Here is a 72,089-nt window from a genome sequence, read left to right as displayed (position 1 = left end):
GATTCCAATTAAAGGTGCTTCTTCATTAACATGATTCCAATTAAAGGTGCTTCTTCATTAACATGATTCCAATTAAAGGTGCTTCTTCATTAACATGATGATAAAAAGTGATGAGAGCTTCAGTGTTCTGTTCAGTCTACATGGCGGCTACGTGGTTCATTGTGTTTCTTATATACTTCACACTGCATATTTTACCACTAAGAAAACCTGTTTTACCACAACACCATGTGGTGTATGTCCCCAGGATCAAACTACCCATGAATGTCAGTTTGTTAGGTAAACAAAGCAGTAGTCGACCCATTCACCTCTAGTCCCCTAGGTTAGGTGAAACTGATCTAGGATCAGTTTCAGGTAACCTTAACCATCAGTGGGGGAAATGCAAACCTGACCCAGGATCAGCGTCTAGGGCAACGTCACCAAACACCTATACCCCTCATCATGAATATGGCAGCATTATAAACTGGGGTAGCGACAATGTACCATTTCCAAGGCCAACTTGAATGTCTTCACATAATAATGACTCTGAACGGGTCGCACTATAAACATTTGTAAAGGCTTACATAGCATTCATAATGTCTTCATAAGCACGACACAAATGCTTAAAAAAAAATACAAGTCAGACCATATACAGGGTAAAAGTGATTACATCTGGTCTTTGCCAAATGTGGCATGATTCATTTTCCACCCATAGTATATAGGCTCTGTAGCTTGATGTTGCCTTTTAAGATACCAGTAGTACCAGTGAAACGTTTGGACACACCACTAATTTTTCTTTATTTTTACTATTTTCTACGTTGTAGAATAATAGTGAAGTCATCAAAACTATGAAATAACACATATGGAATCATGTAACCCGAAAAGTGGTAAACAAATCAAAATATATTTTATACTTTAGATTCTTCAAAGTAGCCACCCTTTGCCTTGATGACAGCTTTGCATTCTCTCAACCAGCTTCATGAGCTAGTCACCTGGAATGCTTTTCCAACAGTCTTGAAAGAGTTCCCACATATGCTGAGCACTTGTTGGCTGCTTTTCCTCCACTCTGTGGTCCAACTCATCCCAAACCATCTCAATTGGGTTGAGTTCGGGTGATTGTGGAGGCCAGGTCATATAATGCAGCACTCCATCACTCTCCTTCTTGGTCAAATAGCCCTTACACAGCCTGGAGGTGTGTTTTGGGTCATTGTCCTGTTGAAAAACAAATGATAGTCCCACTAAGCACAAACCAGATAGGATGGTGTATCGTGCATAATGCTGTGGTTGCCATACTAGTTAAGTGTACCTTGAATTCTAAATAAATTACAGACAGTGTCACCAGCAAAGCACCCTCACACAATCACACCTCCTTCTCCATGCTTCACGGTGGGAACCAAACATGTAGAGATCATCTGTTCATCTACTTTGATTCTCACAAAGACACAGTGGTTGGAACCAAAAATCTCAAATTTGGATTCATCAGACCAAAGGACAGATTTCCACTGATCTAATGTCCATTGCTCGTGTTTCTTCGCACAAGCAAGTCTCTTCTTATTGTTGGTGTCATTTAGTAGTGGTTTAATTGCAGCAATTCGACCATGAAGGCCTGATTCACGTTGCCTCGTCTGAACAGTTGATGTTGAGATGTGCCTGTTACTGAAGTTGTTCTCAACTTGCCTACCTGGTTAAATAAAGGTGAAATAAATAAATAAAAACTTGAACTCTGTGAAGCATTTAAACTCAGCAAATAAAGAAACGTTCCCTCACTTTCAACTGCGTTAATTTTCAGCAAACTTAACATGTGTAAACATTTGTATTAACATAACAAGATTCAACAACTGAGACATAAACTGAACAAGTTCCACAGACATGTGACTAACAGACATGGAATAATGTGTCCTTGAACAAAGGGGGGGAGGGGGGGTCAAAATCAAAAGTAACAGTCAGTATCTAGTGTGGCCACCAGCTGCATTAAGTACTGCAGTGCATCCCCTCCTCATGAACTGCACCAGATTTGCCAGTTCTTGCTGTGAGATGTTACCCCACTCTTCCACCAAGGCACCTGCAAGTTCCCGGACATTTCTGGGGGGAATAGCCCTAGCCCTCACCCTCCAATACAACAAGTCCTAGACGTGCTCAATGGGATTGAGATCCGGGCTCTTCGCTGGCCATGGCAGAACACTGACATTCCTGTCTTGCAGGAAATCACGCACAGAACGAGCAGTATGGCTGGTGGCATTGTCATGCTGGAGGGTCATGTCAGGATGAGTCTGCAGGAAGGGTACCACATGAGGGAGGAGGATGTCTTCCCTGTAACGCAGTGTTGAGATTGCTTGCAATGACAACAAGCTCAGTCCGATGATGCTGTGACATACTGCCCCAGACCATGACGGACCCTCCACCTCAATCCCACTCCAGTGTACAGGCTATGGTGTAACGCTCATTCCTTCGACAATAAACGCAAATCCGACCATCACCCCTGGTGAGACAATACCGCAAATTGTCAGTGAAGAGCACTTTTAGCCAGTCCAGTCTGGTCCAGCGACGGTGGGTTTGTGCCCATAGGTGACATTGTTGCCGGTGATGTCTGGTGAAGACCTGCCTTACAACAGGCCTAAAAGCCCTCAGTCCAGCCTCTCTCAGCCTATTGACAGTCTGAGCACTGATGGAGGAATTGTGCGTTCCTGGTGTGACTCGGGCAGTTGTTGTTGTCATCCTGTACCTGTCCCGCAGGTGTGATGTTCAGATGTACAGATCTGCGTCCGTCCTGTCTCCCTGTAGCGCTGTCTTAGGCGTCTCACAGTACTGGCATTGCAATTTATTTCCCTGCCCACATCTATAGTCCTCATGCCTCCTTGCAGGATGCCTAAGGCATGTTCACGCAGATGAGCAGAGACCATCTTTCTTTTGGTGTTTTTCAGAGTCAGTAGAAAGGTCTCTTTGGTGTCCTAAGCTTTCATAACTGTGACCTTAAATGCCTACCGTCTGTAAGCTGTTAGTGTCTTAACTACCGTTCCACAGGTGCATGTGTATTAATTGTTTATGGTTCATTGAACAATAACGGGAAACAGTGTTTAAACCCTTTACAATGAAGATCTGTGAAGTTATTTGGATTTTTACGAATTACCTTTGAAAGACAGGTTCCTGAAAAAGGGACGTTTATTTTTTTGCTGGGTTCATTTGGTCTGCAATCTGAGGTGCAGTTAACTCTAATGAATGTATCCTCTGCACCAGAGGTAACTCTGAGTCTTCCTTTCCTGTGGCGGTCCTCATGAGAGCCAGTTTCATCATAGCGCTTGATGTTTTTTGCGACTACACTTGAAGAAACTTTAAAAGCTCTTTGATTTTTCCGGATTGACTGACCTTCATGTCTTCAAGTAATGATGGACTGTCATTTCTCTTTGCTTTTTTGAGCTGTTCTTTCCATAATATGGACTTGTTCTTTTACCAAATAGGGCTACCTTCTGTATTTCCACCCCTGTCACAACACAACTAACTGGCTCAAATGAATTAAGAAGGAAAGAAATTCCACAAATGAACTTAACAAGGCACACATGTTAATTGAAATGCATTCCAGGTGACTACCTCATGAAGCTGGTTGAGAGAATGCCAAGAGTGTGCAAAGCTGTCATCAAGGCAAAGGGTGGCTACTTTGAAGAATCTCAAATATAAAATATATTTTGATTTGTTTAACACTTCTTGGGTTACTACATGATCCCATGTGTGTTATTTCATCATTTTGATGTCTTCACTGTTATTCTACAATGTACATAAGAGTAAAAATAAAGAAAAATCCTTGAATGAGTAGGTGTGTCCAAACTTTTGACTGGTACTGTCTATATTTTTTCAACATATAGGTCTTCTAAAAGGGTTTATGAAGGATTCATCAAGCTTTACAAGTTGTAATTTGTTATAAGTGGGATCTTTGTGATGTTCTTTTCTATTCTATATTGTACTGAACTGAATTGTTGATTTGTTTGCACCTATTCAGCCCTCTCTCTGGAGCTAAGACACCTGTGTTCCTCTTTCTAGCCTCAATAGACCAATAGACAGACAGACAGTTCCTGGGGTAATGCTACTGATATTCGCTGTGCTGTTCGGCACACAAAGCCACCCAGCTGCTTAGTGGTGGTTAGCTGTTAGCCGTTAGCCGTTGGTATTTTAATGAAAGGAAGATGAGATTAGCCCAAGCTGACCCAGAACAGAGCTGTCTGTAGCACATAGGCTGGACTTTAAGCTACTGCACTGTCTGACTGACTGGCTGACTGGCTGATTGCTGCAGAGAGAGAGAGAGGGTGGGGGTGGGGCCATAGAGAGAGAGCGAGAGAGAGGGCGGGGTGGGGGGATAGAGAGAGAGAGGGCAGGGTGGGGGTATAGAGAGAGAGGTGGGGGAGGGGGGTAGAGTGAGAGAGGGCAGGGTGGGGGTATAGAGAGAGAGGTGGGGGAGGGGGGTAGAGTGAGATAGAGGGTGGGGGTGGGGGGATAGATTTCTGTATGTGTAATGTTTACTGTTAATTTTTATTGTTTATTTCACTTTTGTATATTATCTACCTCACTTGCTTTGGCAATGTTAACACATGTTTCCCATGCCAATAAAGCCCCTTGAATTGAATTGAATTGATAGAGGGCGGGGTGGGGGATAGAGTGAGATAGAGTGGGGGTGGGGGATAGAGTGAGATAGAGGGCGGGGTGGGGTGGGGGATAGAGTGAGATAGAGGGGGAAAGAGAGGGACAGAGAAGATATAAACAGAGAGAGAAAGAGAGAGAGAATTTAATTGAAATTGAATTGACAGAGAGAGAGAGAGGAGAGAGGGGCGAGGGAGGGAAAAAAAAAGGTGAGTGCGACAAGGACAGAAAAAGAATAGAGAAAGGCATAGTGTAAAGATAGACAGAAAAAAGAGATAGGTGAGAGAGAGTTAAACAGAGAGAGAGAGAGAGAGAGAGAGTTAAACAGAGAGAGAGAGAGTTAAACAGAGAGAGAGAGAGAGAGAGAGAGTGACCTAGCTGGACAGGGCTTAATCAGTCCTCTCAACCACCTGCTTAGTGACATAGTGACATAGTGACACAGTTGGCTGCAGTTACATATTAAAGGGCAGCAGATGCCTCAGGTCACAGGAAACGTCACGTCAGAGGAATCATTATGTCACAGGATAGAGAGAGAGGCAGAGAGACAGACAGAGAGAGAGAGGCAGAGAGACAGACAGAGAGAGACAGAGAGACAGACAGAGAGAGAGAGAGAGAGAGAGAAATACATAGAGAGAGAGAGAGAGGAAGAAAGATGGACAGGCAGAGATACTTTGTCTGACACACAGAAGACACACAAGCAGGGCTGGTATGCTGCTGTGACATAATTGAATATTATTTGATGGCCGTGGGTTACAGCAGTAGTAAAACTAGGTTATAGGTAGAGCCTTAGTTTATGACCAACTTTACTTAACACAACACTGGCTGAGTTATAATGCATTACATGCTGTGTGTGTGTGTGTGTGTGTGTGTGTGTATGCGTTGCAGCCATATCACCAGACACCAGTCTCTGACCCAGACTTACTAGCCTTATTCAAGGTTACATAAAGGAAAACATTTAAGGAGCAATTCTAGTACTATCGCTATGTTCTCAATGCTAGATGATACAACACTAGTTATTTCACAGTAAGCTTTATATTTTTTCTTATCCATTGATTTGTATGGAGAAAAACATGACAGCTTAAATGAAATGGAAAACAAGACAACAAGATAGTGTTTAGGCCTACAGTGTTGTGAAGTACAGTGTGAAGTGATGATATATCATGTGTCCCAAATGGAACCATATTCCCTACATAGTGCAGTACTTTTCACCAGGGCCCGTAGGGTAGTGCACTATATAGTGAAAATGGTGCCATTTGGAACACAGAGATGATAGCCAGAGGCACAGCTCTCTGAGAAGTGATGAGAAAGGTGACGTTATAGATTTTGACAGCTGCCTCATCAATATGTATTTATTCAACTCTTCTATCTGATATAAAATGTGTCCGGGCAAAATAAAATACAAATATGTGAGGTGCATTTCCATATTAGGCTTCATATTATGTCCTGTAAATGTTATTGTATCTGTCAAAGAGAATACAGTATATTATTTGAATATTATTGTAATATATTGTGTATAAGATAGAAGAACCAAACACTGTATGTATGATAGGGTGGGGAAAGGGCTGTTTCTTCGTCTGTGTCTCTGTGAGAATGTCATTGATAAATGCTGCAGTGGCAGTAGGGAGTGGTGCAGGGTAGTACTGTGTTTGCAGGTAGATGCAATGCTGGTTCTTGACTCTCCTCCCGCTTCCCCCTTCTCTTCTCTCCATGCCTGCCTGTCTGCCTGCCTCCTTCGCTTTCTCTCTCTCTCTCTCTCTCTCTCTCTCTCTCTCTCTCTCTCTCGCTCTCTATTCTTAATACTTCCCTTCCTAGCTACATCTCCTCCCTCCCTCATGCTCTCTATCTCCTCTCTCCCTGTCTGCCTCCTCCTTCGCTCTCTCTCTCTCTCCCTCCTCCCTTCCCTGGCTGTGCGCACTGACACACTGAACTGAAGTGGCACTGATTCTGTAGCCTGTCATTGGCTGACAGCCAGACGGCCCTGAAAGCCACGCAGCGCGCATCAGGAGTCAGAATTGCGTCCCAAATGACACCATATTGTCTATATAGTACACATCAGTGAGATAGAGCTCAGGTCAAAATTAGTGCACTATGTAGGGAATAGAGTGCCATTGGACAGTGTGGTCAGGACAACTGCCCCACAATGCACCACAACACCAACCCTATTTTTCCTTCTTCTCTCCCCCACTGCCACCTCTCTCTGTCTCCTCGTCTTCCTTCAGTCTCTCAATCCATAATACATTCCCAGACCAACGTCCTCCTCCTTCTCTCCGTATCTCTTAACTTACTTTTTCATAAATACACTTCCCCTCTCTCCCAACGACACACTCTCTCTCAATTCAATTCTGTCACGCCTGCTCCCGCTCTTCCCCCCCTGGCGCTCAAGGGCGGCGGGGCTCCGAAGCATTACTCACATCTGCCACCATCATTACGCACACCAGCTTCCCTCGTCACGCGCATCAGTGATCATTTGGACTTACCTGGACTCAATCACCTGTTATTTCCTTCCCTATATCTGTCTGTCCCCCAGCTCTGTTCCCCGCTTCCACATCAACATTAGTTTGTTGTTTTGTTACCCGTGTGCTGGCACTGTTCCTGTCTTGTTCCTTGTCTGACTCCCCGTACCTGCTTCTCAACTCCAGCGTCGGTCCTTACAAATTCAAAGGGTTTTATTGGCATTGGAAACATAAACTACCTTTCAAAAGTTTGGGATTAGCCAGAAATGTCCTTGTTTTTTGAAGAAAAGCACCTATTTGTCCACAAAAATAACATCAAATTGATCAGAAATACAGTGTAGACATTGTTAATGTTGTAAATGACTATTGTACCTGGAAACGGCTGATTTTTTATGGAATATCTACATAGGCGTACAGAGGCCCATTATCAGCAACCATCACTCCTGTGTTCCAATGGCACGTTGTGTTAGCTAATCCAAGTTTATAATTTTAAAAGGCTAATTGATCATTTGAAAACCCTTTTGCAATTATGTTAGTACAGCTGAAAACGGTTGTGCTGATTAAAGAAGCAATAAAACTGGCCTTCTTGTGACTAGTTGAGTATCTGGAGCATCAGCATTTGTGGGTTCGATTACAGGCTCAAAACAGCCAGGAACTAAGACTTTCTTCTGAAACTTGTCAGTCTATTCTTGTTATGAGAAATTAAGGCTGTTCCATGCGAGAAATTGCCAAGAAACTGAAGATCTAGACAATAAACAAAAGGGAAATAAACAAGGGAAACCTTAGTTAAGATCACAAAAGTTTAACATTTAAAATGTAATATTATTGGCTATGTACAGTGTTGTAAGAATGTGCAAGTAGTTGAAGTATGAAAGGGAAAATAAATAAACAGATAAATATAGGTTGTATTTACAATGTTGTTTGTGCTCCAATGGTTCCCCTTTCTCATGGCAACGGGCCACAAACCTTGCTGCTGTGACTGCACACTGCGGTATTTCGCCTAACAGATATGGGAGCTTATCAATGTTTAATTTGTTTTCAAATTCTTTGTGGGTCTGTGTTATCTGTGGGAAATATGTGTCTCTAATGTGGTCATACATTTAGCAGGAGGTTTGGAAGTGTAGCTCAGTTTCCACCTCATTTTGTGTGCAATGGGCACATAGTCTGACTACGGCGGCCTCTCTCAATGCTATCAAGGCTATGCTCACTGAATCTGTACATAGTCAAGGATTTTCTTAATTTAGAGTCCGTCACAGTGGTAAGTATTCTGCCATTGTGTACTCCCTCCCCTCCTCCCTCTCCTCCCCTCTCCCCTCCTCTCCCCTCCTCTCCCCTCCTCTCTCCTCCTCTCTCCTCTCCCCCCTCCTCCCCCCTCTTCTCCCCTCCTCTCCTCCCCTCGCCCCTCCTCCCCTCCTCTCCTCCCCTCTTCTCCCCTCTCCCCTCCTCTCCCCTTCTCTCTCCTCTCACCCCTCCTCTCCCCCCTCTTCTCCCCTCCTCTCCTCCCCTCTCCCCTCCTCCCCTCCTCTCCTCCCCTCTCCCCTCATCTCCCCTCCTCTCCCCCCTCTTCTCTTCTCCCCTCCTCTCCTCCCTCTCCCCTATCTCCCCTCCTCCTCTCTCCTCTCCCCCTCCTCTCCCCCCTCCTCTCCCCTCCTCTCTCCTCTCCCCCCTCTTCTCCCCTCCTCTCCTCCCCTCTCCCCTCCTCTCCCCTCCTCTCCTCCCCTCTCCCCTCCTCTCCCCTCCTCTCTCCTCTCCCCCCTCCTCTCCCCCCTCTTCTCCCCTCCTCTCCTCCCCTCTCCCCTCATCTCCCCTCCTCCTCTCTCCTCTCCCCCCTCCTCTCTCCTCTTCTCCCCTCCTCTCCTCTCCTCCCCTCTCCCCTCCTCCCCTCCTCTCCCCTCCTCTCCCCTTCTCTCTCCTCTCCCCCCTCCTCTCCCCCCTCTTCTCCCCTCCTCTCCTCCCCTCTCCCCTCCTCCCCTCCTCTCCTCCCCTCTCCCCTCATCTCCCCTCCTCTCCCCCCTCTTCTCTTCTCTTCTCCCCTCCTCTCCTCCCCTCTCATCTCCCCTCCTCCTCTCTCCTCTCCCCCCTCCTCTCCCCTCCTTTCTCCTCTCCCCCCTCTTCTCCCCTCCTCTCCTCTCCCCTCCTCCCCTCCTCTCCTCCCCTCTCCCCTCCTCTCCCCTCCTCTCCCCTTCTCTCTCCTCTCCCCCCTCCTCTCCCCCCTCTTCTCCCCTCCTCTCCTCCCCTCTCTCCTCCTCCCCTCCTCTCTCCCCTCCTCTCCTTTCCCCTCCACTGTCAGATAGAATTACCCCTCATAAAGACGTCCCTCTTCCTCTATTCCTATAGAGGGAAAAAACCCTAGTCTCTGGTGAATGAATACACAAGGACTGCCTATAAACCCACTGGAGGACTGGGGATTTGGTGGAAGGGGAGAATAAAAATAAGAAAAAACGCTTGCTTCTTCCTGGCTCAGCAGAATTTACTGTCCGCAGTCAGGAGTGAGGGTGTGAGTGAATGCTGTCAAAAACACGCCGTTCAAAGGTTAACTAGAGTGCGTGTGTGTGTTTTTGTGTGTGTGCTTGCTAACCAGGGTTAGACCTTTGACATGAGTTGCATTTCCTTACCGTTATCCAAGTATTCTATTCTGACGTTCCAGGTCAAATGAACTCTAGTCGGTTGGCAGCCCTTTATGACATCACTAATTGGAATGTTCCATTCGGGAGTGTTCTAAAATCAACTTAAATCAACCCCCCCTCAGCCCCCAATCCCAGAGGCACTCACTTCTCTCTCTCTATCAGCATTAGGTCATCCTCCCAGTCTAAAGACCACTACACACTTCACACAAACAGAGTGACGGAGCGACATATATGGTCCACTCCAAAAATGTTGCCACACGAAATTACGTAGAACTACGTGTAAAAAACAACACTTCTGTCACTGCGTTTCTGTAGTTTGCGTGAGGTGTGTAGGGCCCTTAAGCCCTAGGGGAGACAAACAGGCATGGATGAATAGCCTGACAGACAGACAGGATGTGGCCCAAATGGCACACTGTTCCTGATATAGTGCACTACTTTTGACCAGAGCCCTATGGGAAACCCTTGGTCAAAAGTAGTGCACTACACAAGAAATAGGATGCCATTTGGGACGAAGACAAACTGTCAGGCAGACAGAGCAGTGTTGATGGGGATTATGATAGGTTCATTATATGCCTTACAGACAGGAAGAGCTCTGATGGACTCTGAGTGACGATGAAGAGTCCACTGGCTGTAATAGGACTCTAATGACCAATGGGGCTGGGTTGCATTAGCTAGTGCTGGTAGTGCAGCTAACATGGATGTAAGATTGCATCCAAAGTGTATGTAAGGCTGGGTCCCAAATGGCACCCCATTCCCTTATTATTTCCTACATAGTGCACTACTTTTGACCAGAGCCCTATGGCTAAGTGCACTCTGTAGGGAATAAGTTGCCACTTGGGATGTATCTGAAGTGTATTACAGTTATGCTGCCATGTAGAGTTGTGGTTCAGTGTGGAGTAGGATGACGTTTCCCCACTGATCTATGGTCATGTTAGCTGCTTCTCCTCAAATGGTTACGGTTAGAATTCTAAAAAGTGGTAAGCTGGTCCTAGATCTATGCCTGAGGGCAACTTCTACCTAGAGAGGCCAGAGCGGAGATCGGCACCAAAACAGCAGCTCATTTACTGCCATATTCTGGAACTGGGCGGCTGAGAGTTTTTTTTAGAAGCTGACCTTAGCAAGTTTAGTAGTATGAATCCTGCCTTTGTTCCACTGATGCCGTAAGACTGCTCCAGGTCGTCGCTTTGAACTCTGTGTGTGTGTGTGTGTGTGTGTGTGTGTGTGTGTGTGTGTGTGTGTGTGTGTGTGTGTGTGTGTGTGTGTGTATTGAGGTGTTTTTATGTGTGTGTGTGTGTGTAGTGTAGTGTTTTTATGTGTGTGTGTCTCCAGCTGCAACAGGAAGGGGGAAGTGATTTAACCCTCTTCTTTGGGGGGACAAATGGTGCTCAGCACACACACACACACACACACACACACACACACACACACACACACACACACACACACACACACACACACACACACACACACACACGTGATAAAACAGAATATCAGAAAGAGTAATTTTCCTGAAGAAAAATGTTAAACTAATTACACATAACTCTTTTACATAAAGTTTAGAATATAGCAACGCATCAAGGGGATTTGGCCTTAGTACAGAGAAACTATTATACTGTACAGGTGTTGTAAAAAGCACAGTAGTCATTGACTAGGCCCCTGTACACACTCAGGTTGTACAACTGATGTACAAAGAATTTGACACAATGGGTTATGATACAACTGACATGTCTGCACAAAGATGTTTACACAACCATTGCTCAGTGTCTCCACAACACATTTGTAGATATTTTTGTGCAGAAAAAATCTGTTTGAAATCTAATGTAAGTATAACACAGTATACATTCAAGGTAAAGTTGAACCAAAAGCTAACAACACTGGAACTCTGCGTTTGCTGTTTTAAGGAGGGCTTCCTCCTTTCTGATCACAGTATGGTGCAGGAGGTGCTCTTACACTACTAGGTTAAGGTTCCCTCCAACTGATTCGGGCCCCGGCCCTTCTACAGAGAGTATAAATAAATAGGACGTTGTATATGTTTTTCTTTCATTCACATGGAAGTGGGTCAGCCACTAAAATTAACCGAGCACCCTCCTTCAGAAGTGCCGTGATTCAGTTGGCTGGCTGGCTGACGCAATGAACCGAGCACCCCCCCCCTTCAGAAGTGCCGTGAATCAGTTGATTGGCTGGCTGACGCAAATGCTCCTTTCAGAAAGAAAGAAAGAAAGAAAACGGACAGAATCCTTCCATGTATTGGAGCACCGGAGGATAGAGGAAAGTAAGGATGGATGAGGGAGTGGGAAAGAGGGACAGGTAGAGGTTGTGTTTGAAGTAACAAGGGGTGACAGGTGACAGAGGGAGAGATAGAGAAGTGGTGAGGGAACTGAAGATCTCGTAGGAGATCTTTCCACTTTTTCTGTTAGACCTTCTAAGGTTAAGATTCCGTCAAGGAGTTAGAACAATTTCTCCCCTTGGTTCTATTGACTCCAGGTTCAATTGATTGGGTGGTTGGCTGACTTCCAGGACAGGCAGCTCCCGGGCCTCCGCTCCCCCAGCGAGAGGCTGCCTCAGTGGGGATAGACGGAGCTCAATGCTGGGTCTGTTCTCTACATGTGTGTCACTCCCCCTCTGCTACCACTGTACATCTGATAACACATTAGACTCAGCAAGAGTAGAGCAAGAGAGAGAAAGAGAGAGAGAGAGAGAGAGAGAGAGAGAGAGAGAAGGAGAGGAGAGAGAGAGAGAGAGAGAGAGAGAGAAAGAGAGGAGGTAGAGAAAGAGGGCAGGGGAGAGAGGAGTGACAGAGAGGGCAGGGGAGAAAGGAGGGAGAGAGAGGGCAGGGAGAGAGAGGAGGGAGAGAGAGCAAGGAGAGAGAGAGGGCAGGGGAGAGAGAGGAGGGAGAGAGAGGAGAGAGAGAGGGCAGGGGAGAGAGAGGAGGGAGAGACAGGACAGAGAGAGGGCAGGGGAGAGAGAGGAGGGAGAGAGAGAGAGAGGGCAGGGAGAGAGAGGAGTGACAGAGAGGGCAGGGGAGAAAGGAGGGAGAGAGAGGAGGGAGAGAGAGCAAGGAGAGAGAGAGGGCAGGGGAGAGAGAGGAGGGAGAGAGAGGAGAGAGAGAGGGCAGGGGAGAGAGAGGAGGGAGAGACAGAACAGAGAGAGGGCAGGGGAGAGAGAGGAGGGAGAGAGAGAGGAGGGAGAGCGCAGGGGAAGGAGAGAGGGCAGGGAGAGAGAGAGGAGGGCGAGAGAGGGCAGGGGAGAGAGAGGAGGGCGAGAGAGGAGGGAGAGAGAGGCCAGGGGAGAGAGAGGAGGGAGAGAGAGAGAGGCCAGGGGAGAGAGAGGAGGGTGAGAGAGAGAGGGCAGGGGAGAGAGAGGAGGGAGAGATAGAGAGGGCAGGGGAGAGAGGAGGTAGAGAGACAGGGCAGGGGAGAGAGACAGGGCAGGGGAGAGAGAGGAGGGAGCGCGAGAGAGGGCAGGGAGAGAGAGGAGGGAGAGTGAGAGAGGGCAGGGGAGAGAGAGGAGGGAGAGAGAGAGAGGGCAGGGGAGAGAGAGGATGAGAGAGGGAGAGAGACAGGGCAGGGGAGAGAGAAGAGGTAGAGAGACAGGGCAGGGGAGAGAGAAGAGGGAGAGAGAGAGGGCAGGGGAGAGAGAGGAGGGAGAGTGAGAGAGGGCAGGGGAGAGAGAGGAGGTAGAGAGACAGGGCAGGGGAGAGAGAGGAGGTAGAGAGACAGGGCAGGGGAGAGAGAGGAGGTAGAGAGACAGGGCAGGGGAGAGAGAGGGCAGGGGAGAGAGAGGAGGGAGAGACAGGGCAGGGGAGAGAGAGGAGAGATAGAGACAGGGCAGGGGAGAGAGAGGAGGAAGAGAGAGAGAGGGAAGGGGATAGAGAGGAGGTGAGAGAGGAGGAGAGAGAGGAGGTAGAGAGACAGGGCAGGGGAGAGAGAGAGAGGAGGTAGAGAGACAGGGCAGGGGAGAGAGAGGAGAGAGAGAGACAGGGCAGGGGAGAGAGAGGAGGGAGAGTGAGAGAGGGCAGGGGAGAGAGAGGAGGTAGAGAGAGAGGGCAGGGGAGAGAGAGGAGGTAGAGAGACAGGGCAGGGGAGAGAGAGGAGAGAGAGAGACAGGGCAGGGGAGAGAGAGGAGGAAGAGAGAGAGAGGGCAGGGGAGAGACAGGGCAGGGGAGAGAGAGGAGGTAGAGAGAGAGATCTGTTTCAAAACAACCCTATGTCTCTCTCTACTTGTTGCTGTCAGCTTGTCAAAAACAAAAATAGGGAGCAATAATCAATAAACTCTAACTGTTACTACTTGCTTCTCTTTCTCTCTCTCTCTCTCTCTCTCTCTCTGTTTTTCTCTCTCTCTCTGTTTCTCTCTCTCTGTTTCTCTCTCTCTCTCTCTCTCTGTTTCTCTCTCTCTGTTTCTCTCTCTCTCTCTCTCTGTTTCTCTCTCTCTCTCTCTCTGAATTCAATTCAATTCGCTTTATTGGCATGACGTAACAATGTACATATTGCCAAAGCTTATTTAGGATATTTACAATATAAAAATAAATAAAAATGAGAATCAAAATTGTCAACGGGACAACAGTAACAACAATAACCAAGGGTCAAAATAACCATACATTCAACAATAACAATAAGCATACAGTAGAATACATGTGCAGGATGATTGGTCTGTCAGACACTGTCCCTCAACTTATGGCAGGCAGCAATGTAGTGTGCTGCCAACCCACAGCTCTCTGCTTCCTCCCCCAACAGGATGGGTAGCCTATCCTCATCAGAGAGGTCTTTCAAACCTTGAATAAGGGTTTCACATTTTGGAAAATGACACTCTCTAATTTTTTATCTTTTTTATTTTTAACATTTTGTCAGGAAATGCAGCTCCGTCTCTTCTGCTGTTGTGCAGCGGTTGCACAGCCTTTCCTCTACAGGGAGCCAGGTTTTCCTGTGTCTGCCCTTCTCAATGGCAAGGCTGTGCTCACTGAGCCTGTACTTTGTCAAGGTTTTTCTAAAGTTTTGATCAGTAACCATGGTCAAATATTTAGCCACAGTGTACTGTCGATTTAGGGCCAGATAGTACTGCATTTTGCTTTGTGTTTGTGCTTGTGTTTCCCAATAAGCAATATAGTTTTGTTTTGACTGTGTTGTAATTTGGTTTATCCTGATTGATTGGATGTTCTGGTCCTGAGGCTTCAGTGCGTTAGTAGAACAAGTTTGTGAACTCAGCCCCAGGACCAGCTGGATGAGGGGACTCTTTTCTTTGCTCAGCTCTTGGCATTGCAGGGCTTGGTAATGATATGAGAGGGGGTCACTGTATTTTAGATGTTTCCAAAACCTAATTGCTCTTTTTTGAGTTTTTATTATGAGTGGATATTGGCCTAATTCTGCCCTGCATGCATTGTTTGTAGATTTCCTCTGGACATGTAGGATACTCTTACAGAACTCTGCATGCAGGGTTTCAATTGGGTGTTTGTCCCATTTGATGAAATCTTGTTTTGCAAGTGGACCCCACACCTCACTGCCATAAAGTGCAATTGGTTCAATGACATATTCAATTCGTTTTAGCCAAAGGTATTTCAATTTGAATTTGCTTTTTAATGGCGTAGAATGCCCTGCGTGCTTTCTCTATCAGCTCATTCAATGCCTCATTAAGGTGTCCAGTTGAGCTTATTTTTAAACCTAAGTAATTGTAGTGTGTGCAGTACTCTATATATTTTGTACAAATTGAGAACTTTAGTCTAATTCCCTGAGATCTGGATCTTCTCTGGAAAATCATTATTTTAGTATTTTTGGGGTTTACTGCCAGGGCCCAGGTCTGGCAGTACTGCTCTAGCAGGTCCAGGCTCTGCTGTAGGCCATGTGCTGTGGGTGACAGCAGGCATAGGTCATCTGCGAAGAGTAGGCATTTCATTTCTGAATTGTGGAGACTAACACCAGGGGCTGAGGATTTTTCTAGAATAGTGGCCAATTAGTTAATGTAAATATTGAAGAGTGCAGGGCTCAGATTGCAACCCTGACGAAGGCCCCGCCCCTGGTTAAAGAATTCTGTTATTTTCTTACCAATTTTAATGCTGCACGTATTTTCAGTATACATTGATTTAATTATGTCATATGTTTTACCCCCTACACCACTTTCAATAACTTTGTACAACAGTCCTGTATGCCAAATAGAATCAAATGCTTTTTGGAAGTCAATGATATATATGTATATTTTGGTATTATTTTGGTGGACATGTTTATCTATCAGGATGTGTAGGGTGTAAATATGATCAGTTGTGCGATGTTTTGGTATAACTCCAATTTGGCTTTTATTCAAGACATTGTGCTTATTAAGGAAGTTTAGAACTCTTACATTTATAATACTACAGAAAACCTTCCCCAAGTTACTGTTCACACAAATGCCTCTGTAATTGTTAGAGTCAAATTTGTCTCCGTTCTTAAAGATTGGGGTTATGAGTCCTTGATTCCAGATGTCAGGGAAATAACCTACACCCAGGATCAAATTAAACCATTTTGATATAGCCAATTGAAAGTTTGCACTAGTGGGTTTATTATTATTATTATATATGTATATATGTTTTAACCTTTATTTAACTAGGCAAGTCAGTTAAGAACAGAGGGTTAACTGCCCGTTCAGGGGCAGAACAACACATTTGTACCTTGTCAGCTCAGGGATTTGAACTTGCAACCTTCCGGTTACTAGTCCAATGCTCTAACCACTAGGCTACCCTAACCACTAGGGTACCCAGTTTGAGCATCTGATTTAGGATTCCATCAGGTCCGCATGCCTTTTTAAATTTGAGAGCCTGAAGTTTCTTATAGAGCTCCTGGTCAGTAATCTCTCTCTCTCTGCTTGTCTCTCTGCTTCTCTCTCAGCTCTACCATTACCTGTCCCTTTCCATCTGTATCTGTCACACACGTTTAGTTGACAAGTATATTAACACTAATCCAAACTTGGCAGCCTATTTACTGATGCATTAACTGGCAGAAAAATACTATTTTGTTTCAAGATGAACTAAGGTAACTAAAGAAAGCTAGTTGTGTCGAGAAAAAGGTTTAGCATTAGTCATATATTGATCATATAATCTACACTTAGAGAGAGAGAGAATATGGATTGTAACCAGGGAGAGGGGGGCTACAGCAAATTCAATGTTCTGGCCGAATGTGCTCAGTGTGTGGTGCTCAGAGGAAAATGGAATATAATTTGATATAGTAAAATCCACTTATCTCAGTACCATGTTATCTGAAGTCTGAACTCATGTCCATTCAGTTTAGAGAACTAAACCCATTCAACCTGCAATGTTACTGCAACCTCAATGTGGATATTTCAAAAGCTCTGGGGTGAAGTTTCCCTAGATACAGATCTGGGATCAACTCTAAACCCAGAGTAGTGGTGGTCAACTCTTAACCCAGAGTAGTGGTGGTCAACTCTAAACCCAGAGTAGTGATGGTCAACTCTAAACCCAGAGTAGTGGTGGTCAACTCTAAACCCAGAGTAGTGGTGGTCAACTCTAAACCCAGAGTAGTGGTGGTCAGCTCTAAACCCAGAGTAGTGATGGACAACTCTAAACCCAGAGTAGTGGTGGTCAACTCTAAACCCAGAGTAGTGGTGGTCAGCTCTAAACCCAGAGTAGTGGTGGTCAACTCTAAACCCAGAGTAGTGATGGTCAACTCTAAACCTAGAGTAGTAGTGGTCAACTCTTAACCCGGAGTAGTGGTGGTCAACCCAGAGTAGTGGTGGTCAACCCAGAGTAGTGGTGGTCAACTCTAAACCCAGAGTAGTGGTGGTCAACTCTAAACCCAGAGTAGTGGTGGTCAACTCTTAACCCCGACTAGTGGTGGTCAACTCTAAACCCAGAGTAGTGGTGGTCAACTCTAAACCCAGACTTGTGGTGGTCAACTCTAAACCCAGAGTAGTGGTGGTCAACTCTAAACCCAGAGTAGTGGTGGTCAACTCTAAACCCAGAGTAGTGGTGGTCAGCTCTAAACCCAGACTTGTGGTGGTCAACTCTAAACCCAGAGTAGTGGTGGTCAACTCTAAACCCAGACTATTGGTGGTCAACTCTAAACCCAGACTATTGGTGGTCAACTCTAAACCCAGAGTAGTGGTGGTCAACTCTAAACCCAGAGTAGTGGTGGTCAACTCTAAACCCAGACTATTGGTGGTCAACTCTAAACCCAGAGTAGTGGTGGTCAACTCTAAACCCAGACTATTGGTGGTCAACTCTAATCCCAGACTTGTGGTGGTCAACTCTAAACCCAGAGTAGTGGTGGTCAACTCTAAACCCAGAGTAGTGGTGGTCAACTCTAAACCCAGACTATTGGTGGTCAACTCTAAACCCAGACTTGTGGTGGTCAACTCTAAACCCAGAGTAGTGGTGGTCAACTCTAAACCCAGAGTAGTGGTGGTCAACTCTAAACCCAGAGTAGTGGTGGTCAACTCTAAACCCAGAGTAGTGGTGGTCAACTCTAAACCCAGAGTAGTGGTGGTCAACTCTAAACCCAGACTTGTGGTGGTCAACTCTAAACCCAGAGTAGTGGTGGTCAACTCTAAACCCAGACTTGTGGTGGTCAACTCTAAACCCATATTTTATTTATTTACCATCACTACATTTTTATCTGCAGATTGCTGTAAAAGAGGCCACCTTTCTGTACCCTTGATTTCCTGAGTTATTTATTGGCCGACTAACAGAAAGTGTCTGGAGTTGTGCCCCCAGCAGACACATAGGGACAGTGTCACCACCGACAGATTGTGACATTGAGACTGAACAGACCTAACACTTTCACTCCATTAGGTCAATCAGCCGGTGTCACGAACAGAACTGACTCGCCACACAATAACTGTAACCTGGAATAAATGGTCCTTAATCACCCCCCTTCTACCCCCCCCCCCCCTCCCTCCCTCTAAATGTAGTCATCAGTTGCCCACTACCCCATGCGTGGCCATAGTGCCTGCTTCCTTGCTCCACTTCAGGCACTCTGGAGCTGTGTGTTCAGACCTAACCCTGGAGAACCAGGGCTCCATCATCCACCACTGGCCTGTCTCATAGCCCCACTCCAGGCACTCTGTGGGGTTCTGAACTCCAGACCTTCCCCTGAGGAACCACAGACCAGGCCCATTTTGGAGTAACTTTCTGCTTTGTGTTTCTTTCCCAGTGGAAATTGCACACACACACACCGCAGGATCAGATGTTGCTTGTTGTTTATGTCTCTCTGTCCTATCCGTGGATCGTCTCGGCACAGTGGCTTTCAGAAGGCTTATTTACCAAATGGATTATGACATTAGTTGGCAACAAGCACGTCTGAAATGAAACAAAACAGGGGACTAAAATATCTTCTGAGGAGGAACTGCAGTTAGCATGCAGACATATAAACAGAATATTTATTTAGGTTGATTTACAGGCGGATACAGAAAGAGAGAGAGAGAGAGAGAGAGAGAGAGAGAGAGGAAGAGACGGGGGAGTGAGTACAGAGGGAGAGAGCGAGAGAAAGGAAGAGAGAGAGGGTGGGAGAGCAAGTACAGAGGGAGAGAGAGAGAGAGAGAGAGAGGGAGGAAGAGAGAGAGAGAGAGAGAGAGAGAGGAAGAGACGGGGGAGTGAGTACACTCGCCCAAGCCAATGGCATGTACCAGATGCTCAGCAGGCTCTGCTCACACTTACTGGCCTGAGGCCAAACCACGACCAACAACATTGGACACTCTATGGAACAAAAAGCCTTCACTATATCATCCTGGAATATCCAAGGCCTGAGGTCATCTGCCTTTGGTCTAAAGAGCAGAAACCCGGACTTCACCAAAGAAATCGGTAATACAGACATTGTCATCCTGCAAGAAACCTGGTATAAAGGAGATGGACCCACTGGTTGCCCTCTAGGTTACAGAGAGCTGGTAGTCCCATCCAACAAACTACCAGGTGTGAAACAGGGAAGGGACTCAGGGGGTATGCTAATTTGGTATAGAGCAGACCTAACTCACTCCATTAAATTAATCAAAACAGGAACATTATACATTTCGCTAGAAATTCAAAAGGAAATTATCTTAACAGAGAAAAATGTCCTCCTGTGTGCTACCTATATCCCCCCACTAGAATCCCCATATTTTAATGAAGACAGCTTCTCCATCCTGGAGGGGGAAATCAATCATTTCCAGGCCCAGGGACATGTACTAGTCTGTGGCGACCTAAATGCCAGAACCGGACAAGAACCTGACACCCTCAGCACACAGGGGGACAAACACCTGCCTCGAGGTGACAGCATTCCCTCCCACATATGCCCCCCTAGGCACAACTATGACAACATAACCAACAAAAACGGGTCACAACTCCTGCAGCTCTGTCGCACGCTGGGTATGTAAATAGTCAACGGTAGGCTTCGAGGGGACTCCTATGGTAGGTACACCTATAGCTCATCTCTTGGCAGTAGTACTGTAGACTACTTTATCACTGACCTCAACCCAGAGTCTCTCAGAGCGTTCACAGTCAGCCCACTGACACCCCTATCAGACCACAGCAAAATCACAGTCTACTTAAACAGAGCAATACTCAATCATGAGGCATCAAAGGAACTGAGTAAGATTAAGAAATGCTATAGATGGAAGGAATGCAGTTTGGAAACCTACCAAAAAACAATTAGGCAACAACAAATTCAATCCCTTTTAGACAATTTCCTGGGTAAAACGTTCCACTGTAATAGTGAAGGTGTAAACTTGGCAGTAGAAAATCTTAACAGTATATTTGACCTCTCAGCTTCCCTATCAAGTCTAAAAATCTCAAATAGAAAACCAAAGAAAATTAACAATAATGACAAATGGTTTGATGAAGAATGCAAAAATCTAAGAAAGAAATTGAGAAACCTGTCCAACCAAAAACATAGAGACCCGGAAAACCTGAGTCTACGCCTTCACTATGGTGAATCACTAAAACAATACAGAAATACACTACGGAAAAAGAAGGAACAGCATGTCAGAAATCAGCTCAATGCAATTGAAGAATCCATAGACTCTAACCACTTCTGGGAAAATTGGAAAACACTAAACAAACAACAACACAAAGAATTATCTATCCAAAATGGAGATGTATGGGTAAACCACTTCTCCAATCTTTTTGGCTCTATAACAAAGAATAAAGAGCAAAAACATATACATGATCAAATACAGATCTTAGAATCAACTATTAAAGACTACCAGAACCCACTGGATTCTCCAATTACATTGAATGAGTTACAGGACAAAATAAAAACCCTCCAACCCAAAAAGGCCTGTGGTGTTGATGGTATCCTCAATGAAATGATCAAATATACAGACAACAAATTCCAATTGGCTATACTAAAACTCTTTAACATCATACTTAGCTCTGGCATCTTCCCCAATATTTGGAACCAAGGACTGATCACCCCAATCCACAAAAGTGGAGACAAATTTGACCCCAATAACTACCGTGGAATATGTGTCAACAGTAACCTTGGGAAAATCCTCTGCATTATCATTAACAGCAGACTCGTACATTTCCTCAATGAAAACAATGTACTGAGCAAATGTCAAATTGGCTTTTTACCAAATTACCGTACAACAGACCATGTATTCACCCTGCACACCCTAATTGACAACCAAACAAACCAAAACAAAGGCAAAGTCTTCTCATACTTTGTTGATTTCAAAAAAGCCTTCGACTCAATTTGGCATGAGGGTCTGCTATACAAACTGATGGAAAGTGGTGTTGGGGGTAAAACATACGACATTATAAAATCCATGTACACAAACAACAAGTGTGCGGTTAAAATTGGCAAAAAACACACACATTTTTTCACACAGGGTCGTGGGGTTAGACAGGGATGCAGCTTAAGCCCCACCCTCTTCAACATATATATCAACGAATTGGCGCGGGCACTAGAACAGTCTGCAGCACCCGGCCTCCCCCTGCTAGAATCCAAAGTCAAATGTCTGCTGTTTGCTGATGATCTGGTGCTTCTGTCACCAACCAAGGAGGGCCTACAGCAGCACCTAGATCTTATGCACAGATTCTGTCAGACCTGGGCACTGACAGTAAATCTCAGTAAGACCAAAATAATGGTGTTCCAAAAAAGGTCCAGTCACCAGGACCACAAATTCAAATTCCATCTAGACACTGTTGCCTTAGAGCACAAAAAAAACTATACATACCTTGGCCTAAACATCATCGCCACAGGTAACTTCCACAAAGCTGTGAACGATCTGAGAGACAAGGCAAGAAGAGCATTCTATGCCATCAAAAGGAACATACATTTCAACATACCAATTAGGATTTGGCTAAAAATACTTGAATCAGTCATAGAGCCCATTGCCCTTTATGGTTGTGAGGTCTGGGGTCCGCTCACCAACCAAGACTTCACAAAATGGGACAAACACCAAATTGAGATTCTGCACGCAGAATTCTGCAAAAATATCCTCCGTGTACAACGTAGAACACCAAATAATGCATGCAGAGCAGAAATACCCACTAATTATCAAAATCCAGAAAAGAGCCGTTAAATTCTATAACCACCTAAAAGGAAGCGATTCCCAAACCTTTCATAACAAAGCCATCCCCTACAGAGAGATGAACCTGGAGAAGAGTCCCCTAAGCAAGCTGGTCCTGGGGCTCTGTTCACAAACACAAACACACCCTACAGAGCCCCAGAACAACAGCACAATTAGACCCAACCAAATCATGAGAAAACAAAAAGATAATTACTTGACACATTGGAAAGAATTAACAAAAAAACAGAGCAAACTAGAATGCTATTTGGCCCTACACAGAGAGTACACAGCGGCGGAATACCTGACCACTGTGACTGACCCAAAATTAAGGAAAGCTTTGACTATGTACAGACTCAGTGAGCATAGCCTTGCTATTGAGAAAGGCCGCCGTAGGCAGACATGGCTCTCAAGAGAAGACAGGCTATGTGCTCACTGCCCACAAAATGAGGTGGAAACTGAGCTGCACTTCCTAACCTCCTGCCCAATGTATGACCATATTAGAGAGACATATTTCCCTCAGATTACACAGATCCACAAAGAATTCGAAAACAAATCCAAATTTGAAAAACTCCCATATCTACTGGGTGAAATTCCACAGTGTGCCATCACAGCAGCAATATTTGTGACCTGTTGCCACGAGAAAAGGGCAACCAGTGAAGAACACACACCATTGTAAATACAACCCATATTTATGCTTATTTATTTTATCTTGTGTCCTTTAACCATTTGTACATTGTTAAAACACTGTATATATATAATATGACATTTGTAATGTCTTTATTGTTTTGAAACTTCTGTATGTGTAATGTTTACTGTTAATTTTTATTGTTTTTCACTTTATATATTCACTTTATATATTATCTACCTCACTTGCTTTGGCAATGTTAACACATGTTTCCCATGCCAATAAAGCCCTTGAATTGAATTGAATTGAATTGAATTGAGAGGGAGGAAGAGAGAGAGAGAGAGAGGAAGAGACGGGGGAGTGAGTACAGAGGGAGAGAGAGAGAGAGAGAGAGAGAGAGACCGATCCATCAGACCATTGGTAAGCATTATATCACTGGAATTGAGGAGAGAAAGACATTTTGAAATTTTTCCACAGTTTTACTTTTTTTTTCAGGCACAATGGGGAAATGTGTGGGCGGAGGGAAGGTGTCCTTTGGGGTGGAGGCAGGAGGCAGAGCCATCTACGAGATGCCTGTTAAGAGCCTGTTTAAAGCAGTCTGGTCTGCTCTGTGCAGGAGCTCTTAGCTTAGCCGCAGGGGAGAGATGCTTGCTGACACACTCCCACACACACTCTGTGAGACGATGAGAAGAGCAGTAACTGGTACATGTTCAGGAGGGATACATGTGAACTATGAACCAATGTGCTGCTCTGCACACTTGTTAGGATACAATCAGATGGTCACACTTCATAGACCAAGTTTCATGTACAGATAACATTCAGTATTGTTACTGGTGTAGAACACTAACAATACTATTAACTGATGGAAAACATGATTAGACAGGAATCCTTTTATCACAATTCAATCAGTGTTTGAACTATTTCCTTACCCTCTTTCTGGTCTAGTCTATATCTTGAAATATACGTCCAGAGAAGGAGAGAGGTTGCCATTTCCAAGTGACTCTCTTTTAACATCCCCACATTCACCTGAGGAAGAGTCCATGGGTCTGTTCAGGGGGGTGCAACGTTAGAAAACATTCAGAAAGAAATGTATTATGACAGATAGGATTGTCTGTGTTGTAGAACAGGGATTCAGTCTATTTCTATCCACAATGTTAAGAACTTTTGACATTACTAAATACACATCAACAATGCTTTTTTTAATGTCAAACATGGCAGGAGCAAACCCAATGGAGGACATTGCTGTCATCCTACATGCAAAATGTCTGCCCACGTCTAATGATCTCCCATTCAACAACAGACAGTCTGCATACCGAATGTTGTGAAAACAAGTATTAGATGCAATTATTCAAATGACAGTTCGTTAAGCACGTGAAAAAAAAATAATTGGCGCTTTCAGAGAAAATGAGCAAAAAGCTCAATGGCACTCGGAATAATCTGCTCTTTAAAATTCCCAGCCCGCTCCCACTTTACATGTGTTAGCAGCAAAAAGACAGAGACATGTAACTTATGCAATGGTCGCTTCCATAACACATTCTCTCCACTTGACAAAGAAGGGCAGGGAACTTGCATAAATGTAGTTGTCTGTGGGTTTATAGACAGATAAGGTCAAGAATAGTACCATCTGTAGCAACAAATGGAAGGGAGAATCCAAATAAGCAATACGCTAGAGGCATGGGATGGGGGGTGGGCTGTGTAATGAAGAGAGCGTGAGTAAGATGGAAAAAATGGTTGTTTTTCGTGAACCACTTATATGACCATGGTCAGGGGAACTCATTTATTCAAGTCCAGAAGGCATTTATCTTGGCTCTGAGGCAAGCTCAGTCACACAATCACCCCTCCGACTCGCCTTGGACTGTAGGCAACTGCAAACAAATTGATTACAGATTAGATGCAGGAACTAGTGGGGTGCATCTATGGAATCTAATGTCCACAGGAGAAGCAGTAAAGCCAGGCTATAAGGGGGAGAATGAGGCTGCAGATTGCAGTATTGTTTCACAGTTATAGATCACTATCGGCTCTTAAAACTGCAATATGTAACTTATTGGGCGACCAGGACAAATTCAAGTTATAGATCTATCTTTCGTATTAAAAGCAAGTCCAAGAAGCGGGAGACTTGTTCTATGTGCGCTATTTCTATGCTTCCCGTTCTTACGTTTTGCATTTGCATTTTTGACTTTGGGTTTTGTACACCAGCTTCAAACAGCTGAAAACACCATCTTTTTGGTCATGTAAAATATATTTCACAGATGTAACAATGATTCTCTACACTATACATCGCTTGTTTTGTCACAGAAACTGAAATTAGGCAAACTATTAGAACTTTAGCAACCAGGAAATCGCGGAGCGAGAGATGAAGAGAGAGACACCTAAAGCCCAACAGGTCAGGATGACATCACTCTGACATCAAGTTTGGATTTATCACGTACCGCGCGCAATATGGTCTCATCAACATACTGTATCATTTGAACGGGAAATTATGGACATGCCTCGATGAAGACTAAAACCTTAATTATGTTTAAAGTGTTTCCGGACCTCCACACCCATCAGGCATTTATGCCATCTGTGGGGTTCGCTGTGCCTGCATAAAAACTCAAAATGTAACAAAAGTAATGTAGTAATGCTAGTATAGCTACAGAGCTAGTTATTTGATTGGTAGTTTCCCAAAATTCACAACGTTTGGCGTAAGCTTTGAACAATGTTTTTCTGGCAAAATGTGGGATACATTGTCAACATAGTCTGTGTGCACAAAATGCACACAGACTTCGTTGGGTTACGCTAAATAGCTAGCTATGGATGTTCGTTAACTATTGACGCTACAGCCGACAGGAAGTACGTCCCCCACCACTACAGACAATCAATCACAAACACAGAGCTCGCAGAGGCCCTCTGCTTTGTTACAGACATGAGGATGTGTGCAGAGCTCAGTGCAGATCCTCTACTTTGTTACAGACATGAGGATGTGTGCAGAGCTCAGTGCAGATCCTCTACTTTGTTATATCTCTGCTCAGACTCCACTCACCTCTTGTACCATAAAACCAGTTTAATGCCAAAAAGAGTTGGTTTTAACAATGAGGTAACCATTTTACACCAACTTCCATTGCCATCCAATGACCTTGGACGCCACATTTAGCTGAAAAACCTGCTCACTGAAAAAAAGTTAACACACGATCACAATTCAGGATACATACAGTATACTGCAGCATATCAAGAGACCATATTTTATGTCCAACCTGATGAACTTGGCCTCAAAAACCTGGCTGAACTGTATACATACCTCAGAGTAATAACAGTAACAAAATGAATGTATGCATCCAGCTGAATGAATCAATGCCATTATACAGTACAAGTGGATGGAAAGAGTCCATGGTGACATAAAACACACATTCACCAGTCTGGTGTTTTCTCTATGGGCTCATTGTGTTTTCCAATGTGAGAAGTGAAAGAGTAACAACGGCAGCCATGTCCACGGCCCTGTAAAGAGAACAGTTTATCCACAGAGTACACACACACACACTGTCCTAACTCTAACCCTAACCCTTAACCTAACCCTAACCCTAACCCTAAACCTTAACCTAACCATAACCCTAACCCTAACCCTAACCCTAACCCTAACCCTTAACCTAACCCTAACCCTAAACCTTAACCTAACCATAACCCTAACCTCAATCCTAACCTTAACCCCTAAAACCATACCTAACTATAACCTTAATTCTAAACCTAACCCTTAACCTAACCATAACCCTAACCTCAAACCTAACCTTAACCCCTAAAACCATACCTAACCTTATTTCTAAACCTAACCCTAATTGTAACTCTAAACCTAAGCCCTAAGCCTAAATTAGCATTTTTCCTCATGGGGCCTGGCAAAATGTCCCCACTTGTCTCAATTTTCCTTGTTTTACTATCCATGTGAGGACTTCTGGTAAGGATGGCAATGGGATAGTTAAACAAAACACACACACACACACACACACACACACACACACACACACACACACACACACACACACACACACACACACACACACACACACACAGCTTCTAAGTGTTTGTTTAGTCTCTCTGATTAGTTACACAAAAACACTAAATGCTTCAGCATTGTAATTGACATCCTTGACCTAGAGAAAGAACAGGGATCGGTCTCAACTGGAATATGAATAAAGGAACAACACATCTAATTCTGGAAGTACAGAAGCTCTTAGAGAGAAAAACCCCAGAAGAAGAGATGGCCGAGTGCCTCTGACCAGAATATTGGGCCCCATTTCCAGTTCATTTCACGATGATTCTACATGTTGAATCAGCCCCCACCTCCAGCATTCACCAGCAGCCAGCAGGTAGCGGCTATAACACATCGAGGCGCAGGACGTTAATCGTGTGAAGCCTACTGTTGCCAAAATGCCATGTTTCCTAGATTGCATCCTGTAGGGTAGAGTGGGGTAAGTTGAGTAAAAGGGTTAGTTGAGCCACCCCTTGTTTCTAGGAAACCATACACAAAATATATCATTTGACCTAACTTTTAGGAAGACGTCATAATTTCATGGAGTCTATGAAGGAAGAAACCACATGGAAAAAGTGGTGAGCAAGTTAGGTCCAAAAAAAAGATTTTCACAAAGTCAAATAACTGTACTGTGTTTCATAAGTTTCATGATGATTGTATCTCAACCAAAGTAGATCGTTCTAAGATTGTTTTGCACATCAGTTTGGGTCTATAAGATACAATATGAGGTCCTAAACCTAGCATGAAAGTGCATCCTTGTAGCTGTCTGGGCTAATACTGTACAGTCCAAATGTTTGCCTTGGGGTACGTTGAGACAATGAGGTTCTTGAGAGAGCAGCCAAGGAAGTGAGAAAAGGGAAGAAGACCATTCAAGCAGCAGCAAGGGATGAACAAATGGACTGAATGACACACTAGGTCCTATCCTAACACAAGGTCCTATCTGAGGACATGGAGTCTGAGCTGTATAAAGAGAGGCTATGATAGAGTAGCAGAGGAACACAAGGTCCTATCTGATGACATGGAGTCTGAGCGGTATAAAGAGAGGCTATGATAGAGTAGCAGAGGAACACAAGGTCCTATCTGAGGACATGGAGTCTGAGCTGTATAAAGAGAGGCTATGATAGAGTAGCAGAGGAACACAAGGTCCTATCTGAGGACATGGAGTCTGAGCTGTATAAAGACAGGCTATGATAGAGTAGCAGAGGAACACAAGGTCCTATCTGATGACATGGAGTCTGAGCTATATAAAGAGAGGCTATGATGAGTAGCAGAGGAACACAAGGTCTTATCTGAGGACATGGAGTCTGAGCTGTATAAAGAGAGGCTATGATAGAGTAGCAGAGGAACACATGGTCTTATCTGATGACATGGAGTCTGAGCTGTATAAAGAGAGGCTATGATAGAGTAGCAGAGGAACACAAGGTCTTATCTGAGGACATGGAGTCTGAGCTGTATAAAGAGAAGCTATGATAGAGTAGCAGAGGAACACAAGGTCCTATCTGAGGACATGGAGTCTGAGCTGTATAAAGAGAGGCTATGATAGAGTAGCAGAGGAACACAAGGTCTTATCTGATGACATGGAGTCTGAGCTGTATAAAGAGAGGCTATGATAGAGTAGGAGAGGAACACAAGGTCTTATCTGATGACATGGAGTCTGAGCTGTATAAAGAGAAGCTATGATGAGTAGCAGAGGAACACAAGGTCTTATCTGAGGACATGGAGTCTGAGCTGTATAAAGAGAGGCTATGATAGAGTAGCAGAGGAACACAAGGTCTTATCTGATGACATGGAGTCTGAGCTGTATAAAGAGAGGCTGTGATAGAGTAGCAGAGGAGCACAAGGTCTTATCTGATGACATGGAGTCTGAGCTGTATAAAGAGAGGCTATGATAGAGTAGCAGAGGAACACAAGGTCCTATCTGATGACATGGAGTCTGAGCTGTATAAAGAGAGGCTATGATAGAGTAGCAGAGGAACACAAGGTCTTATGTGATGACATGGAGTCTGAGCTGTATAAAGAGAGGCTATGATAGAGTAGCAGAGGAACACAAGGTCTTATCTGATGACATGGAGTCTGAGCTGTATAAAGAGAGGCTATGATAGAGTAGCAGAGGAACACAAGGTCTTATCTGATGACATGGAGTCTGAGCTGTATAAAGAGAGGCTATGATAGGGTAGCAGAGGAACACAAGGTCTTATCTAATGACATGGAGTCTGAGCTGTATAAAGAGAGGCTATGATGAGTAGCAGAGGAACACAAGGTCTTATCTGATGACATGGAGTCTGAGCTGTATAAAGAGAGGCTATGATAGAGTAGCAGAGGAACACAAGGTCTTATCTAATGACATGGAGTCTGAGCTGTATAAAGAGAGGCTATGATGAGTAGCAGAGGAACACAAGGTCTTATCTGATGACATGGAGTCTGAGCTGTATAAAGAGAGGCTATGATAGAGTAGCAGAGGAACACAAGGTCTTATCTGAGGACATGGAGTCTGAGCTTGCTAAACATATCAAGAATCTCGCAGACCAGTTTCATGGGCTGAGTTGCCTCAAATGCAGAGAACTTGCCTACGAATCAGTATATCGAAACAATATCCCTGTCCCAGACAACTGGCCAAAAAATGGGTAAGTGATGTTGAACAGAGAGATCTATATGAATGAATGTAGGCATATATTTAAGATATACAATATACCACACCCCCATTCCATGAATTACATTTTTACCTACCTGCACCATCACCCACTGTCACAGGACACCATCACCTACTTACTAAGGCCGAGACAATACCAGTATCACATAGTATATTTTTTCCATGGCAAAAATTAAAACAGAAAGCAGACCAAACTCTTTAGTCCTTTAGAAAGCTGCTGTTTGTAAAATAGTGTGAGCTATAGCTTGGAAAATATATACATGTGACTGGATGGCAAACTAATGTTTGTTTCCAACATTAGGACTGTTTTCCTAAAGAAGTTAAATCCACTTCTTGTTTAGATTCCTTGTCACGATACTAATGAGAATCACAATACTGGTATCATCCCGGCTCTGCTGCTTAGCCCAAGGAGGCTCAACTTACCCCTTACGTCAAGAGACCACTTTTTGGACAGGCTATGTTTTCAAAACTGTAATGTTTACATACATTCTGTTTATTTCCCGGGATAATCAACCTCCTGAAATATGGGTAGATAACTTTGTTAGAAAGACTACTATATTCCCTTGATGTAGTGATGCTGAATGTAAAAAATGTCTCAACTTACCGCGCTCCCCCCAACTCTGTAAACTCAAACATTACACAGTGCATCTCACTACTTTTGAACAGAGCCCTATGAGAAACCTGTTTGTTTGCTGAGACACATCATGGTGATAGCGAGGGAACGCATGGACTATTGATCCAGGGCAAACGTCCCCTTAACAGAACTCTTGATAGACCATTGTTTCAGTTCAACCTTTAACCAAATACTGAACATTGCATTCCACCCTGTAGGAATAGTGAAGCTTGGTCTCCCAATATGTTCACACATTATACAGCCTTTGATAATGATGTATATCATAACAACAGAATGTCAGAAACATGTTCTCTTCAAGCTTGGGGATGGAGTGTGGAGGAGTATCCTGGGAGAGTGTTGCCTAACTGTGTGTCTACCCCCCCACCCATATCATAGCAGTAGTCAGAGTGATAACTTTTTGTTTGGAGGTCAATAAGAGTATTGAATTTGGTCGACAAAAAATGTTATTGCTAATTTGCTATGTGAGGCTTATTTGATCGAATAGAAGTTTCATAATGGTTAGGTTGTTGGACGCACGTGGCATTTCAGCAACTTACCCCAAAACGACTTTATGTCGGAGTTGTGCCTGTTGTCATAGATAGAGGACTCATCATGGATATAACCCGTTTTAGCACAGACATCGCCATTGAGGGCTTCCACCATTTTAAAGTAGTCAACTTGGTGGGGATTCTTATACGTTTGGAGCAATCAGCCAATGAAGAAGAGGAAAATGTACTACTTTCAAATGAAGATGGCACTGCCCATGCTGTCACAGATGCTATAATGTCACAGATACAAAGATGAGTCCCCCTATCTATCCCTATTACATGTTGTTCACATGCGTATCTGCCCTCTCTGCCTTCCATCTTTAAGGACATGTATTTCCATTGTCAGTGCGGTCCCTCGAATAGACAATATTTTCCTTCAGTCACTTGTTTGGTGACTGTTGCTTAATGGTAGACTCGGCAAGATGACATAGTTGCACAAAATAAACAGCAGTAGTGGATCAATTAAGACAACAACTAAGAGCATTGACGAGCGAGGCTAAACTTCTCCTCTGTTTTAGTGAGATACGCAGACACTAAGTGTGACTGTGTGAGAGCAAAGTATTGCATCACGCTCATTTCAATATCTGCAGTGCCTACCTTCAAAGAGACCATACTTTTAAATGTGTTGATTATATTTTTTGTAAAAAAACAACAACATATATTTCAAGTTATGTTTATAATATTTTGGAACACCCCAGAAAAAATGTCAGTCCTCAAGCTGTGGAGCCAGAATGGGAAAACAGGGAAGATAGTGGAGCCATCTACATTTCAAGAGGCTCTAGAGAAAGGTAGGGTCAAGTACATATTAACAACTAATACTCATGCCAAATGTATTGCCAGATTCAAACTGTAGGAAGTGTGAAGATTGGTCTCTCAGAGGGAGAATAATTGTTAGTATGTGCCTAGAAAGTGGATGTGCATATATCAACGTCACAATGGTAAAATGTTAACAAAATTAACACACCTCATAATTTCTGGAGACAGGTTATCGAAATGGCAGCACTACAATAGCTAGAAAAATAGTGTAGAAGCGATTGCCAACTAAGACCCAATGATACCTCTGACAAAAGGATGGAGCGCATTCATTTTCAACAGAAGGATGCGAGCATGGCGAGAGAAACTCGGTGAACATGGCGGGACTTAAGTTGGGGAAAGCTGAATATTATGCCATTGTTAGGTCATATTGCGGCGTGATTAACAAATGGAGGCTCACGATAGCTTACAGCCTGTGCTGGATGGCTGTTGATACCTAGCACTACCAAGCATGCTGTCGGCTTGCTAGCACCCACATGGTGATCAATCAAGCGTCTTATCTGTTCATATGAACACGTTCTGTAATTGTAAACAGTTTTAGATGGCTAGCTTATCATCATGGCTAACTTCGGGGCAAAATAATTCACTCATTTACTGTTAATTAGCCACTGCAAACCTCTTTATTAGCAAATGTGACTCAGCCTCCAGAGGTGCAAGGTATCTCCAGTAATGTTGACTTTTTCACGTTCTATGGTGTCTCCATTTTCTTAGCGTATTTGAGAGTGACGTGATGAAGACTAAATTCTTCAAGAACACACCAACAACTTTATGGCGTTAATTAAAGGCGAGCGATGGGAGGACATCCAACAGAATCCGGATGACAAAACAAGAAAATATAGGTCCCCGTTGCAACCACTGTTGGTCGTGTTTCCCTGCTCAGACGTTGTATGCATCAACTAATGGTCGCGCACAACCTCATTGACTGAGAAGTCAGGCAACAGATTGCTAGAATATAATGTGGTTAGCGATTCGTAAAATACATATCCAGGCGTTGAAAGATCTCACATGCGTCAGCAACGTCTGAGCAGTGGAACACAGCCAATATCTTCAGGTGATCTCATATTTAACCATCAACGTCTGAGCAGTGGAACACAGCCATTATCTTCAGGTGATCTCATATTTAACCATCAACGTCTGAGCAGTGGAACACAGCCATTATCTTCAGGTGATCTCATATTTAACCATCAACGTCTGAGCAGTGGAACACAGCCATTATCTTCAGGTGATCTCGTATTTAACCATCAACGTCTGAGCAGTGGATCACAGCCATTATCTTCAGGTGATCTCGTATTTAACCATCAACGTCTGATCAGTGGAAAACACAGCCATTATCTTCAGGTGATCTCATATTTAACCATCAACGTCTGAGCAGTGGATCACAGCCATTATCTTCAGGTGATCTCGTATTTAACCATCAACGCCTGAGCAGTGGATCACAGCCATTATCTTCAGGTGATCTCATATTTAACCGTCAATACACGTTAAGATCACCCGCACAGATGATCTCAACCGCTCCCTAAAAGCCAAGCTTCATTTGAGGTGTAAACTTAGTCCTGCTTTCAACCCCCAAATGTCCAAGAAATGTTCGCCCTCTCTACAGGGTGTTATCTTCAGTTGAAGTAAAACCTGGTAATCGAGCAGACAAAGGGTTGATTGAACTATTTGACAATCATTCAGTAGAACTGAAAAAAAGTTATTTCTCGTTTAAGACAGCAATTATACTGTGGCAATATCATCATACAGGTTATATCAATATATCATACAGGTTATATCAATATATCATACAGGTTATATCAATATATCATACAGGTTATATCAATATATCATACAGGTTATATCAATATATCATACAGGTTATATCAATATATCATACAGGTTATATCAATATCATCATACAGGTTATATCAATATATCATACAGGTTATATCAATATATCATACAGGTTATATCAATATATTACACAGGTTATATCAATATCATCATACAGGTTATATCAATATATCATACAGGTTATATCAATATCATCATACAGGTTATATCAATATATCATACAGGTTATATCAATATATCATACAGGTTATATCAATATATCATACAGGTTATATCAATATCATCATACAGGTTATATCAATATATCATACAGGTTATATCAATATCATCATACAGGTTATATCAATATCATCATACAGGTTATATCAATATCATCATACAGGTTATATCAATATATCATACAGGTTATATCAATATATCATACAGGTTATATCAATATCATCATACAGGTTATATCAATATCATCATACAGGTTATATCAATATCATCATACAGGTTATATCAATATATCATACAGGTTATATCAATATATCATACAGGTTATATCAATATCATCATACAGGTTATATCAATATATCATACAGGTTATATCAATATCATCATACAGGTTATATCAATATCATCATACAGGTTATATCAATATCATCATACAGGTTATATCAATATATCATACAGGTTATATCAATATATTACACAGGTTATATCAATATATCAGACAGGTTATATCAATATCATCATACAGGTTATATAAATATCATCATACAGGTTATATCAATATATTACACAGGTTATATCAATATATCATACAGGTTATATCAATATATCATACAGGTTATATCAATATATCATACAGGTTATATCAATATATAATACAGGTTATATCAATATCATCATACAGGTTATATCAATATATTATACAGGTTATATCAATATCATCATACAGGTTATATCAATATCATCATACAGGTTATATCAATATCATCATACAGGTTATATCAATATCATCATACAGGTTATATCAATATATCATACAGGTTATATCAATATCATCATACAGGTTATATCAATATATCATACAGGTTATATCAATATATTACACAGGTTATATCAATATATCATACAGGTTATATCAATATATTACACAGGTTATATCAATATATCATACAGGTTATATCAATATATCATACAGGTTATATCAATATATCATACAGGTTATATCAATATATTACACAGGTTATATCAATATATCATACAGGTTATATCAATATATTACACAGGTTATATCAATATATCATACAGGTTATATCAATATATCATACAGGTTATATCAATATATTACACAGGTTATATCAATATATCATACAGGTTATATCAATATCATCATACAGGTTATATCAATATCATCATACAGGTTATATCAATATCATCATAAAGGTTATATCAATATCATCATACAGGTTATATCAATATATCATACAGGTTATATCAATATATCATACAGGTTAAGTCAATATATCATACAGGTTATATCAATATCATCATACAGGTTATATCAATATATCATACAGGTTATATCAATATATCATACAGGTTATATCAATATATTACACAGGTTATATCAATATCATCATACAGGTTATATCATTATATCATACAGGTTATATCAATATCATCATACAGGTTATATCAATATATCATACAGGTTATATCAATATATAATACAGGTTATATCAATATCATCATACAGGTTATATCAATATATCATACAGGTTATATCAATATCATCATACAGGTTATATCAATATATCATACAGGTTATATCAATATATCATACAGGTTATATCAATATATCATACAGGTTATATCAATATCATCATACAGGTTATATCAATATATCATACAGGTTATATCAATATATCATACAGGTTATATCAATATATTACACAGGTTATATCAATATCATCATACAGGTTATATCAATATATCATACAGGTTATATCAATATCATCATACAGGTTATATCAATATATCATACAGGTTATATCAATATCATCATACAGGTTATATCAATATCATCATACAGGTTATATCAATATATCATACAGGTTAAGTCAATATATCATACAGGTTATATCAATATCATCATACAGGTTATATCAATATATCATACAGGTTATATCAATATATCATACAGGTTATATCAATATATTACACAGGTTATATCAATATCATCATACAGGTTATATCATTATATCATACAGGTTATATCAATATCATCATACAGGTTATATCAATATATCATACAGGTTATATCAATATATAATACAGGTTATATCAATATCATCATACAGGTTATATCAATATATCATACAGGTTATATCAATATCATCATACAGGTTATATCAATATATCATACAGGTTATATCAATATATCATACAGGTTATATCAATATATCATACAGGTTATATCAATATCATCATACAGGTTATATCAATATATCATACAGGTTATATCAATATATCATACAGGTTATATCAATATATTACACAGGTTATATCAATATCATCATACAGGTTATATCAATATATCATACAGGTTATATCAATATCATCATACAGGTTATATCAATATATCATACAGGTTATATCAATATATAATACAGGTTATATCAATATCATCATACAGGTTATATCAATATATCATACAGGTTATATCAATATCATCATACAGGTTATATCAATATATTATACAGGTTATATCAATATCATCATACAGGTTATATCAATATATCATACAGGTTATATCAATATATTACACAGGTTATATCAATATATCATACAGGTTATATCAATATATTACACAGGTTATATCAATATATCATACAGGTTATATCAATATATCATACAGGTTATATCAATATATCATACAGGTTATATCAATATATTACACAGGTTATATCAATATATCATACAGGTTATATCAATATATTACACAGGTTATATCAATATATCATACAGGTTATATCAATATATCATACAGGTTATATCAATATATTACACAGGTTATATCAATATATCATACAGGTTATATCAATATCATCATACAGGTTATATCAATATCATCATACAGGTTATATCAATATCATCATACAGGTTATATCAATATCATCATACAGGTTATATCAATATATCATACAGGTTATATCAATATCATCATACAGGTTATATCAATATATCATACAGGTTATATCAATATCATCATACAGGTTATATCAATATATCATACAGGTTATATCAATATCATCATACAGGTTATATCAATATATCATACAGGTTATATCAATATATCATACAGGTTATATCAATATCATCATACAGGTTATATCAATATCATCATACAGGTTATATCAATATATCATACAGGTTATATCAATATCATCATACAGGTTATATCAATATATTACACATCTTATATCAATATCATCATACAGGTTATATCAATATATCATACAGGTTATATCAATATCATCATACAGGTTATATCAATATATTACACATCTTATATCAATATCATCATACAGGTTATATCAATATATCATACAGGTTATATCAATATATTACACAGGTTATATCAATATCATCATACAGGTTATATCAATATATCATACAGGTTATATCAATATCATCATACAGGTTATATCAATATCATCATACAGGTTATATCAATATCATCATAAAGGTTATATCAATATCATCATACAGGTTATATCAATATATCATACAGGTTATATCAATATATCATACAGGTTAAGTCAATATATCATACAGGTTATATCAATATCATCATACAGGTTATATCAATATATCATACAGGTTATATCAATATATCATACAGGTTATATCAATATATTACACAGGTTATATCAATATCATCATACAGGTTATATCATTATATCATACAGGTTATATCAATATCATCATACAGGTTATATCAATATATCATACAGGTTATATCAATATATAATACAGGTTATATCAATATCATCATACAGGTTATATCAATATATCATACAGGTTATATCAATATCATCATACAGGTTATATCAATATATCATACAGGTTATATCAATATATCATACAGGTTATATCAATATATCATACAGGTTATATCAATATCATCATACAGGTTATATCAATATATCATACAGGTTATATCAATATATCATACAGGTTATATCAATATATTACACAGGTTATATCAATATCATCATACAGGTTATATCAATATATCATACAGGTTATATCAATATCATCATACAGGTTATATCAATATATCATACAGGTTATATCAATATCATCATACAGGTTATATCAATATCATCATACAGGTTATATCAATATATCATACAGGTTAAGTCAATATATCATACAGGTTATATCAATATCATCATACAGGTTATATCAATATATCATACAGGTTATATCAATATATCATACAGGTTATATCAATATATTACACAGGTTATATCAATATCATCATACAGGTTATATCATTATATCATACAGGTTATATCAATATCATCATACAGGTTATATCAATATATCATACAGGTTATATCAATATATAATACAGGTTATATCAATATCATCATACAGGTTATATCAATATATCATACAGGTTATATCAATATCATCATACAGGTTATATCAATATATCATACAGGTTATATCAATATATCATACAGGTTATATCAATATATCATACAGGTTATATCAATATCATCATACAGGTTATATCAATATATCATACAGGTTATATCAATATATCATACAGGTTATATCAATATATTACACAGGTTATATCAATATCATCATACAGGTTATATCAATATATCATACAGGTTATATCAATATCATCATACAGGTTATATCAATATATCATACAGGTTATATCAATATATAATACAGGTTATATCAATATCATCATACAGGTTATATCAATATATCATACAGGTTATATCAATATCATCATACAGGTTATATCAATATATTATACAGGTTATATCAATATCATCATACAGGTTATATCAATATATCATACAGGTTATATCAATATATTACACAGGTTATATCAATATATCATACAGGTTATATCAATATATTACACAGGTTATATCATTATATCATACAGGTTATATCAATATATCATACAGGTTATATCAATATATCATACAGGTTATATCAATATATTACACAGGTTATATCAATATATCATACAGGTTATATCAATATATTACACAGGTTATATCAATATATCATACAGGTTATATCAATATATCATACAGGTTATATCAATATATTACACAGGTTATATCAATATATCATACAGGTTATATCAATATCATCATACAGGTTATATCAATATCATCATACAGGTTATATCAATATCATCATACAGGTTATATCAATATCATCATACAGGTTATATCAATATATCATACAGGTTATATCAATATCATCATACAGGTTATATCAATATATCATACAGGTTATATCAATATCATCATACAGGTTATATCAATATATCATACAGGTTATATCAATATCATCATACAGGTTATATCAATATATCATACAGGTTATATCAATATATCATACAGGTTATATCAATATCATCATACAGGTTATATCAATATCATCATACAGGTTATATCAATATATCATACAGGTTATATCAATATCATCATACAGGTTATATCAATATATTACACATCTTATATCAATATCATCATACAGGTTATATCAATATATCATACAGGTTATATCAATATATTACACAGGTTATATCAATATCATCATACAGGTTATATCAATATATCATACAGGTTATATCAATATATCATACAGGTTATATCAATATATCATACAGGTTATATCAATATATCATACAGGTTATATCAATATCATCATACAGGTTATATCAATATATCATATAGGTTAAGTCAATATATCATACAGGTTATATCAATATCATCATACAGGTTATATCAATATATCATACAGGTTATATCAATATATCATACAGGTTATATCAATATATTACACAGGTTATATCAATATCATCATACAGGTTATATCAATATATCATACAGGTTATATCAATATCATCATACAGGTTATATCAATATATCATACAGGTTATATCAATATATAATACAGGTTATATCAATATCATCATACAGGTTATATCAATATATCATACAGGTTATATCAATATCATCATACAGGTTATATCAATATATCATACAGGTTATATCAATATATCATACAGGTTATATCAATATATCATACAGGTTATATCAATATCATCATACAGGTTATATCAATATATCATACAGGTTATATCAATATATCATACAGGTTATATCAATATATTACACAGGTTATATCAATATCATCATACAGGTTATATCACTATATCATACAGGTTATATCAATATCATCTTACAGGTTATATCAATATATCATACAGGTTATATCAATATATCATACAGGTTATATCAATATATCATACAGGTTATATCAATATCATCATACAGGTTATATCAATATATCATACAGGTTATATCAATATATCATACAGGTTATATCAATATATTACACAGGTTATATCAATATCATCATACAGGTTATATCATTATATCATACAGGTTGTATCAATATCATCATACAGGTTATATCAATATATCATACAGGTTATATCAATATATAATACAGGTTATATCAATATCATCATACAGGTTATATCAATATATCATACAGGTTATATCAATATCATCATACAGGTTATATCAATATATCATACAGGTTATATCAATATATCATACAGGTTATATCAATATATCACACAGGTTATATCAATATCATCATACAGGTTATATCAATATATCATACAGGTTATATCAATATATCATACAGGTTATATCAATATATTACACAGGTTATATCAATATCATCATACAGGTTATATCAATATATCATACAGGTTATATCAATATCATCATACAGGTTATATCAATATATCATACAGGTTATATCAATATATAATACAGGTTATATCAATATCATCATACAGGTTATATCAATATATCATACAGGTTATATCAATATCATCATACAGGTTATATCAATATATTATACAGGTTATATCAATATCATCATACAGGTTATATCAATATATCATACAGGTTATATCAATATATTACACAGGTTATATCAATATATCATACAGGTTATATCAATATATTACACAGGTTATATCAATATATCATACAGGTTATATCAATATATCATACAGGTTATATCAATATATCATACAGGTTATATCAATATATTACACAGGTTATATCAATATATCATACAGGTTATATCAATATATTACACAGGTTATATCAATATATCATACAGGTTATATCAATATATCATACAGGTTATATCAATATATTACACAGGTTATATCAATATATCATACAGGTTATATCAATATATTACACAGGTTATATCAATATCATCATACAGGTTATATCAATATATCATACAGGTTATATCAATATATCATACAGGTTATATCAATATATCATACAGGTTATATCAATATATCATACAGGTTATATCAATATCATCATACAGGTTATATCAATATATCATACAGGTTATATCAATATATCATACAGGTTATATCAATATCATCATACAGGTTATATCAATATATCATACAGGTTATATCAATATATAATACAGGTTATATCAATATCATCATACAGGTTATATCAATATATCATACAGGTTATATCAATATCATCATACAGGTTATATCAATATATCATACAGGTTATATCAATATATCATACAGGTTATATCAATATCATCATACAGGTTATATCAATATATCATACAGGTTATATCAATATATCATACAGGTTATATCAATATATCATACAGGTTATATCAATATCATCATACAGGTTATATCAATATATCATACAGGTTATATCAATATATCATACAGGTTATATCAATATCATCATACAGGTTATATCAATATATAATACAGGTTACATCAATATCATCATACAGGTTATATCAATATATAATACAGGTTATATCAATATCATCATACAGGTTATATCAATATCATCATACAGGTTATATCAATATCATCATACAGGTTATATCAATATATCATACAGGTTATATCAATATATCATACAGGTTATATCAATATCATCATACAGGTTATATCAATATATCATACAGGTTATATCAATATATCATACAGGTTATATCAATATATCATCATACAGGTTATATCAATATATCATACAGGTTATATCAATATATCATACAGGTTATATCAATATATCATACAGCTTATATCAATATATCATACAGGTTATATCAATATATCATACAGGTTATATCAATATCATTATACAGGTTATATCAATATCATCATACAGGTTATATCAATATATCATACAGGTTATATCAATATATCATACAGGTTATATCAATATCATCATACAGGTTATATCAATATATCATACAGGTTATATCAATATATCATACAGGTTATATCAATATATCATCATACAGGTTATATCAATATATCATACAGGTTATATCAATATATCATACAGGTTATATCAATATATCATACAGCTTATATCAATATATCATACAGGTTATATCAATATCATCATACAGGTTATATCAATATATCATACAGGTTATATCAATATCATCATACAGGTTATATCAATATCATCATACAGGTTATATCAATATCATTATACAGGTTATATCAATATCATCATACAGGTTATATCAATATCATCATACAGGTTATATCAATATATCATACAGGTTATATCAATATCATCATACAGGTTATATCAATATATCATACAGGTTATATCAATATCATCATACAGGTTATATCAATATATCATACAGGTTATATCAATATCATCATACAGGTTATATCAATATATCATACAGGTTATATCAATATATTACACAGGTTATATCAATATCATCATACAGGTTATATCAATATCATCATACAGGTTATATCAATATCATCATACAGGTTATATCAATATCATCATACAGGTTATATCAATATCATTATACAGGTTATATCAATATATCATACAGGTTATATCAATATATCATACAGGTTATATCAATATCATCATACAGGTTATATCAATATATCATACAGGTTATATCAATATCATCATACAGGTTATATCAATATCATCATACAGGTTATATCAATATCATTATACAGGTTATATCAATATCATCATACAGGTTATATCAATATCATCATACAGGTTATATCAATATATCATACAGGTTATATCAATATCATCATACAGGTTATATCAATATCATCATACAGGTTATATCAATATCATTATACAGGTTATATCAATATCATCATACAGGTTATATCAATATCATCATACAGGTTATATCAATATATCATACAGGTTATATCAATATCATCATACAGGTTATATCAATATATCATACAGGTTATATCAATATCATCATACAGGTTATATCAATATATAATACAGGTTATATCAATATCATCATACAGGTTATATCAATATATTACACAGGTTATATCAATATCATCATACAGGTTATATCAATATCATCATACAGGTTATATCAATATCATCATACAGGTTATATCAATATATTACACAGGTTATATCAATATCATCAGACAGGTTATATCAATATCATCATACAGGTTATATCAATATATCATACAGGTTATATCAATATCATCATACAGGTTATATCAATATCATCATACAGGTTATATCAATATATCATACAGGTTATATCAATATATTACACAGGTTATATCAATATCATCATACAGGTTATATCAATATCATCATACAGGTTATATCAATATCATTATACAGGTTATATCAATATCATCATACAGGTTATATCAATATCATCATACAGGTTATATCAATATATCATACAGGTTATATCAATATCATCATACAGGTTATATCAATATATCATACAGGTTATATCAATATATCATACAGGTTATATCAATATATCATACAGGTTATATCAATATCATCATACAGGTTATATCAATATATCATACAGGTTATATCAATATATCATACAGGTTATATCAATATCATCATACAGGTTATATCTATACATCATACAGGTTATATCAATATATCATACAGGTTATATGAATGGAAAACTCATTTTAGTGCACTAATTACTTTTTCATTTCCAATTTATGTAATCCATTAACTTGTCTATTAACTTGTCTAATTAAGCATGACTTTCTATTATCAAGAGGTCCAGCTAGCTGCATGGTAAATTCTGCCCGTTGGTTGCAATTGGCCAGATTTGTTTATGGTTGCATGCAACAACCAATGTTTGGTTGCCACATCATCTACTGTGCAGTCAGTCAACAGATTCCTATAACATATAATGTGGTTAGCTGATACGTAAAATACCTATCCAGGTGTTGTAAGGTCTGGTATGCATCAGCAACGTCTGAGCAGGGGAACACAACCATTATCTGCCAGCCTGTCTATATGCATGTCTGGACTGATAAGTGTTTGGTCTACCTGTACCGCCTATAAAGTTCTATAACGTGATCATTGCTGACATAGGCCTGAATGCAGCCTGCCACAGACTTGGGACTAAGTGAACTCAATCTAATCCTGATGTTTCTATTCTTGACCTCTCCGCTGTACCCCATCAGTGCTCATATACCTAATGCCCCTGGGGCAGACCAACAACAACCCACTTTGAATGGGTCTGGGCTAGCTGCCAGGTCAATAATGGCATGGCCAGAGAAAACACACACACATCGAAACAGGAAGCAGGCCCATTCTGATGACAAATCATGTCTGCTGGTAAGCTGAATTCACAGCTAGGGCTGAGACAGAGTTGACTGAGCCTATGAATTTTTACACAGTGAGGTGCCCGCGTGTACACACAAATCACACACTCACGTCACAGGAGGTTGGTGGCACCTTAATTGGGGAGGACGGCCTCGTGGTAATGGCTGGAGCAGAATTAGTGGAATTGTATCAAAATACATACATTCATTCAGACATTATTATGAGCCGTCCTCCCCTCAGCAGCCTCCACTGACGCACGTACTGTTCATACGCACACACAGCTTGGGTGCAGTTAAGGAACGCTGACTTGGGAAGACTAACGATGTCAATGGCGTTCGCTAGGTTTTATTGTACTTTTACACAGTAAAACATCAACTTAAATAAACACCAAACTGTCATGAACACAACTGATATAAATGTCCAGTTTTATGTGTTCCAATGTGTGAATGGGTTGTTCTTCTTGCTCAGACGCACCTTCAGACTAGTACTCTACTGGAAACACTATCAAAGGCTGTTGCAGAGCATTAATTCAATTAAGACTATTGCCAGGGAATATGGGCTTTCTCGTATATACTGTATGCTCTGTCTATAAGGGTCAGACTTATACTGAGAGAAATCCTTGTTTATACTGTATGCTCTCTCTATAAGGGTCAGACTTATACTGAGAGAAATCATTGTTTATACTGTATGCTCTGTCTATAAGGGTCAGACTTATACTGAGAGAAATCCTTGTTTATACTGTATGCTCTCTCTATAAGGGTCAGACTTATACTGAGAGAAATCCTTGTTTATACTGTATGCTCTCTCTATAAGGGTCAGACTTATACTGAGAGAAATCCTTGTTTATACTGTATGCTCTGTCTATAAGGGTCAGACTTATACTGAGAGAAATCCTTGTTGATACTGTATGCTCTGTCTATAAGGGTCAGACTTATACTGAGAGAAATCCTCGTTTATACTGTATGCTCTGTCTATAAGGGTCAGACGGACACTGAGAGAAATCCTTGTTTATACTGTATGCTCTGTCTATAAGGGTCAGACTTATACTGAGAGAAATCCTCGTTTATACTGTATGCTCTGTCTATAAGGGTCAGACTTATACTGAGAGAAATCCTCGTTTATACTGTATGCTCTGTCTATAAGGGTCAGACGGACACTGAGATAAATCCTTGTTTATACTGTACGCTCTGTCTATAAGGGTCAGACTTATACTGAGAGAAGTCCTCGTATATACTGTATGCTCTGTCTATAAGGGTCAGACTTATACTGAGAAAAATCCTCGTATATACTGTACGCTCTGTCTATAAGGGTCAGACTTATACTGAGAGAAATCCTCGTTTATACTGTATGCTCTGTCTATAAGGGTCAGACTTATACTGAGAGACATCCTCGTATATACTGTACGCTCTGTCTATAAGGGTCAGACTTATACTGAGAGACATCCTCGTTTATACTGTACGCTCTGTCTATAAGGGTCAGACATATACTGAGAGAAATCCTCGTTTATACTGTATGCTCTGTCTATAAGGGTCAGACATATACTGAGAGAAATCCTCGTATATACTGTATGCTCTGTCTACAAGGGTCAGACTTATACTGAGAGACATCCTCGTATATACTGTGTGCTCTGTTTATAAGGGTCAGACTTATACAGAGAGACATCCTCGTATATACTGTGTGCTCTGTCTATAAGGGTCAGACTTATACAGAGAGACATCCTCGTATATACTGTGTGCTCTGTCTATAAGGGTCAGACTTATACAGAGAGACATCCTCGTATATACTGTATGCTCTGTCTATAAGGGTCAGACTTATACAGAGAGACATCCTCGTATATACTGTGTGCTCTGTTTATAAGGGTCAGACTTATACAGAGAGACATCCTCGTATATACTGTATGCTCTGTTTATAAGGGTCAGACTTATACAGAGAGACATCCTCGTATATACTGTGTGCTCTGTCTATAAGGGTCAGACTTATACAGAGAGACATCCTCGTATATACTGTGTGCTCTGTCTATAAGGGTCAGACTTATACAGAGAGACATCCTCGTATATACTGTATGCTCTGTCTATAAGGGTCAGACTTATACAGAGAGACATCCTCGTATATACTGTGTGCTCTGTTTATAAGGGTCAGACTTATACAGAGAGACATCCTCGTATATACTGTGTGCTCTGTCTATAAGGGTCAGACTTATACAGAGAGACATCCTCGTATATACTGTATGCTCTGTCTACAAGGGTCAGACTTATACTGAGAGACATCTTCGGGTGGGATACAACAATACAACGTTGCAGACAGAAATACAATGCATAAAGAAGGAGGATTCCCTATTCTACATGGAACTGAATCATTTATATTCTACACAACATATTTCTACATGAATGTTCTGTGTTGCACCCTCCAGCACTCCCTCAGTCCCTGTATGATTTCTTGGTCAGATGGTCTGGGAGCTCCACTCACACCAGCCAACTCTGTCATGTTGATTCAATTAGTCATGGGATTAGTTGTGAGACAGGCAAACACACACACACACACACACACACACACACACACACACACACACACACACACACACACACACACACACACACACACACACACACACACACACACACACACACCACAGAGTGAGAGGATGGAGCTGAATCAAAAGTGAATGTCTCACTGGCTGTGTATATGTGTGGTGACAGGCACTGGAGCTCATTTAGAGCAGTGAGCTTTCCCAGGCCAGTCCAGCTCAGCTCTTAAACTGAAAGTTACCCACAAGCCCCTTCTCCTCACTGAATAATTATTGACTAATATAACAAATGAAATACCTCCCAAATTCAATGTTTAACTATTACTGAGGTTTATGTCTGGTAAAACACCAAGGGGAATTTTGAGGCTTAACCGTAGTCTGATAAGTAATTCGCTGTTTGCATTGCTGAGGAGTGCCCAGGAAAGAATTAAATTAAATCCAATTGTTAGATGCTCCCCCCCCCCCCAAATCCAAATCATACTGCAAGCCAACATCATGTATAGGCTAGTGCTTATGAAGAACGGAGCAACAGCAATGCATGAAATGAACATTCTAGATTTATCAACCGGATTGTGTTTCAGAATATGATGTGCAAGTGACATCGTCCTAACGTCCTAAGTCATACTTACAGGTCATACCTAATCTTTTCAATGGGCTTGAAGATCATATCATCAAATTGATGAAAACGTGGTCATTTAAGAGATATATATATATATATATATATATATATATATATACAATTATGTGTTTGTGGATTTACTTTTGTCAGATGCCTTTTGTGACGTTTTTGCGCTAAAGACCATTGTACTATGTTTTTGCCCAAATCAAATCAAATCAAATTTTATTTGTCACATACACATGGTTAGCAGATGTTAATGCGAGTGTAGCGAAATGCTTGTGCTTCTAGTTCCGACAATGCAGTAATAACCAACAAGTAATCTAACTAACAATTCCAAAACTACTGTCTTATACACAGTGTAAGGGGATAAAGAATATGTACATAAGGATAAATGAATGAGTGATGGTACATAGCAGCATAGGCAGGATACAGTAGATGGTATCGAGTACAGTATATACATGAGGTGAGTATGTAAACAAAGTGGCATAGTTAAAGTGGCTAGTGATACATGTATTACATAAGGATGCAGTCAATGATATAGAGTACAGTATATACGTATGCATATGAGATGAATAATGTAGGGTAAGTAACATTATATAAGGTAGCATTGTTTAAAGTGGCTAGTTCCCATCAATTCCCATTATTAAAGTGGCTGGAGTTGAGTCAGTGACAGTGTCAGTGTGTTGGCCTTGAGATAGAAGCTGTTTTTCAGTCTCTCGGTCCCAGCTTTGATGCACCTGTACTGACCTCGCCTTCTGGATGATAGCGGGGTGAACAGGCAGTGGCTCGGGTGGTTGATGTCCTTGATGATCTTTATGGCCTTCCTGTAACATCGGGTGGTGTAGGTGTCCTGGAGGGCAGGTAGTTTGCCCCCGGTGATGCGTTGTGCAGACCTCACTACCCTCTGGAGAGCCTTACGGTTGTGGGCGGAGCAGTTGCCGTACCGGGCGGTGATACAGCCCGCCAGGATGCTCTCGATTGTGCATCTGTAGAAGTTTGTGAGTGCTTTTGGTGACAAACCAAATTTCTTCAGCCTCCTGAGGTTGAAGAGGCGCTGCTGCGCCTTCTTCACGATGCTGTCTGTGTGAGTCTGTGTGAGTGGACCAATTCAGTTTGTCTGTGATGTGTATGCCGAGGAACTTAAAACTTGCTACCCTCTCTACTACTGTTCCATCGATGTGGATAGGGGGGTGTTCCCTCTGCTGTTGCCCATTGAATACCATTCAAAAAGCCTACAAAAGTAAAAAAGAAAATACAAGGCTACTTCCTGAAAACGACCCTTCGCTAAGCCCCGTCCCAGAATTTTGGGCAACCAATTGCAGCGCTCCGACGGATAGCAACTGTCGCTAACCAAGCTTATGTTTGACCTGCCTCGAACAAACTCTAGTTTCAAACACACGGAAGCCATGGCAAATACAGAGTTTATATATTTTTTATTGTTTATATGGCTAAATAGTTGATCAGTCCACCAGGGGTACTTGCAACAATGATTCCTGAAATGCAAAGCTTGTTTATGGAGTATTTTTCAAACTAAAAATTATAGTTTTGTTGCATTGTTTGCTGGCTGGTTATATTTTAGCTAGTTCTCATTGACTACCTATGAAAACGTCGCTGACTCTAGCTAGCTAGCCAGTTAATGTAACTTATTTTCTCCAAACAATAGGTCATTTATAAATGTCATCGTATTTGCAAACAACTGTAATGCAGTTCAGATAAAATCTCCATCAGATCTTATTTGCTACTTCTATTCGAACAAGGCCTCACATAGCAAATTAGCAATTTAACTCTATAGAAAACATCCCCGCTTCCAATGTTAAAGCTTATTTTCGCACTGACATGTTTTAGGGCAGAGTCAGCTCTATTGCTTCCCCTCTTCCTCAGCCATCTCAGATTTTATTTAAGTGAATAACGTCATTATTCCCATGAGGGACGACTCCAAAATAAACCTACAAACATAAACATAGTTTCACATACAACACATAACAAAAACAGAGGTCATCATAGACATGGGTCGTAGAACAGGAGTCCTCCTAACTGAGTTCTGAATGGGTCGTAGAACAGGAGTCCTCCTAACTGAGTTCTGAATGGGTAGTAGAACAGGAGTCCTCCTAACTGAGTTCTGAATGGGTAGTAGAACAGGAGTCCTCCTAACTGAGTTCTGAATGGGTCGTAGAACAGGAGTCCTCCTAACTGAGTTCTGAATGGGTCGTAGAACAGGAGTCCTCCTAACTGAGTTCTGAATGGGTCGTAGAACAGGAGTCCTCCTAACTGAGTTCTGAATGGGTAGTAGAACAGGAGTCCTCCTAACTGAGTACTGAATGGGTAGTAGAACAGGAGTCTTCCTAACTGAGTTCTGAATGGGTAGTAGAACAGGAGTCCTCCTAACTGAGTTCTGAATGGGTAGTAGAACAGGAGTCCTCCTAACTGAGTTCTGAATGGGTAGTAGAACAGGAGTCCTCCTAACTGAGTTCTGAATGGGTAGTAGAACAGGAGTCCTCCTAACTGAGTACTGAATGGGTAGTAGAACAGGAGTCTTCCTAACTGAGTTCTGAATGGGTAGTAGAACAGGAGTCCTCCTAACTGAGTTCTGAATGGGTAGTAGAACAGGAGTCCTCCTAACTGAGTTCTGAATGGGTAGTAGAACAGGAGTCCTCCTAACTGAGTTCTGAATGGGTAGTAGAACAGGAGTCCTCCTAACTGAGTTCTGAATGGGTAGTAGAACAGGAGTCCTCCTAACTGAGTTCTGAATGGGTAGTAGAACAGGAGTCCTCCTAACTGAGTTCTGAATGGGTAGTAGAACAGGAGTCCTCCTAACTGAGTTCTGAATGGGTCGTAGAACAGGAGTCCTCCTAACTGAGTTCTGAATGGGTAGTAGAACAGGAGTCCTCCTAACTGAGTTCTGAATGGGTAGTAGAACAGGAGTCCTCCTAACTGAGTTCTGAATGGGTAGTAGAACAGGAGTCCTGCAACTGAGTTCTGAATGGGTAGTAGAACAGGAGTCCTCCTAACTGAGTTCTGAATGGGTAGTAGAACAGGAGTCCTCGTAACTGAATTCTGAATGGGTAGTAGAACAGGAGTCCTCCTAACTGAGTTCTGCATGGGCAGTAGAACAGGAGTCCTCCTAACTGAGTTCTGAATGGGCAGTAGAACAGGAGACCTCCTAACTGAGTTCTGAATGGGTAGTAGAACAGGAGTCCTCCTAACTGAGTTCTGAATGGGTAGTAGAACAGGAGTCCTCCTAACTGAGTTCTGAATGGGTAGTAGAACAGGAGTCCTCCTAACTGAGTTCTGAATAAGCAGTCTAGAAGCTCTATCTCAGGTCAGAATCACAGTGTGATACCAATATGTTGTGATGTTGCTAGCCACTGTTAGCTCTATGTATAGGACTGTTTTACAATCCCACAAACAGTGGCCTTTTCTGTTGTGAAATCGTGTGGAACATTCCTTGCTGTCAATCACTCAAACTGCCAACTTAAAAGGGGTGGGCTAAATTCAAACGAATCCAGGCATCCTGCAGAAATGTGAAATGGCTGGAGTCGAGGAAACAAAATTTACACTACTTCAGAAAATGTACTATTTCTAGTCTAATCTAATGTTGTAATTTATAGGTTGAGCTCTCCTGGGCAAGATCATCTGCTGAAAGCATGTATGCCAATGAAAATGTCCAAATATCTGATATTATGTCAAGAAAGAATGTGGGGGAATAAAGAGAGTATTCAATTCAAACCAAAACACAATACAAGGCTTCTCCTGTGAATTCATGGAAAAACATTCTGTTTTAGACAGAGGTGCGGAGATACAGTGTTAGGGCCGAAGTGTTTGACTGGGATGCGATCCATGTTCTGTCGGCCACTCTGGGAAGACAGCCCTGTGTGTGTGTGTGTGTGTGTGTGTGTGTGTGTGTGTGTGTGTGTGTGTGTGTGTGTGTGTGTGTGTGTGTGTGCGTGCGTGCGAGGCCAGCTATTCCCTGGCTGGCGCTGCTCCAGTCCTAACATTGCGTGGTGTGTTGGTCTAAGGTCCTGTATGGGTTGGGTTTAGTCCCAGTCCGGGCGGAGAGTGATGCTGGACCAGTCCCTTCCTGACTGTATGTGTGTTCTCATAAGACTGTTACAGAACCGGGAGACACACACACACAAACACACTCCTCACTGTGAGATGCTTCTGAATAATAAGGAAACTACAGGTCTTCAAATTGTTCACACATCCACGCAAACATGCAGGGCAGTGGACCCACACCCACACTAACATGCAGGGCAGTGGACCCACACCCGCACTAACATGCAGGGCAGTGGACCCACACCCACACTAACATGCAGGGCAGTGGACCCACACCCACACTAACATGCAGGGCAGTGGACCCACACCCACACTAACATGCAGGGCAGTGGACCCACACTAACATCCAGAGCAGTGGACCCACACTAACATGCAGGGCAGTGGACCCACACCCACACTAACATGCAGGGCAGTGGACCCACACCCACACTAACATGCAGGGCAGTGGACCCACACTAACATCCAGGGCAGTGGACCCACACTAACATGCAGGGCAGTGGACCCACACCCACACTAACATGCAGGGCAGTGGACCCACACTAACATGCAGGGCAGTGGACCCATACCCACACTAACATCCAGGGCAGTGGACCCACACTAACATCCAGGGCAGTGGACCCACACTAACATGCAGGGCAGTGGGCCCACACTAACATGCAGGGCAGTGGACCCACACTAACATGCAGGGCAGTGGACCCACACCAACATGCAGGGCAGTGGACCCACACTAACATGCAGGGCAGTGGACACACACTAACATGCAGGGAAGTGGACCCACACTAACATGCAGGGCAGTGGACCCACACTAACATGCAGGACAGTGGACCAACACTAACATGTAGGGCAGTGGGCCCACACCAACATGCAGGGCAGTGGGCCCACACTAACATGCAGGGCAGTGGACCCACACTAACATGCAGGGCAGTGGACCCACACCAACATGCAGGGCAGTGGACCCACACCAACATGCAGGGCAGTGGACCCACACCCACACTAACATGCAGGGCAGTGGACCCACACCCACACTAACATGCAGGGCAGTGGACCCATACCCACACTAACATGCAGGGCAGTGGACACACACTAACATGCAGGGCAGTGGACCCACACCAACATGCAGGGCAGTGGACCCACACCCACACTAACATGCAGGGCAGTGGACCCACACCAACATGCAGGGCAGTGGACCCACACCCACACTAACATGCAGGGCAGTGGACCCACACCAACATGCAGGGCAGTGGACCCACACCCACACTAACATGCAGGGCAGTGGACCCACACTAACATGCAGGGCAGTGGACCCACACTAACATGCAGGGCAGTGGAGCCACACCAATATGCAGGGCAGTGGGCCCACACTAACATGCAGGGCAGTGGGCCCACACTAACATCCAGGGCAGTGGACCCACACTAACATGCAGGGCAGTGGGCCCACACTAACATGCAGGGCAGTGGACCCACACTAACATGCAGGGCAGTGGACTCACACTAACATGCAGGGCAGTGGACCCACACTAACATGCAGGGCAGTGGACACACACTAACATGCAGGGCAGTGGACCCACACTAACATGCAGGGCAGTGGACCCACACTAACATGCAGGACAGTGGACCAACACTAACATGTAGGGCAGTGGGCCACACCAACATGCAGGGCAGTGGGCCCACACTAACATGCAGGGCAGTGGACCCACACTAACATGCAGGGCAGTGGACCCACACCAACATGCAGGGCAGTGGACCCACACCAACATGCAGGGCAGTGGACCCACACCCACACTAACATGCAGGGCAGTGGACCCACACCCACACTAACATGCAGGGCAGTGGACCCATACCCACACTAACATGCAGGGCAGTGGACCCACACCCACACTAACATGCAGGGCAGTGGACCCATACCCACACTAACATGCAGGGCAGTGGACACACACTAACATGCAGGGCAGTGGACCCACACCAACATGCAGGGCAGTGGACCCACACCCACACTAACATGCAGGGCAGTGGAACCACACTAACATGCAGGGCAGTGGACCCACACTAACAAGCAGGGCAGTGGACCCACACCAACATGCAGGGCAGTGGGCCCACACTAACATGCAGGGCAATGGACCAACACTAACATGCAGGGCAGTGGGCCAACACTAACATGCAGGGCAGTGGGCCCACACTAACATGCAGGGCAGTGGGCCCACACTAACATGCAGGGCAGTGGACCCACACTAACATGCAGGGCAGTGGACACACACTAACATGCAGGACAGTGGACCCACACTAACATGCAGGGCAGTGGACACACACTAACATGCAGGGCAGTGGACACACACTAACATGCAGGGCAGTGGACCCACACTAACATGCAGGGCAGTGGACCAACACTAACATACAGGGCAGTGGACCCACACCAACATGCAGGGCAGTGGGCCCACACCAACATGCAGGGCAGTGGACCCACACTAACATGCAGGGCAGTGGACCCACACTCAGTTCACTGGCACCAGCTACAAGGTAACCCCAGAAGGAGAAGCCTATAGAATGATTATTACAATCCGACTCATTCTTTATCATTAGAAAACACCTGGAAACATAGTAATGTCATACAGATTCTACACAGAATGATGGATGCATTAATGTCTGTTTTGACACGAGTTTGCTAGTGCCATGCAGTATGTTTTTCTCATCATGCCTATTAGTTGTGACTTAGTTCTATGTCGGCTATGTTATTTTGAGACGGGTCTGCTCAGCCTCCTTGTTCAGATCATTTGTGGAGCCAATGGAACCCTGCCCATTCTCCCACATCACATACAGACAGGTCTATACAACATAAGTGAAATTCAAGAGCTTGTTAAGGTGAAGCAGCCAGTGTGTTTGCCTGTTCCCTGTTCCGAGGCCAGGTGTTTCTCTGTCTAACGGCTGTGTTGGAGCCGCCAGGGAAGTCACCCCTAGAGTGGGCAGACACAGGGAGTGGTGGGTGAAGAGAAAGAGAGAGAGTGGTATTAGAGGGGAGGCGTGAGCGACGTGTTCTAGTGGGCACACAGACGGCTGCTGGCACTCACTGGCACACTGACCTGGCAATTAGCTTCTGACTCACAACACTCACAGCACGCTCCTCTGACTGGCCAGTGTGGGAACAGAGAGAAACAGAGAGAGAGACACTCACAGCACGCTCCTCTGACTGGCCAGTGTGGGAACAGAGAGAAACAGAGAGAGAGACACCCACAGCACGCTCCTCTGACTGGCCAGTGTGGGAACAGAGAGAAACAGGAGAGAGAGACACCCACAGCACGCTCCTCTGACTGGCCAGTGAGGGAACAGAGCTAGGTCCATGTAACAGACAATGTGAAGTACATTGACAAAGCACCCCAAGCCATGACATAATGCCTGTCCTCTACACATGACTGCTCTCTCTCTGTGTGTTTGTGTGTGTGTGTGTGTGTGTGTGTGTGTGTGTGTGTGTGTGTGTGTGTGTGTGTGTGTGTGTGTGTGTGTGCGTGCGTGCGTGCGTGCGTGCGTGCGTGCGTGCGTGCGTGCGTGCATGCGTGCGTGCGTGCGTGCGTGTGTGTGGTGTGTGTGTGTTTAGGTCTCTGTGTATGTGAGTCTACAGGGAGTCTTCACCCTTCACCCTGGCCTTTATCTGGAAAACCTGAAGTGAAAACAAAAGTAAAGCACAGCCACTCTGTGAAACCCATTAGCCTGCCATTGTCTCAGCACACTGCCACTGACGTCTGTAATGCATTAACACAGGAAGAAAGGAGACAGGGAGAGACAAAGGGAGAGATGGAAGAAGCAAAGGAGAGAGGAAAAAGATGGACAGACAGGGAGAGAGGAAGATGGACAGTAGGAGGGAGGATGAGGGGAGACAGAGAGGACAGGAGACAGGCGAGAGAGAGCTAGATAGAGAGAGCGGGACAGAGAAAGAGAAACAGAGAGAGGAGCAGAGAGAGTGAGAGACCCGGCAGACAGGCAGCCCCAGACTGAACCATATGCAGAGTAACAGAAACCCCAGCCTGTTGAGCCGAGGTAAAAGTCAGGGTTTAGCTCCCCCAGGGCTGGAACAGTAACAGACAAAAAGAGCTTGTGTGTACGTGTCGTATGTGTGTGCACGTGTCTGTGTGTACATGTCTGTGTGTGTGTACGTGTTTGTGTGTGTGTGTGTGTGTGTCTGTGTATGTGTGCGCAAGCAGCATCTGCTGCTCAACTGATCCTCCTGCCAAGTCAGCCGTTTCATGGGGGCTGTCACCCCTCGTCTCTCCCTCCTCTCCATCCATCTCCCCCTGCCTCCATCTAGCTCCCTCGTTCAGGCCTCCACTGTCCTCCCTCCCTCCCTCCCTCATGGAGTGTGTGACTTCAGTAAACGAGGGGGTGGGTGAGAGAGGGGGGGTTAGATGGATGAGGTAATGCTAGATGTGGCCCAGCTCAGCTTGGAGGAAACAAAGGCAATGAATTTCCGAGCTCCAGTTTGCAGATGAGCTTCCCTTTTGAAGTCAGAGAGGGTGAAGGAGCAGGTTATTACAGCGTGAGATGAAGTGTGTACAACATCCATAATTATGTCTACCTCACAAGTATCAAAATGAGTATCTCTTTGTCACTTCTTGATGCTGGGGGGGACTGTAAAACAGTTATGTGTGTGTGTGTGTGTGTATGTGTGTGTATGTGTGTGTGTGTGTGTGTGTGTGTGTGTGTGTGTGTGTGTGTGTATTAGTTATTATATGTAGCTGTACGTTTCAATTGTCCTTGTGTAGCTGTGCTTGTCTGTCTGTCTGACTGTCTGTCTCAGACTTGTCAGACAGACTGTCTGTCTCAGACTTGTCTGTCTGCCTGTCTCTCTGTTTTAAGCCTAATGTATACCTGAAGGAGGTTAGCAGTTATTCTAAAGAAATGGTAGTAAACTCACATATACTGTAGCTAGCAGAGTGTAGCACAGGACAGGCTCCGCGGGTCGTCAAGATGCTTCTGAGAACCTGTGAGCTGACAGAAGCTCATAGACAACCATTGACCCGACATGACCCGCCGGTGACCCGACATGACCCACAAGGCTGCATCACCCCAGACATAAACGTACAGAGAGAGACAGCACCCAGACACAGACACACACACATATACAGTACACACATGCATGCACACACACAGACTAAAGAAAACAAAACAATGTACGTTCTCTCACTCACACACACACAAACACACACACAAAGCTAGATAGTCCCCCATACTCATATACAAACAATAGTAGATAAACAACCTGAAACAAGACTAGCACAACACTGGGATACATTTCACTGCCAATGTAAAGTACACAACAAACAATCACTGCTTCCTCTGTAACCTGGTTGCCAGTCTCTTTCCACTTCTTTAGCTAACTCCTTTGTCCTGGCTATTGTTAGGCTAGTTCCTTTGCTAGTAAGGCCAAACAGCGGAAGGTACAGTAAGACAGCAGAGGCAGGAGATCCAGACAGAACCATGTAGGGAGGGGTGTTGGTCTGGCTGCTGCTCTAGTTCAGGCTGTGTTTCTGGGCTAGTTTGCCTAGACAGGTCCCCTTTAGGTCTGGGACTCTCTCTCTCTCTGTGTCAGTGGACTCATTAAAAATACATCCCCACCGATTACACTGCTGGCCAACTGCAGCTCCCTGAAATCTGTTTTCAATCTCCTCCAACTTTATGTAACGTTATTAGTTTAACAGAAGGGGATTTTTATACAGTAGATTCTGGCACTAGTCAAACGCATGCACAAAGACATGTACGGACGGACGGACGGACACGCACGCACGCACGCACGCACGCACGCACACACACACACACACACACACACACACACACACACACAAATCTAACACACACATCACATCTAAACCTCACCTGACACCTGACTAATGTTTCAAAAAGTGTGCATTTCAACCATTACCCATGAGCTTTTGCTTCAGGCAGCACTCAGCAACTTGATAAATAATATATGGATGGACCCCCGCCCATGAGTCTGTCTCACGGACACACACACACTCCCCTGGAGGCAATGACACACACACACACACACACACACACACACACACACACACACACACACACACACACACACACACACACACACACACACACACACACACACACACACACACACACACACACTTTCTAAAGTTGTGTTAGCCCCGAGCCAAGAAATATATACAGTACCAGTCAAAAGTTTGGATATACCTACTCAGGGTTTTGCTTTATTTTTTACTATTTTCTTGTAGAATAATAGTGAAGACATCAACACTTGTAAATAACACAAGGAATATGGAATCATGTAGTAAACAAAAAAGTGTTGTAGCCAAAAAAGTGTCAAAATATATTTTATATTCTTCAGATAGCCACCCTTTGCCTTGACAGCTTTGCACACTCTTGGCATTCTCTTAACCAGCTTCACCTGGAATGCTTTTTGAACAGTCTTGAAGGAGTTCCCACATATGCTGAGCACTTCTTGGCTGCTTTGGGTCATTGTCCTGTTGAAAAACAAAATGATAGTCCCACTAAGCGCAAACCAGATGGGATGGCGTATCACTGCAGAATGCTGTGGTAGCCATGCTGGTTAAGTGTGCCTTTAATTCTAAATAAATCACAGACAGTGTCATCAGCAAAGCACCCCTACACCACCTCCTCCATTCTTCACGGTGGGAACCACACAAAAATCTCAAATTTGGACTCATCAGACCAAAGGACAGATTTCCACTGGTCTAATGTCTAGCCCCAGTACATCACTGGGGCTAAGCTGCCTGCCATCAAGGACCTCTACACCAGGTGGTGTCAGAGGAAGGCCCTAGAAATTGTCAAAGTCCCCAGCCACCCCAGTCATAGACTGTTCTCTCTACTACCGCATGGCAAGCAGTACCGGAGTGCCAAGTCTAGGAAAACAAGGCTTCTCAACAGCTTTTACCCCCAAGCCATAAGACTCCTGAACAGGACTATTTGCATTGTGTGTCCCCCCAACCCCTCTTTTTACACTGCTGCTACTCTCTGTTTATCATATATGCATAGTCACTTTAACTATACATTCATGTACATTCTACCTCAATTGGGCTGACCAACCAGTGCCCCCACACATTGTCTAACCGGGCTATCTGCATTGTGTCCCACCACCCCCCAACCCCTCTTTTACACTACCGCTACTCTCTGTTCATCAAATTTATTTTTATATAGCCCTTCGTACATCAGCTGATATCTCAAAGTGCTGTACAGAAACCCAGCCTAAAACCCCAAACAGTAAGCAATGCAGGTGAAGAAGCACGGTGGCTAGGAAAAACTCCCTAGAAAGGCCAAAACCTAGGAAGAAACCTAGAGAGGAACCAGGCTATGTGGGGTGGCCAGTCCTCTTCTGGCTGTGCCGGGTGGAGATTATAACAAAACATGGTCAAGATGTTCAAATGTTCATAAATGACCAGCATGGTCGAATAATAATAAGGCAGAATAGTTGAAACTGGAGCAGCAGCACAGTCAGGTGGACTGGGGACAGCAAGGAGTCATCATGTCAGGTATTCCTGGGGCATGGTCCTAGGGCTCAGGTCCTCCGAGAGAGAGAAAGAAAGAGAGAATTAGAGAGAGCATATGTGGGATGGCCAGTCCTCTTCTGGCTGTGCCGGGTGGAGATTATAACAGAACATGGCCAAGATGTTCAAATGTTCATAAATGATCAGCATGGTCGAATAATAATAAGGCAGAACAGTTGAAACTGGAGCAGCAGCACAGCCAGGTGGACTGGGGACAGCAAGGAGTCATCATGTCAGGTAGTCCTGGGGCATGGTCCTAGGGCTCAGGTCCTCCGAGAGAGAGAAAGAGAGAAGGAGAGAATTAGAGAACGCACACTTAGATTCACACAGGACACCGAATAGGACAGGAGAAGTACTCCAGATATAACAAACTGACCCTAGCCCCCCGACACATAAACTACTGCAGCATAAATACTGGAGGCTGAGACAGGAGGGGTCATATCATATATGCATCATGCATCATATATGCATAGTCACTTTAACCATATGTACATACTACCTCAATCAGCCTGACTAACCGGTGTCTGTATGTAGCCTCGCTACTTTTATAGCCTCGTTACTGTATATAGCCTGTCTTTTTACTGTTGTTTTATTTCTTTACCTACCTATTGTTCACCTAACACCTTTTTGAAACTATTGGTTAGAGCCTGTAAGTAAGCATTTCACTGTAAGGTAAGGTGAAACACCTGTTGATTTCGGCACACGTGACAAATAAACTTTGATTTGATTTATTGCTCCTGTTTCTTGGCCCAAGCAAGTCTCTTCTTATTATTGGTGTCCTTTAGTAGTGGTTTCTTTGCAGCAGTTCGAACATGAAGGCCTGATTCACGCAGTCTCCTCTGAACAGTTGATGTTGAGGTGTGTCTGTTACTTGAACTCTGTGAAACATTTATTTGGGCTCCAATTTCTGAGGCTCTAATGAATTTATCCTCTGCAGCAGAGGTAACTCTGGTTCTTCCTTTCCTGTGGCGGTCCTCATGAGAGCCAGTTTCATCATACCACAGCAGAGGTAACTCTGGGTCTTCCTTTCCTGTGGCGGTCCTCATGAGAGCCAGTTTCATCATACCACAGCAGAGGTAAGTCTTTCCTGTGGCGGTCCTCATGAGAGCCAGTTTCATCATACCACAGCAGAGGTAACTCTGGGTCTTCCTTTCCTGTGGCGGTCCTCATGAGAGCCAGTTTCATCATACCACAGCAGAGGTAAGTCTTTCCTGTGGCGGTCCTCATGAGAGACAGTTTCATCATACCACAGCAGAGGTAAGTCTTTCCTGTGGCGGTCCTCATGAGAGCCAGTTTCATCATACCACAGCAGAGGTAAGTCTTTCCTGTGGCGGTCCTCATGAGAGACAGTTTCATCATACCACAGCAGAGGTAAGTCTTTCCTGTGGCGGTCCTCATGAGAGACAGTTTCATCATACCGCTTCATGGTTTTTGCCACTGCACTTTCAAAGTTCTCGACCTTTTCTGGATTGACTGACCTTCATGTCTTAAAGTAATGATGGACTGTCCTTTCTCTTTGTTTATCTGAGCTGTTCTTCCCATAATATGGACTTGGTCTCTTACCAAATAGGGCTATCTTCTGTATACCACCCCTACCTTGTCACAAAACAACTGATATGCTCAAACACATTAAGAAGGAAAGAAATTCCACAAATGAACTTTTATTGTGATTTGATTTAGTAAACACTTTTTTGGTTATTACATGATTCCATATGTGTTATTTAATAGTTTTGATGTCTTCACTATTATTCTACAATATTCTACAATCAGTAGGTTATTTCCATATTTTGTTGTTACAGCCTTATTCTAAAATGTATTGAATAGTTTTTTTCTCCCCTCATCAATTTACACACAATACCCCATAATGACAAACCAAAAACAGGTTTGTAGAAATTTGTGCAAATTTATTAAAAAAACAAAACCCAGGAATATCACATTTACATAAGTGTTCAGAACCTTTACTCAGTACTTTGTTGAAGCACCTTTGGCAGCCATTACAGACTCGAGGCTTCTTGGGTATGACGCTACAAGCTTGGCACACCTGTATTTGTAAAGTTTCTCCCATTCCTCTCAAGCTTTGTCAGTTTGGACAAAATGCTGCACACCAAAATGCTGCAGTTTGAAAATGCTGCACGCCATTTTCAGGTCTCTCCAGAGATGTTTGATTGGGTTCAAGTTTTGGCTCTGGCTGGGCCACTCAAGGACAGAGACTTGTCCTGAAGCCACTCCTGTGTTCTCTTGGCTGTGTGCTTAGGGTTTTTGTCCTGTTGGAAGGTGATCCTTCACCCCCGTCTGAGGTCCTGAGCGCTCTGGAGCAGGTTTTCATCAAGGATCTCTCTGTACTTTGCTCCGTACAGCTTTGCCTCAATCCTGACTAGTCTCCCAGTCCCTGCCACTGAAAAACATCCCCACAGCATGATGCTGCCATCACCATGCTTCACCGTAGTGATGGTTCCTCCAGACGTGACACTTTACATACAGGCCAAATAGTTCAATCTTGGTTTCATTAGACCAGAGAATCTTGTTTCTCGTGGTCTGAGAGTCTTTTGGTCCCTTTTGGCAAACTCCAGCAGGTTATCACGTGCCTTTTACTGAGGAGTGGCTTCCATCTGGCCACTCTACCATAAAGGCCTGATTGGTGGAGTGCTGCAGAGATGGTTGTCATTCTCTGTCAGAGTGACCATCAGGTTCTTGGTCACCTCCCTGACCAAGGCCCTTCTCCCCCGATTGCTAAGTTTGGCCAGGCGGCCAGCTCTAGGAAGAGGTGATTCCGAACTTCTTCTATTGGTGGTTCCAAACTTCTTCCATTTAAGCATGATGTGTTCTTGGGGATCTTCACTGCTGCAGAAATGTTTTGGTACCCCTTCCCCAGATCTGGGGTGGCAGGGTAGCCTAGTGGTTAGAGCATTGGACTAGTAACCGGAAGGTTGCAAGTTCAAACCCCAGAGCTGACAAGGTACAAATCTGTTGTTCTGCCCCTGAACAGGCAGTTAACCCACTGTTCCTAGACTGTCATTGAAAATAAGAATTTGTTCTTAACTGACTTGCCTAGTTAAATAAAGGTTAAAATAAAATCTGTCCTTGACACAATCCTGACTCAGAGCTCTACAGACAATTCCTTACACCTCATGGCTTGGTTTTTGCTCTGATATGCACTGCCAAATGCTATATAGACAGGTGTGTGCCTTAAAACAATTTAATCCATTTTAGAATCAGGCTGTAACAAAAATGTAGAAAAAGTCAAGGGGTCTTAATACTTTCCCGAATGCTGCTTCACAGCAGGATTCTAAAACGGATCCCTAACTTTTAGACAAACACATCACCTGAGAAAATGGCTCATGGTCACATAGAAAAACAACCACACTAAGGTTCTACAATTATGTACAAAGGGTGGACCATTTGATTGTCTTGTTCATAACTGCTCGGTTTGTGATTCATGTTATTTAAACATACGTCTGTGGATTACAGTTTTCACCACTGTCTACAGTGGTTGGAACTTCCTAGCAGGCGAGGGATACATTCACTGTGTTGTGACAGCTCTAGCAAGCAGTATGTATGTCTACCGTCTCTCCCTCCCGCTCACTCGCTCTACTCTCCCTGTCCTCTCGGCCCACTCTTTTTAACATCCTGTGCTCACCGGGAAGATGCTTTGTGGCACCGGCAACCTCGTTCCCTAGCTTCCAAGAGAGTCGTATTTGAAAAAAGAAGAACAGTTGTGAGAATTGAAGGCCTGGAAGAGAAGCCAAGCTCAACTATCGTGACGAATGATGACGCTCTTTGAAGAGTAATCGTGGTCTTCAGGAAGTAATTCAAGATATCAGCATATCTAAAGTTTAGTATATACAAGAATATCTCTATATATATCTCTATCTCTACCTTTACATAACCATCTGATCATTTATCACTCCAGTGTTAATCTGCATAATTGTAATTATTTGCCTACCTTCTCATGCCTTTTGCACACAATGTATATATAGACTCCCCTTTTTTCTACTGTGTTATTGACTTGTTAATTGTTTACTCCATGTGTAACTCTGTGTTGTCTGTTCACACTGCTATGCCTTATCTTGGCCAGGTCGCAGTTGCAAATGAGAACTTGTTCTCAACTAGCCTACCTGGTTAAATAAAGGTGAAATAAAAAATAAAATAAAAAAAATAGGAAAAGTGGGCAAATGTGGTTTCTGGGTAAACCATTTAAATGACAAGGGAAGATAAGATAGATGTTATGGTCCACAAGGACACATTTGTATATGGACATCATAGCTGTACCATAACAAAAATACATGTTATACGCAAGACAAAATAGATTGAATGGCCACAATTTTCTTCCTGTCATATGAACTGATGTGAAAGAACTTGCCAGGTGAAAGCAAAGTCCTGGAAGGCATCTTCCATATTGCTTTGGTCAATTTGCTGAACAGTGCGGATGGAGGGAACAAGCAGAGGAGGCTACTTTAGACTATCAAGATGCACCCCGTGCCAACTTGAATCTTAAAACGGCTTTTTCACCCCAGGAAGCCCTTTCCTGGTGTAACGACCAATAGATGGACATACTAGCTCACAATCATTCAACCCATTACCAATCAAGCTCAGCCATTGGCCAGTATGTTTTAACTATTTTGTGCGGTCTCCTGTTACTTTACACGTGTGTGCACACACACACACACCTCAATAACCGTTGATCTCCTTTGTTTTCTTGGTGGAGAAAGAGATCTTTCTTCCTCAAGCCCAGGAAGAGGGGAAGGAGTGGGGGAGGGGAGGTGAGTGGGCAGGAAGGACAGGGGTCAGACTACACAATGGGAACAAGTCTGAGAGGAGTGGAGAAATAAGGGAATGAAGAGGGAGAACTTGTAGAGCAATTCTAGACAGTTGTTCTAGTACATGGATTGAAGTGCAAGGTGTTTCCCAGTGATGGCAAACTGTCTCATAATTATCTTAGGGGAACACACACCCTCTAATCTGCAAAAATGATACATTATTAATTTGGTGTGTCTGAATAATGTGTTATTGGTATTACTCAATGTAAATAAAGGGAAATTGAGAGCAAAAGTATTAATTATATCACTTTAGTAAATTATTTTAAAAAGGGTTAATGAACATCGTGGCCTCATCTAGTAAAATCCTCAATGACCTAAAATGTGTCATTGGTGTTATCATAATGGTAACAATTATTCATTAAGCTACCATATTATTTGATTTAGAATGGGAAGATGTACCCAAATACATTTAAATTAAATTAAATCTAGAAACATTAAGTAATTATTTTCCAAAATGTCATGTCCAAATGCCACCACATCTCAAGAATGACCCACACACATATCACTCCTGATTAATGAAACAAAAAAACACACAATTTTCTTTCTTTATTGCTTTCTGGTAAATACTGTACATTTTGCTTTATGTCTTGTACACAGATACCTTATCCAGAGCTCTCAACATAGCACATCAACAAGGCTATTGCTCGCTAGCGCTGTCCCCAAATAATTAAAACATGTACAATCCCACTTTGAATCATATTTGTGTTTTTCCAAATGAAATGCCGCTCTTCAGGGGGCTGGGTACTGCAATTCAATTAGGTTGAGAGCAGAAATTCATTCAAGCCACTTCACTTAACAGAAAAACTGGATTTGAACGGGAACACTCGTCAATTATGCATCGCTGAAAGGGATTCTCCCGGGTAAAGACACAGCTGCTTGTCCAGCTATTAAAACCCATTGGGCTGGTTTCCTAGACACAGATTAAGTCTAGTTCTGGACTTTTCAGCAAAACTGCTCCGTAATATAAAAGCATCAGTGGCTCATTTTGAGTGACAGTTAGAGGGGTGATGATGGGGGACACTATCTACTGGATGCTCTTTATGATGTCTGTCTCGGGTGTGTGTTGGTAGGAGTCAATCAGGAAACACACACACAGGCCTATTTGTTCTTGCTCAGTGTTCTCTGTTTCTCGCCATGCTCCACTATCTTCTCCTCCACGTACAGCCCTTTACGACGCCGAACACCGTTCATGTATTTCAGAGCCTGATTGGCAGAATCAGCCTTCTCTCCAAAGTGGAGGTACTCCTCTTCTGTGGTAGGAACCCAGGACGGATCACTGGAGATCACCTTGAGACACACACACAGACAGACAGAGAGACAGAGAGAGAGCGATTTAGTTTCAAATACATGAAGACAGATTTAGTTTGAAGTCCACCACTGAGCAGGATAATGCTTCATTAAATGGACTATAGATACAAAGATCAGGACCTGTATCCCCAAAACATCTCAGAGCCAGGTCAACCCTGTCCATAATATCTTATTCTTTACGACTGAAAAGGCTAAACAGATCCTAGATCAGCACTCCTACTCTGAGACACTTTGTGGATACGGGCCCTGACCCATAAACATGAACAGATGTAAAGCATGGAGCGGACACTGGAATCTACCCCACATGACAAAGAACCCCGTCTTGGCTAAACTTTGCTCAGCAGTGGAGGCAGACAAGGAAGAGATCATGACTACTGTTATCCAACTCAGCTGCTCCCTGTCTTTCTCTCTCTACCTCCCCCCTCTCTCCCTCTAGCTCCCTACCTGGCTCTCTCCCCCTCTAGCTCCCTACCTGGCTCTCTCTCTACCTGGCTCTCTCTCTACCTGGCTCTATCTCTACCTGGCTATCTCTCTACCTGGCTCTCTCCCCCTCTAGCTCCCTACCTGGCTCTCTCCCTACCTTGCTCTTTCTCCACCCCCCCCCCACCCCTCTCTCCCTCCATCAGGCTCTGACAGTAGGGAGGTTATAGAGAACATGTGTTCTTCCAAAGCAGTCAGTCACACAGACATCCAGATCAACACTGTGTTCTAGAGGAGAGAGACTGTGTGGACATCCAGATCAACACTATGTTCTAGAGGAGAGAGACTGTGTGGACATCCAGATCAACACTGTGTTCTAGAGGAGAGACTGTGTGGACATCCAGATCAACACTGTGTTCTAGAGGAGAGACTGTGTGGACATCCAGATCAACACTGTGTTCTAGAGGAGAGACTGTGTGGACATCCAGATCAACACTGTGTTCTAGAGGAGAGAGACTGTGTGGACATCCAGATCAACACTGTGTTCAAGAGGAGAGAGACTGTGTGGACATCCAGATCAACACTGTGCTCTAGAGGAGAGACTGTGTGGACATCCAGATCAACACTGTGTTCTAGAGGAGAGACTGTGTGGACATCCAGATCAACACTGTGTTCAAGAGGAGAGAGACTGTGTGGACATCCAGATCAACACTGTGTTCTAGAGGAGAGACTGTGTGGACATCCAGATCAACACTGTGTTCTAGAGGAGAGACTATGTGGACATCCAGATCAACACTGTGTTCAAGAGGAGAGAGACTGTGTGGACATCCAGATCAACACTGTGTTCTAGAGGAGAGAGACTGTGTGGACATCCAGATCAACACTGTGTTCTAGAGGAGAGACTGTGTGGACATCCAGATCAACACTGTGTTCTAGAGGAGAGACTGTGTGGACATCTAGATCAACACTGTGTTCTAGAGGAGAGAGACTGTGTGGACATCCAGATCAACACTGTGTTCTAGAGGAGAGACTGTGTGGACATCCAGATCAACACTGTGTTCTAGAGGAGAGACTGTGTGGACATCCAGATCAACACTGTGTTCTAGAGGAGAGACTGTGTGGACATCTAGATCAACACTGTGTTCTAGAGGAGAGACTGCGTGGACATCCAGATCAACACTGTGTTCTAGAGGAGAGACTGTGTGGACATCCAGATCAACACTGTGTTCTAGAGGAGAGAGACTGTGTGGACATCCAGATCAACACTGTGTTCTAGAGGAGAGACTGTGTGGACATCCAGATCAACACTGTGTTCTAGAGGAGAGAGACTGTGTGGACATCCAGATCAACACTGTGCTCTAGAGGAGAGAGACTGTGTGGACATCCAGATCAACACTGTGTTCTAGAGGAGAGACTGTGTGGACATCCAGATCAACACTGTGTTCTAGAGGAGAGACTGTGTGGACATCCAGATCAACACTGTGCTCTAGAGGAGAGAGACTGTGTGGACATCCAGATCAACACTGTGTTCTAGAGGAGAGAGACTGTGTGGACATCCAGATCAACACTGTGCTCTAGAGGAGAGAGACTGTGTGGACATCCAGATCAACACTGTGTTCTAGAGGAGAGAGACTGTGTGGACATCCAGATCGACACTGTGTTCTAGAGGAGAGACTGTGTGGACATCCAGATCAACACTGTGTTCTAGAGGAGAGAGACTGTGTGGACATCCAGATCAACACTGTGTTCTAGAGGAGAGACTGTGTGGACATCCAGATCAACACTGTGTTCTAGAGGAGAGAGACTGTGTGTGTTTGTTGAGGAGGGCCTGGCTATGTGCAACCTGCTGAGGAGATGAGGCAATGCCTTCTGCTGCTTCACACACACACACCATGCCACAATTACTGTACCAGTGTGTACGCGGGCCCCTGCACCTGGCCGTTAGGGGCCCCGAGTGACAGACTCTTGATGCAGGCAACAGATGGTAGAGGAAGAACAACACCAGACAGATTATGAGGTTGCACACACACACACACACACATATTTCGGCACAATTGGGTCCAGTAGGGCGAATGGGTGTGTGTTTCATTGTGTGTGTACGTGTGCAGGGTTAGAGTGGCGGGTGCTCAGCTCTAACTGTAACGGGGGGAATGTACCAACAGGGGGGCTGAAACACACAAACACACTAGTATGCACGAGTGCACACAAGCAAAGACACACACAGGTCTTTGATTTAATCTGCTCTCTGCGGCCCCTGTTGTGTGCATCCCTTCAGTTACTTATCTTTACAGGGGCCTTTGTCTCACTGCTGTGTGTGTGTTTGTGAGTGAGTGAGTGAGTGAGTGAGTGAGTGAGTGAGTGAGTGAGTGAGTGAGTGAGTGAGTGAGAGAGAGAGAGAGAGAGCTTTTGTCATTGCGCTCCATGAAGCGTGTCAGTGGGCCTCACCTACATTAGCCTGAATGAATGAACACACACACACACACACACACACACACACACACACACACACACACACACACACACACACACACACACACACACACACACACACACACACACACACACACACACCAGATGCTAGTCCCTGAACTACAACACAATGGGAGGAAAAAAGTTATTGTCACAACCTCTTTCTCATGCTAATCTAATGTAAGTCCATAACATTACACACATAGCTAACACAACAATACAACACTCACAGAAGAGCTCTCTGTCACTAAACACTATTCATATGTTAAATAAATATGAAGTCCATAGCAAATCAATGATAAACTAAATGCTAACAGTAGCTTGCATCTAATTTAAATAGACTAGATGTATAGAAAGATTTAGATAGTATCAAGGTGGAGTCTACTAAAACCCCATTGTTATCGTCTATGGAGTAACTATCTATGTTCTAATGATTGTCTATGGAGTAACTATCTATGTTGTCAAGATTGTCTATGGAGTAACTATGTTGTCATGATTGTCTATGGAGTAACTATCTATGTTGTCATGACTGTCTATGGAGTAACTTTCCATGTTGTCATGATTGTCTATGGAGTAACTATCTATGTTGTCATGACTGTCTATGGAGTAACTATCTATGTTGTCATGACTGTCTATGGAGTAACTATCTACGTTGTCATGATTGTCTATGGAGTAACTAACTATCTATGTTGTCATGATTGTCTATGGAGTAACTATCTACATTGTCATGATTGTCTATGGAGTAACTATCTACATTGTCATGATTGTCTATGGAGTAACTATCTACGTTGTCATGATTGTCTATGGAGTAACTATCTATGTTGTCATGATTGTCTATGGAGTAACTATCTATGTTGTCATGACTGTCTATGGAGTAACTATCTATGTTGTCATGACTGTCTATGGAGTAACTATCTACGTTGTCATGACTGTCTATGGAGTAACTATCTATGTTGTCATGATTGTCTATGGAGTAACTATCTACGTTGTCATGATTGTCTATGGAGTAACTAACTATCTATGTTGCCATGATTGTCTATGGAGTAACTATCTACGTTGTCATGATTGTCTATGGAGTAACTAACTATCTATGTTGTCATGATTGTCTATGGAGTAACTATCTACATTGTCATGATTGTCTATAGAGTAACTATCTACGTTGTCATGATTGTCTATGGAGTAACTATCTACGTTGTCATGATTGTCTATGGAGTAACTATCTATGTTGTCATGACTGTCTATGGAGTAACTATCTATGTTGTCATGACTGTCTATGGAGTAACTATCTATGTTGTCATGACTGTCTATGGAGTAACTATCTAACTGCTGCAGATACTGACAGAGAAACGTAAATTAAACCGGACAGACGTGTTTTAATGAAGCTCACACATAAAGGCTGACAACAATGTGCTAGTAGGGGGTGGGTGTGTGGAGCAACGGGGGAATCTAATACTGAGTGACATGCTGTGTGTTGTAATGAATTTGCATAGCGTGTGTGTCGCATCTAGTTTCAGGTTTCAAGGTTTATTCGCCATGTGCCGAGGATACAACAGCTGTAAAACAATACAGTAACATACTTACCTTGAGAGCTCTTTCCCAACAGCATTTATTATAAAAATAATAATATAGATAATAATAACAAATAAAAGCAGTGTGTGTGTGGTGTCTCTTCTTCCTGGCAGTGTGACATCAGGTCAGACCGTAAAGCTGTTCACTAGGCTTGTGTGTGTGTGTGGTGTCTCTTCTTCCTGGCAGTGTGACATCAGGTCAGACCGTAAAGCTGTTCACTAGGCTTGTGTGTGTGTGTGGTGTCTCTTCTTCCTGGCAGTGTGACATCAGGTCAGACCGTAAAGCTGTTCACTAGGCTTGTGTGTGTGTGTGGTGTCTCTTCTTCCTGGCAGTGTGACATCAGGTCAGACCGTAAAGCTGTTCACTAGGCTTGTGTGTGTGTGTGGTGTCTCTTCTTCCTGGCAGTGTGACATCAGGTCAGACCGTAAAGCTGTTCACTAGGCTTGTGTGTGTGTGTGGTGTCTCTTCTTCCTGGCAGTGTGACATCAGGTCAGACCGTAAAGCTGTTCACTAGGCTTGTGTGTGTGTGTGGTGTCTCTTCTTCCTGGCAGTGTGACATCAGGTCAGACCGTAAAGCTGTTCACTAGGCTTGTGTGTGTGTGTGGTGTCTCTTCTTCCTGGCAGTGTGACATCAGGTCAGACCGTAAAGCTGTTCACTAGGCTTGTGTGTGTGTGTGGTGTCTCTTCTTCCTGGCAGTGTGACATCAGGTCAGACCGTAAAGCTGTTCACTAGGCTTGTGTGTGTGTGTGGTGTCTCTTCTTCCTGGCAGTGTGACATCAGGTCAGACCGTAAAGCTGTTCACTAGGCTTGTGTGTGTGTGTGGTGTCTCTTCTTCCTGGCAGTGTGACATCAGGTCAGACCGTAAAGCTGTTCACTAGGCTTGTGTGTGTGTGTGGTGTCTCTTCTTCCTGGCAGTGTGACATCAGGTCAGACCGTAAAGCTGTTCACTAGGCTTGTGTGTGTGTGTGGTGTCTCTTCTTCCTGGCAGTGTGACATCAGGTCAGACCGTAAAGCTGTTCACTAGGCTTGTGTGTGTGTGTGGTGTCTCTTCTTCCTGGCAGTGTGACATCAGGTCAGACCGTAAAGCTGTTCACTAGGCTTGTGTGTGTGTGTGGTGTCTCTTCTTCCTGGCAGTGTGACATCAGGTCAGACCGTAAAGCTGTTCACTAGGCTTGTGTGTGTGTGTGGTGTCTCTTCTTCCTGGCAGTGTGACATCAGGTCAGACCGTAAAGCTGTTCACTAGGCTTGTGTGTGTGTGTGGTGTCTCTTCTTCCTGGCAGTGTGACATCAGGTCAGACCGTAAAGCTGTTCACTAGGCTTGTGTGTGTGTGTGGTGTCTCTTCTTCCTGGCAGTGTGACATCAGGTCAGACCGTAAAGCTGTTCACTAGGCTTGTGTGTGTGTGTGGTGTCTCTTCTTCCTGGCAGTGTGACATCAGGTCAGACCGTAAAGCTGTTCACTAGGCTTGTGTGTGTGTGTGGTGTCTCTTCTTCCTGGCAGTGTGACATCAGGTCAGACCGTAAAGCTGTTCACTAGGCTTGTGTGTGTGTGTGGTGTCTCTTCTTCCTGGCAGTGTGACATCAGGTCAGACCGTAAAGCTGTTCACTAGGCTTGTGTGTGTGTGTGGTGTCTCTTCTTCCTGGCAGTGTGACATCAGGTCAGACCGTAAAGCTGTTCACTAGGCTTGTGTGTGTGTGTGGTGTCTCTTCTTCCTGGCAGTGTGACATCAGGTCAGACCGTAAAGCTGTTCACTAGGCTTGTGTGTGTGTGTGGTGTCTCTTCTTCCTGGCAGTGTGACATCAGGTCAGACCGTAAAGCTGTTCACTAGGCTTGTGTGTGTGTGGTGTCTCTTCTTCCTGGCAGTGTGACATCAGGTCAGACCGTAAAGCTGTTCACTAGGCTTGTGTGTGTGTGTGGTGTCTCTTCTTCCTGGCAGTGTGACATCAGGTCAGACCGTAAAGCTGTTCACTAGGCTTGTGTGTGTGTGTGGTGTCTCTTCTTCCTGGCAGTGTGACATCAGGTCAGACCGTAAAGCTGTTCACTAGGCTTGTGTGTGTGTGTGGTGTCTCTTCTTCCTGGCAGTGTGACATCAGGTCAGACCGTAAAGCTGTTCACTAGGCTTGTGTGTGTGTGTGGTGTCTCTTCTTCCTGGCAGTGTGACATCAGGTCAGACCGTAAAGCTGTTCACTAGGCTTGTGTGTGTGTGTGGTGTCTCTTCTTCCTGGCAGTGTGACATCAGGTCAGACCGTAAAGCTGTTCACTAGGCTTGTGTGTGTGTGTGGTGTCTCTTCTTCCTGGCAGTGTGACATCAGGTCAGACCGTAAAGCTGTTCACTAGGCTTGTGTGTGTGTGTGGTGTCTCTTCTTCCTGGCAGTGTGACATCAGGTCAGACCGTAAAGCTGTTCACTAGGCTTGTGTGTGTGTGTGGTGTCTCTTCTTCCTGGCAGTGTGACATCAGGTCAGACCGTAAAGCTGTTCACTAGGCTTGTGTGTGTGTGTGGTGTCTCTTCTTCCTGGCAGTGTGACATCAGGTCAGACCGTAAAGCTGTTCACTAGGCTTGTGTGTGTGTGTGGTGTCTCTT

The 72,089-nt window shown here is 41.9% G+C and overlaps 1 protein-coding gene and 1 long non-coding RNA gene across 4 annotated transcripts in view; both read right to left on the bottom strand.

Moving 5' to 3' along the window:
- Positions 1-22,293: 22,293 nt before the first annotated feature.
- Positions 22,294-30,086, bottom strand: LOC118964943 (uncharacterized). Its single transcript, XR_016496926.1, has 3 exons — positions 30,027-30,086; positions 23,702-23,818; positions 22,294-23,445 (listed from the first exon to the last, which is right to left on the bottom strand). It is a non-coding gene; the product is annotated as an uncharacterized LOC118964943 (long non-coding RNA).
- A 34,190-nt stretch (positions 30,087-64,276) lies between these two features.
- LOC110506168 (elongation factor-like GTPase 1) overlaps positions 64,277-72,089 on the bottom strand; it is a 97,514-nt gene continuing 89,701 nt past the window's right edge. For all 3 annotated transcript variants that reach the window (XM_090239131.1, XM_090239134.1, XM_090239132.1), the window contains exon 23: positions 64,277-65,028. In XM_090239131.1, the coding sequence (XP_090095257.1) occupies positions 64,840-65,028 (189 nt within the window). In that variant the 3' untranslated portion in view covers positions 64,277-64,839. The remainder of the gene's footprint in view (positions 65,029-72,089) is intronic.

Source organism: Oncorhynchus mykiss, chromosome 6, assembly GCF_057628025.1.
Source record: "Oncorhynchus mykiss isolate SJ-2025 chromosome 6, ASM5762802v1, whole genome shotgun sequence".
Classification (NCBI taxonomy): Eukaryota; Metazoa; Chordata; class Actinopteri; order Salmoniformes; family Salmonidae; genus Oncorhynchus; species Oncorhynchus mykiss.
Note: the sequence above shows the minus strand (reverse complement) of the source record. Positions and strands in the feature narration are given on the sequence as shown.